Source organism: Dermacentor andersoni, chromosome 11 (genome assembly GCF_023375885.2).
Source record: "Dermacentor andersoni chromosome 11, qqDerAnde1_hic_scaffold, whole genome shotgun sequence".
Lineage (NCBI taxonomy): Eukaryota > Metazoa > Arthropoda > Arachnida > Ixodida > Ixodidae > Dermacentor > Dermacentor andersoni.
The window spans coordinates 109904196-109971487 of NC_092824.1; the positions used below are offsets into that span (position 1 = coordinate 109904196).

The 67292-nt window shown below is 44.9% G+C and overlaps 1 protein-coding gene across 1 annotated transcript; it reads right to left on the reverse strand.

Annotated features, from left to right (window-relative positions):
* Nucleotides 1-21364: 21364 nt before the first annotated feature.
* On the reverse strand, nucleotides 21365-60462 carry LOC126539458 (vitellogenin-6-like). Its single transcript, XM_050186305.3, has 25 exons — nucleotides 59455-60462; nucleotides 57102-57244; nucleotides 56269-56403; nucleotides 55632-55769; nucleotides 54666-54830; nucleotides 53515-53654; nucleotides 50075-50255; nucleotides 48468-48664; nucleotides 46834-47002; nucleotides 45401-45565; nucleotides 44316-44516; nucleotides 42948-43165; nucleotides 41729-41835; nucleotides 40080-40354; nucleotides 38834-38954; nucleotides 37143-37362; nucleotides 34495-34786; nucleotides 33629-33838; nucleotides 32159-32425; nucleotides 31436-31573; nucleotides 29008-29244; nucleotides 27836-28130; nucleotides 26190-26347; nucleotides 24358-24594; nucleotides 21365-22342 (listed from the first exon to the last, which is right to left on the reverse strand). The coding sequence occupies exons 1-25, from the start codon at nucleotides 59504-59506 to the stop codon at nucleotides 22184-22186; spliced, it is 4620 nt and encodes a 1539-aa protein (XP_050042262.1). The 5' UTR covers nucleotides 59507-60462; the 3' UTR covers nucleotides 21365-22183.
* Between the last annotated feature and the right edge of the window lie 6830 nt (nucleotides 60463-67292).

The following is a 67292-nucleotide window of genomic DNA, read 5'->3' on the forward strand; positions in this document are numbered from 1 at the left end:
ATACGAGAAGACGCCGGAGGGCTTCAACCTATTTAGGCGAAACTTCAGAGGCAATTACAGTCCGAATTTCGTGGCTGTCAAAGTAGCCGACGTCGGAGTACTGACCTGAGGGTGAGCAGTAACCATTGCAAAAGCTTGGGGTCCTTGAAGACCATGAGGTCCTTAAAAAAAAGCTTGAGGTCAATTGCAAGATCTTGAGGTCTTGCAACGCGTAAAGGTAGGCCGCGGTAATCGGCTATGCAAGCACTTGCTTTGTGATACAAAAGTTCCCAGGAGTATTGCAAGTTCCATTATGCATTAACCTCAGCACTATATGGGGACCAGCGACGCCGTGAATGAGCATAACGCCGGCAAGGGGTGTCACGAAGCAGTCAACATACCAAACAGCTGCCGAACACAATAAGTCGACATGCGTCATGGACTTATGTGGCAGGCGGACAAAGTCGGTGCGGTTTAGTCTGTGAGATTAGAAAGCCGAGGCAGTTCAAGGCAGAAGACACCGTTGGAGCAGTCCACGAGTGCTGATAAGACGCCATTCTTTATCTAAATGCGAAATAATGCTTGTGGGTTGATAATGAAGAAGCTGTCTTCCACTGAAAGTAAGTGGCCACGACAGCTACATGTTTCCGGCTGAGAATATGAAAACCCATGTATTTCCTATGACGCCACATTTCGGCTCTGTCTCACGAATCCTAACGAGGTGTATGCTTCAGAATATGTTTACGATATAATAGTAATCGAATGTATTATAATAAAGTAATGCTTATTATTATTATTTCTGAGAAGGAAGTAGAAATGTTGGATGTCACATAATTAGCCGGCATGTAAGGATGAGGCCGCACCGGTTGAAGATCATTTCAGATGAGCGATCACATTTCGTGATCAAATAATCATCTCTAACAAACGCCAAGCCATGCTCGTGTAAGCGCCCTATTGTATATATCCCGTCCTCTCCGTACCTTTGGGATGAGCAAGAAGGTAATTACGGCGGACGGGATTTCCATACTTCAAGTAAACAGCCTAATACGGTAAAATGAAGCGAGCAATTAAGCGAACATTCGACCTGTTTGCCTTGCTTGTATACTGACGTTCACTTTTATTTAAACCTGGTAAAACTTGTCCTGTAAAATTACTTCTTTCGAGTGATTTCGCGTGTCCACCCAGCTCTTCTTTGCTCAGCTGTATTGCACAGTCGAAGATGGGTCCTAAGCCAGTGATTCAGAGCGTAGTAGCTGCAAGAAATTTATGGTAATAGGTGGTATTTATTTTAGCAACACACAGTTGAAAAAATGCCTGTGACAAATAGCACAAGTCTAATCTTTAAGCTTGATTGCTTAGAGGCGGACATTAGTTGCACAATAAATCAGAATGTATATTTAATTCACGAACAGTAATTTGCTAGTTAGGCTTTTAATTACTTCGCAACCCATATCGCAATTTAATAATTGTACTCAGTGAGGTTACAGGGTACATGCACTTTGAACGAATCCTCAGGGCGGCACCAGTTTCACGATATGAGCCATCATACGTGAGGTAAAAATGCATTTTTGTTCCACTCTAACGAAACACTGTTTAATATAATGAAAGACAAAAATATCTGGAGTGACAATGCATTTCGTAGCACACTTTGGCAATCAAAAGTTAGAAGCTGGTGTCATCCAGATAATTCTTTATAATTGAATACACCTTGCAGATATGCCAGCTACATTTCGTCAACTGCAGCATATGCCGGGAAGTGGTACTTAGTTAACATTAGTAAACAATTGTTAACTGGTCGATTATGCATTTCGATTTATTGTGGTAGTATAAGATCTGCCTTCGTACAATCAACTTCTTTAACCTCTCTGCCTTCCACCTCTTGTTCTCCCTCTCTAGCACTGTTTAACTTTGTCTATATAATCCTGGTCAAGAACAAGAATTGGGCTGTGTGCCACAGATGATCAAATAAAAATTGATATAGTACTAATAACTCACTGGGTGTATACTTGTGCATTTGAATTTTAAAGAATAATACTGCAAGTTTCTGGACGTACCGGCTCGTAGTAATAAAAGTAGGGTATTCGAGACAAAATTATCATTTTTTACCCGCTAAGCTTCCAACTAACAACGTATATCAGAATTCGAGTGATAATGACCTGTACAATTATTAAAACTTCCTGCTAGCAATGTTTCAGTAATCACTACAATAAGTGCCAAAAACCTTTACCCGAATGCGTCGCTATTCGGGTGAATGTTTCCGCACTTTGAAAAAAGAATGTAGGAATAAAGAAGTGATAGAAGTGTAGAATGTTAACCCAAATTTATTTCTAATGGCTTATTTTTTTATTTTCTGAAATAGTTGTCATAGAAACACGTGGTATACAAAACTTGCAAAGATGATTATATAATCAAGCCTAAAAATTTTTAACTGCCAAACTAACTGAATAGAACGAAATACGCTGATGATTACGAGGCCCTGTCATAAGAGTAGGACAAAGTACGATTCGTAAAGCTCCTACATATGGCAGGTCAAGGCTAAGTGAACTATGCGTTGAATGAAAGCTGAAAACGCACGATAATTTTCTGCATACTGTTGCGCTAACAATTTTTCTTTCTCCAACTTGCACTCATACTCAGAGGTTTGCAGCCGCGTCAGTCACGAGGCATTCATATCGTAGACCGTGTTGCTATGTGGAATTTTAGATGGGAGAGAAACCCAAGGAGCCCAAGAGTTTCGGGCGCTGGCGTGAAACGTCGCACGCAACACCGCCCAGTCTAGATAATCAAATGCGCCTGTGTCCGTTTCGAGCTTATCGCAGAACGCCTATCTGAGCCGCTGGTTGCTCTGCACATTTTTTCCCGCCTTTCTCAGAAATGAAAATAAATACACTGGAGTTCCGTGCAATATAAGACCGCGGTATCTACGAAATGCGAAACGCATAAGTAATTCAGCGAAAAATTAAATAAAATTCCAGCTTCACGGTGCGTGGGCGATAAAATAAACCAACTGCAGTGAATTGAGAATTGAGGAGGTCCGACATCGTACAGAGGCAAAGATGCCACGAGGAATTCTCACTGCAAGACTCGCATGGTGGCGCGAGCGCCTTCAGTTCAGGTTGAAATATTGGCCTCCAGGCCTGGTCTCTGGTCTCCTGCTTCCACATCAGTGAATATACGCCAGAGTTGGTGATATAAGAATGGGGGTGGGCGCGGGGGGAGGGAACACCTCCTCTGCTGAGCTCGCGGACGGGGGTTCAATCGCGATCGTGGCAGCTGCATTTCGATTTGAATGAATGGGAAAAAAAGATATTGGCTAATCCGTCTTTCAGAGCAGTTGGCCATAACACGAAAGTGTAAGAGTAAGAATCCATGGCAGCTTTGTTGCATGTTTACAAATCATCATCATCATCATCATCATCATCAGCCTGATTACGCCCACTGCAGGGCAAAGGCCTCTCCCATACTTCTCCAACTACCCCGGTCATGTACTAATTGTGGCCATGTTGACCCTCCAAACTTCCTAATCTCATCTGCCCACCTAACTTTCTGTCGCCCCCTGCTACGCTTCCCTTCCCTCGGAATCCAGTCCGTAACCCTTAATGACCATCGGTTATCTTCCCTCCTCATTACATGTCCTGCCCATGCCCATTTCTTTTTCTTGATTTCAACTAAGATGTCATTAACGCGCGTTTGTTCCCTCACCCAATCTGCTCTTTTCTTATCCCTTAACGTTACACCTATCATTTTTCTTTCCATAGCTCGTTGCGTCGTCCTCAATTTAAGTAGAACCCTTTTCGTAAGCCTCCAGGTTTCTGCCCCGTACGTGAGTACTGGTAAGACACAGCTGTTATACACTTTTCTCTTGAGGGATAATGGCAACCTGCTGTTCATGATCTGCGAATGCCTGCCAAACGCACCCCAGCCCATTCTTATTCTTCTGATTATTTCACTCTCATGATCTGGATCAGCAGTCACTACCTGTCCTAAGTAGATGTATTCTCTTACCACTTCCAGTGCCTCGCTACCTATCGTAAACTGCTGTTCCCTTCCGAGACTGTTAAACATTACTTTAGTTTTCTGCAGATTCATTTTTAGTCCCACCCTTCTGCTCTGCCTCTCCAGATCAGTGAGCATGCATTGCAGTTGGTCCCCTGAGTTACTAAGCAAGGCAATATCATCAGCGAAGCGCAAGTTACTAAGGTATTCTCCATTTACTCTTATCCCCAATTCTTCCCAATCCAGGTCTCTGAATACCTCCTGTAAACACGCTGTGAATAGCATTGGAGAGATCGTATCTCCCTGCCTGACGCCTTTCTTTATTGGGATTTTGTTGCTTTCTTTATGGAGGAGTACAGTGGCTGTGGAGCCGCTATAGATATCTTTCAGTATTTTTACATACGGCTCGTCTACACCCTGATTCCGCAATGCCTCCATGACTGCTGAGGTTTCGACTGAATCAAACGCTTTCTCGTAATCAATGAAAGCTATATATAATGGTTGGTTATATTCCGCACATTTCTCTATCACCTGATTGATAGTGTGAACATGATCTATTGTTGAGTTTGTTTACAAATACAAGTTCATAAATACGCACGGTCTTTTATACCATTCGAGAAATTCACGATGGAAAGAGTTTGCCACCATGGAGCCAACCATAATGGAGTGAGTGAGTGAGTGAGTGAGTGAGTGAGTGAGTGAGTGAGTGAGTGAGTGAGTGAGTGAGTGAGTGAGTGAGTGAGTGAGTGAGTGTGTGAGTGAGTGAGTGAGTGAGTGAGTGAGTGAGTGAGTGAGTGAGTGAGTGAGTGAGTGAGTGAGTGAGTGAGTGAGTGAGTGAGTGAGTGAGTGAGTGAGTGAGTGAGTGAGTGAGTGAGTGAGTGAGTGAGTGAGTGAGTGACAACTTTATTAAGATGGAGATTTCCTTTTTGCGCAGCAGCAAACATAATCTTCAAAGTTAAGCCGACTAGTTTTCTTGTCTTACTTTAAGCAGTTATGTTACATTGAACATTTTCATTTACTGTGTGGCAACAATAATAACACACTTAGTCTACGGTGTGCCCCTTCCATTATATTGTTTCCATTGGCAGTGCAGAAGCACACAGAAGGCAATGCTCGCATTTATGTGCCGGGCATCGAACTTGCAGCTGGTATGCAAGAAAATTTGCATGTTGATAGCGTGACGTACGTCGAAAGTCCGGTTTTCGCTGGAACTTCGCAGACATTACTTTTTTGTTTAAGAAGTGGTCGTTTACCTATATTTGTGTGCACACTAAAGAGCCCCGACTGGCCAAAACTATTCCTGAATCCGCCGCCACGGCATGCCTCATAATCGCATCCAGGTTTTTGCACGTAAAACACCTGAAGTTCTTTTTTTAATTTTATGATGCCTCCTGTCTGGACGGTTACGCAAAGCACGTGCTGCCATTTCTGCAATTCTCTTTCATAACGATCAAGCCTGATCACAACAGTCCTGAGGACAATATAGCCGTACTATTGAGCTCTCGTTGCAAAGGCGAATAGCCTTACAATGTGGCTCTTCAGGCGGTGTTCTAACCCCCGTAATATCAAACCGCTCTCGACTGCAAGTTCTTCATCCATTCCACCGACTTGAGTACAGTGCCGCCCTGCGCGGGAAGAAGAGGCTGCGCTTCTGAAGAATTGACGCAGAAAGTCAATGAAGCGCATTGGTCATTGCTGTCAAGGGCCGTTGCTGCCATCAACTTTGCTGTGTCGCGAGTAAGTGTTGAAACGAGAAGCATTCTAGAACACCGGTGCGAGAATACGGCGAAATGGCGACATAGTGCGACTCCGCATGTGTGGAGACTTCAGCAGGGCACCAGAACCGACGCCCTGGGCAACCATTTCAGGCGTCTCGAAACGCTGGCGCTGTGAGGAGCAACGCCGTCACCGTTGCAGGCGTCGCACCTCAGTGAAACGGTAGGAAACGGAAGGAAAAATGTTAGCGCTTGTAGCTTGAATTGTCTGTTCAACTCAACCCTTTGTGGGCATCACGATGTAGTGTGCGCATAGCTGCGCAAGCGGAAGACTTGTGTTTGTGCCCGCGTTTCTTACTCGGCGACCTTTTGTGTAGTACATTACCAACTTGAAGCCCGATTGGGTGACTATGAGTACAAATATTTACCAATTGAACCACCTGCCTTAGGTGTATAAACGTTATGAATGTACGGCGTGGGCGTAGTACTTCGTCATCTGTGATTGTCAATGGATTACAAACTTCGGAGAAGTTGAGGTGCGAGAGGCAATGATAACCAGCGAGACATGGAAGTGTTTGGGCGTCCAAAGCACCGTGCCTGTAAAACATTCAATGCAATCAGCCTAAAAGTTGTGTCTCTTCGTCTATTGTTACGAATGACCACGAGTACAAATCTTTATCGGTTCAAGAAGCTGCCTTGTGTATATAAAGGTTATGAATGGACGGCGTGGGCGTAGCACTTCGTCATCTGTGATTGTCAACGGATTACAAACTTCGGAGAAGTTGAGGTGCGAGAGGCAATGATAACCAGCGAGACATGGAAGTGTTTGGGCGTCCAAAGCACCGTGCCTGTAAAACATTCAACGCAATCGGCCTAAAAGTTGTGTCTCTTCGTCTATTGTTACGAATGACCACGAGTACAAATCTTCATCGGTTCAAGAACCTGCCTTGTGTATATAAAGGTTATGAATGTACGGCGTGGGCGTAGCACTTCGTCATCTGTGATTGTCAACGGATTACAAACTTCGGAGAAGTTGAGGTGCGAGAGGCAATGATAACCAGCGAGACATGGAAGTGTTTGGGCGTCCAAAGCACCGTGCCTGTAAAACATTCAATGCAATCAGCCTAAAAGTTGTGTCTCTTCGTCTATTGTTACGAATGACCACGAGTACAAATCTTTATCGGTTCAAGAACCTGCCTTGTGTATATAAAGGTTATGAATGTACGGCGTGGGCGTAGCACTTCGTCATCTGTGATTGTCAACGGATTACAAACTTCGGAAATGTTGAGGTCCGAGAGGCATGGAAGTGTTTGGGTGTCTAAAGCACCGTGCCTGTAAAACATTCAATGCAATCAGCCTAAAAGTGAAGTCTCCTCGTTTTTTAATTGTGCCGTCATTGCGACTCAGTGTCGATCGTATCGTCTTTTGTTAAACTTTTTGTTTTCTAAGCGCATCTGTCTCCCTTTATTATAGTCATGTTGGCATGCATGGTAGAATTCATGAACACGTTTAGTCAGGCCGCAACGAACAGAAAAATTCAACAAGAGGGGCACTCAGCGAAACTTGCAACAGGAAATGCGTCGTGCTGGTATTATTGCTGTCCGTTAGCCGCCACGAGCATCGAGAAAAAAGAATGGGAAATGAAATTAACAACATTCTTCTATTTTTTAATCCTTCCCGCTAAAACTAAAGAAGTTTTTCGTATAACTTATGCTTTGCGACTTATTTTCCTTGCGTCCGCTAGCAACAAGCTAACGACAGGCCAGACTCGTCAGATGCATGCATCATCCGCCGAACACGCCACCGATGGGGCCGAGGCCGACTGCGCATGGGAAGCTGTGAAGTTCACCTGTTCGACGACCCGTCTCTTTGTTTTTATTTTTACAGCGAAGCCGTTAATGTCTAGTTCCCCCAGGATTGTGTCCGTGTGTAGACACGAAACACCCTATACGTGGGCCGATCTAGAGGATAGTGCAATGCCGGGCCGACCTGCGGCGGAGGTGAAGCAGGCGTGAAGTGCTCCCCACACGTCAGCCGATCCCAGGGATAGTGCAATGCCGGGCCGACCCAAGGCAGAGCTGAAACAGGCGTTAAGCACTCCCCATACGTGGGCCGCTTCCGAAGATAAGGTAATGCCGGGTCTACCCGCGGCGGAGGTGCAGTTCACCATTAGGGGCCCACATACCCAGCTTCGCTGGTCATCCTTCACGGAGTGGAAGGGCACTGAATTTTTTAATGTAGCCTGGTGAGTTCGGCTCTCGGCGTATTCTTGCGTTAATTCTGCATTTCGATCCAGCACCACTGCACTATTTGGCTACGGCAAGGCGCGCAATTTTATTTGATAGTCTGCAACGCATTTGAAGCAATTTAGACATTCGGCAGAAAACCGAGACTTATGACGCAGTAAACACAGCTCGGCCATGTGAAGCAATTTGCTTCACGTCTACTGAATTTTACTTTGACAAGTTCGTGATGCTTTCTTTTGTCCCCATCATTATAGTAATTATTTCGTTACTTTTTCCGGGTACTTTTGAGGCCCGCTCGCCACACCTGGTTTTGTGGCGCAGTCACAAAAAAGCTGCTCGGCCGTAGTGACAAAGTTTGGCGTGTGTTGAATCTTAGTGGGACGCACAAGTTCGTAAGGCTTTTTATGACCGCGCGACAACATGTACCTTCGTTCGCTACTCACGCTTGTCAAAAACGCGACGAGCGATTGCGGAGAGTGCTAACACGGCAGTGTTTTGCTTGCGCCGGCGGAACGCGCAAAATATAACATCGAGGAGCCCAAAAACCAGGACCTCCTAACTCGAAAATTCTGTCTTCTGAACGACTTAAAGCAGGCTTTGCACCCATGCATTTGTCTTGAGTGCGAGTAGAAGCCATTCTACGATCATGTATCATGTTCTGGCTGAGAGCCCGTGTCGTGGCCACCTCCCCGTAGCGGACCATCGTGTTGGCTGAGGCCAAGTTGTTTTGCAAACGCGCAGTCGCATGTGTATTTGGCTCCTAAAGGGCAGGAAATAATTCCCGGAAAGGGGGGAATGTTTGGAAATCAGATGTTTTCTTCCTATATTGTGGTATTTTTCGGGACGAGTCGGGTATTTTCTACACTATGTATGTAAAAGCGAATTGTCTTCGTTTGTATTTCCGCCCATTCATTACTTTCGCACGTTTCGCCTCCACACGCAGTATCCCTAAAGGTCTGAATACCCAAATGTCACATGCTTTCGGTTTACATTATTCAGCTGATGCCGTTCGGTCGAGCTTCGTGCAGGAACTACTGCTGCATACCTGACGCCACAACGTTGGATGAATGCACAAAAAGCTCGAAACTAGCATTCCTAAAGAGCAAAATATGCATTTGCTCATATAGAGCGGTATACGTTGGCAGTGCATTGGCAGTACCCGGGTCCCTGAAGAACACGACCATCCCTGAAGAAACCGACCAGACTGGCTTCGCGTAAACTACGTGTTTTCATCGGATTCTGCCAAGTGTTTTTCCTTTCCACTCGGCTTTTCAAGAGAAGAATTCATTTGCAGAGGACTATTTGTGTAGAGAGGTATGGCTGAACTATTTCTGGGATCGCGTAAGCAACGGCTAAGGGGTTTCTGATCTGGCATGGACCATGTCCTTTGCGTAAAGGAACTGATAAGGGGGTCAGGGCCTGGAAAGGGGGTGGAGGGGAATCAGTTGCCAAACTAGACGACTGTGACGCACGTAACGCCGCCATGTCTGACGCATGCTAACGAGATGTCTGCGACTCCCTCACAGAGATAGCGTTGTTGTCGAGCTTCTGTATTGCGTTTAATTGCCCTAGTGTTTATCACATAGCGAAAGGCTCATAATAAAGAAATAGGAGCTTCATTAGTTTGTCTTGTCAGGCATGGTTTATCATCTTTCCGTGTTCATCCTACGCCACGCTGCAATCGCTCCGTTTGTCACTCGACACTCTCCTCACCATTATATTAAATTCTTTAGTGCCGAGAAGATACATCAAAAGCTCTCTGCACTTTCCATTTTAGTCGCACTAACGATCAGTTTAATATAATTGAAGCACGGCTTTCTGATATAAAATGCTACAACTTATTACAATTAATACGGGTATTCATGTCCCTGTTCTCATGAAAGGCCTAGCTAGATCACTCTATATGCAAAAAATAACATATTTCCCATTACTCTCATATCCGATAATAACACGATTTTCGAAAACATTCGGGATATTTATATAGAAGCCTGCATGTTCACACGAGATTGTTGGATGCGATAGCTAGTGGCACATGGACTTTCCAGAGCGATGGTTGAGTCTGCTTGACGTCTCCACTTTCACAGTGACTGCGGAACGTAAAACGCTTTCTTGGCATCACCATGTCATCGCCATCGCCCCCCACAGTTCTGAAACTGCTGCATAGTACGCGATGGTCGTCCTCCTTAATCGAATCGCTCCACGTCCGTGCAGCGTTTGCTATGAGCATAAAAACTGGGCACGTCTTTACATAGGCAGTGGTCCGTAAATCCCGCTTTGCTGCCTCTGCCGCCTCCTTCACGTGACTCGTTGCGCGGGCCTGAGCGACCATTAGTCTTTTCCCGTCCACAAGTGCCTCCCAAATTTCCTTAAGAATGCCATCTTCGTATGTTGAAGAGAGACATGCGCTGAACCAAAATACGTCTGAAGAACCTTCCTGTGCCACACTTCTTCCAAGAAGGTGTGCGTCCCAAGTACCTTGCGTTTGTTTTTCTGGTGCACTGTCCCCGGCGCTCCGTCCACAGCTGTAGGCAAGGCTAGCCCGTGCCTGCTTGCAATGTGGGCCGCCGTAAACACCTTCACAAAGTTTCCACGCGACTTGCCGCTTGAAGCACTTTGTGTGCATTTGCGGGCTTCTTTCATGCTCGGAAAAATATTTTTTTGTAACATGCATTAAGCAACGAAAAACTGCATGGGGTGTTTTTCATGTCGCTCTGCAATTTTCTCATTGATACTTTTCATCTAATTCTAATACTTGAGAAGTTGAATAATTAATTTAGGCTATTTATCTAATTAGGCGGAACGAAAACGTAATTCGAGTATCTGCAAGCGACCGCAAACAACATTACCTTGGTTCTGTCCAGCTATGTGGCATTCGAATATTTTTAACCTCTGGTTGAAATTTGCTGGAGCGCCCTGTAAGTTTATTTTTATTTATTTATTTATTTATTTATTTATTTATTAATACTGTCGACCCACAATGGATCATTACAGGAGTGGAACAAGTACAGAAAGAACGTACAAAGTGTTACATTCCTTGGCAGGTAGTGGAACATCATACATCAATGTTGATTTTCTAGGTGCAAGAATATTCTGTCAGATGAAAACTTAGAGAAAACAGCAGTTACTAGGTATACAAGATCAAGAAAGTGTGTTGTACACAAAGGCACTCAAATTGGCGTACAAAGGTGATGCATAGAAAGACATACAAAGAGTGTCAAGACCCTAGCAAAAGTAGCATGCGGTATGGATCGGAACATTGCACTTCTATTACTGTCTTCATAGTTGAGCAACGAATACTTCCTGGAAAACGCACTATAGAGGTATACTCATGAACAAATTAAGGTCACAGGGGACAAATTATGTAAAATATGTAGACTTAACTTTTTCCTTAAATTCACCTATTTATGATAGTTTCACTATAGTGTCTGGTAGCCCGTTCCATTCATTGATAGCCCTAGAGAAAAAAACGAAATTTAAAAGAATCAATAAAAACAGAGGGAGGGGAAATGCACATACTGTGTGTGTGCCTAAAATAGGTGTCTGGTTGGTTGATAAAGTAATCGTTTTTATTTATGCTAGGGCGATCATGAATGACAAGAAACAGAAATTTTAGTCTTTCGAGGGAAGTTGTAGATTCTAGATAGGGTAGATTGGCAATTTTGTTAAGTTCTGAGGGGGTCATGCCGCCAATACTTACTATAAAGAAACCTTAAAGCGAGGCGTTGAATTTGATCAAGTTTAGTTTTTTTTTCGTTACCATGTAGGGGTCCCATATTATTTTGGCGTACACCAAGATTGGTCCAATTAACGTTTTGTATGCCAGAATGTTTATTTCAGGAGTTGCGCTGTGAATGCGTCTTCTTAAGGACCATAGTGCAATTGCGTGACTTGGTACACGCGTCATCGATATGAACATTCCATCTGAAGTCGGACGCAATAGTAACACCAAGATATTTATGAGCGGAAACCCTTGTTAACGAAGTGTTCTCAATGGAGTATGTATGAAACAGAAGTTTCGTATTTTCTCGTAACTGTCATGGCAACAGTTCTTTTTTGGGTTTAATACCATTTGCCATGTGTCACACCAGCTTTTAATTTTTTGCAAGTTTAATTCAAGAACCGTCTGGTCATCGGGATTTTCTACCTTGTTATACAAGATACAACCGTCTGCGAACAGCCGATTGAGCACTGTGATATTATTGGGCATATCATTAATAAGAATTAAAAAAGGAGCGGACCCAAAACATTACCCTGGGGTATACTGGATAGTACCCCTGAGGGATCAGGGCGACAGTTTTCAAGCACAACGTACTGTTCTCTGTTGGAGATATAGGATGAAAACCATTTAGTGATCATAGGATTTTTGAAAATTTTATCAATCTTTAGGAGCAATTTAGGGTGGGAAACTTTACCGAAGGCTTTGGCAAAGTCAAGGAATATTATGTCTACTTGTTTGCGTTCGTTCAAGGCACTTGCGAGATCATGTGTTAATTCAATCAAGTGAGTTATTGTCGAGTGCTGCTTACGGAAACCATGTTGGCAGCGATCTAGTATATTGAAATCAGCGAGGTATATCAATAATTGTTTGGATACAATATGCTTTAGTATTCTGGCACATGTACTGATTAATGAAATAGGTTTATAGTTATTAACATTCAACTTATTACCACTTTTGTGAATCGGAACAATTTTCTCACACTTCCAAGCAGATGGGAAGCAGCCAGTAGAAATTGAGGACTGCTAGATAACTGTGAGGTATTTAGCGGTCCACTCTGCATATCTATACAAAAACTCATTAGGAATGTTATCGGTTCCTGGATTCTTTTTGCTATCGACGTTCAGTATGAGATTTAATACACCCTCTTCATTTATTTCAATGTCATTCATAGGGGGTTGATTGGGAACTTCGTCAAAATTAGGTGTGGAGCAATCATCTTTAGTATAAACGGCAGAAAGAAACTGTTAAGGCTCTGAGCTCTATCTAAAGTATTATCATTACAGTCAGTGCGAGGCGAGAGGTTGACATATTTCCAGAATTTACTAGGAGAATTTTTGAGGAATGATACCAAGGCAGTGTTGAAGTTAGTTTCTGAATCTTTAATAAGTTGATAACTATAGTTATATATAGTTGATAAGTTTCTTGATAACATTAATGGATTGTGGGCTACCAGACTGTGCAAGCACCTGACGCCTTCGCTTTAATCTTCTTTTTGTATGAATAATGTCTCTGGTTATCCATGGATTTCTTTTTCTAGTGTTCTTAAGATGGTGCGGAACATAGCAATTTATGCAACGTTGAACGACGTTGGAAAAATGATACCAGAGTTTGTCAACGCTCTAACCAGAACGGTACATAGTACCGTTCTGGTGTGACAGAATATATATATATATTATATATATATATATATATCTATATATATATATATATATATATATATATATATATATATATATATATATATATATATATATATATATATATATATATATATATATGAGCGAGCGATTGCGACAGGGAGCTCAGACACATGATTATCACTGGACACGATCCCTGTACACTGTCACAGTGCAGCATCAGTTGCAGTGCAAGAAACACCAATTCATTTTTCTCGTGAGCATTTTCCACCAGTCACATGGGGGATAAAAGAAAAAAACTCATAACTCTGCATTCTCCAAGAACTGCACCAACGTCTCGGCTAAATTTCAGGCAACATTCCGCAGTGGGCTAGATTGTTCCACATAATTAACACTGTTGCGCAGAGCGCCGAAGGGACTGGACTTAAGCGAGACAACACACGACACCTGCTGTGTGAAATTTCTCGCTTAAGTCCAGTCCCTTCGTCGCTCTGCGCAACAGCGTTAACTTTCAGTCCTTCATCCAAACGGGTGTAGTTGCCGGGTATATCTTGCTGTAGTGCAGTCTTTCTTGAGATTATAAGGGTAATCGCCCCTGCTCCGGGGCGCGTCCGAAGCACGTGCCGAGAGTCTCACATTTCTGCAGGAGTCGAGCACTGGCTGCACGTTCCTTAGTCGTCTTTTGTCGAACCCTAAGCCCAGATAACGGACATTGTAATGCTGCAATCGTGGGCTCACCTCGATTGTCCTTAAAAAACCGTAGTAGTGTCCTCGTCGATAATCTCGTATGGTCCACCTCCCCGCCTTTTCGTTCATATCCCTCTCTCCCTATAGAGCCCGAAACTGGATTTGATGAGTCCTTCGGCCTGTCATTTGCGCATTACGCATGGAGAGAGGAAATAACTAGTAGAGAGCACTGCTCACCACTATTGCAACCAAACGAGTCGGCCAAACACGTGAGCGTCACTCAGGAATGCGTGGTAGGCTTCATTTACCCTCGCTCTGTGGGCACAGCAATGGCAGATCGGCCTTGATTAAATTCACCCTCACCATGTGACAAAAAAAAAGATAACTTCACCCGGCACCACCACTTAGTTCGAATTCATGCCGCTGCGGCAAAGTGCTGTTGGAGCCGGACTTGCTCATGACAGAGCTATCACGGAACATTCGCGATTTGTCTCTCCCAATGTCGGAAATCGCGCCAAAGGAAGAGAACTTCTCATGCCCGCCGCTAGAGGTCGCAGCGTGTCCAAAGGAAAGCGCGAGATAGGAGCCCGGCCAGAGTAAACCGCTCATACATGACGCCTTTCAGCAGGTGGCAATGCGCTGTTTCGCTATATCGCTTGAATGCTTACAGCACTGACGTCGAGAGTCATTATAAGAAGGCTTATTCCATAATTATCGTTTCCATATTTTTTTTTTCAAGATCTCGTGTTCCATGCTGAATCTGGGAGTGGAGACGTCTGTGCATGTATGTCGAAGGTCACGTGAAGAAATACTGCTGCGGTCGAAAGCACCGTTGTCTGCTCATCGTGCATGAGTCTTTTCTGACTGCTGACCACCATTTTGGCGTCAGCCGACCGCTCTGGATATTTACAGTGCGTCTAGCGGCAATTTCCTTTCCTTTCCTTCTATTTTTTCTTCGTAATTTATTTTACTTATTTCCATAACAACTAATTACTGCTACTGGGGCAGCGCCACTGTTTATGGAGCGAGTAAGCGCGGTGGCAATATCTGACGCGGCAGCCTGCTGAAGGTAGTACTAAGTGAGTCCAGCTATGAAGGCATTGTTGAAGTTGTACTGTTTTTTTTTCTCTTTCTTTTTTCCTTATTGGTTTAATACAGCGAGCGGAGCTTCTGGATTGAATCACAAGCACGGATTCCCGCGAGTAGATGTACGTGTTTAACTCCTGGTCTCTGAAGCTCGTGGCACGTGGATGAGCTATCTGCCTATCAAAATCCACTCACCAAGGGCAAGGACCAATAAACATGGAAACGCACCAGTTGAACAGCACAACCAGCCTGGCCATCGCCCCAGATTGTATTTTATTGCGCAATGCAATAATACATAGAGAACAGAGGTGAACACAGCGTCACTATTAGCATACACCCTGAATCATTTTCATTGGCGGGCTGAGAAAGATATGGAGATAAGATGCGCCATTGAGAGAGCTTATGAGTCTAGGATAATATGTTCAAGATATCGAAATTGTAGACAAATTACAAAGTCATAATTATTTGCGAAAAAGACACCTATAAAAATTTCATTTGAGTCAAGCACCGTCGTTCTCAGTACTCCTTGCACCGCAACGGTCATTATCTGGCAAGCTTTCATAAAAATATTCTGGGCTGTAGTCGACGTCAGTGAAATAGCAGTCGTCGTCGACCCGTCGTGTTCACCGTGGTGCCGTAGTTCTGGTGCATTAGACGCTGTCGAATATGATGACGATGACGTGCCTTTAAAACATGGCACGTTCCCCAATTGTTGGTTGCGGCCAAGAATCAGCTGGTTGTACACGCAATTATGCACTTTGGAAAAAGGAACTACACGACGTAAAATTGCAGATTTAGAAGTAGGTTTCATTTCTTCCCGCTAGATGAGTGTACGGTTACATTTTAAAAGAAATAAAAGATTCGCTGGGCAATAAAGAATGGAAAGAATTTTTTTTTATTTGCATGGTAGTAGTAAGGATAGTAATACTTAGCATCGTCTACCTATGGTTTGTCGCTTGAATGAAGAGAGAAAGAGATGAAGAGGAAAGGCAGGGAGTTTAACCAGGTATTAGTCTCCGGTTTGATACCCTACACTGGGCTTAGGAGATAATGGTTAGATAGAGGACGGACAGGTAAGGGTTAAAAAAAATCTCACACAGCGTGCCTGTCGCTAAAACGCAGTAGTCATGCCTCAAAAGAGAGTAATACTTCAGCACTTATGTTCGAGTTAGCGTCACTAGAAGCGGCGCTTCAAGGACACCTCATATATCTTTTATAAGTTGGCGGCAAATAAAATCATGCAGCCACATTCGCCATTGTCGTTTTTATGCCGTCGTCGTTGTCGTAACGTCATTGTTAATGCCACTCCGTTGAGATGAAAATTACTTAAGAATGGCGATGTTTCTGCTTTGGTAAGCAGCGCGACGACGTCCGTAGAAAATGAAACAAAGGACAGAAAACCTCTCGCTTCCTAGGTCGCTCGTCGCGCTGCTAAACGAAGGTGTCACATTGGCAAGAAGCCCGTTCTATCCTTGCGAGTGTTTATCCTGTTTTAAAACGAACCTTCCAATGACTGTACCGGTGGCCTATAGCAAGCTTCTAAATCCTCTACCTGGATGACTTGAATAGGCGGGCATTAGCTGCACAGTAAACTGGAATGCGTGATTGAGTTATTGAGAAAACCTCGCTAGCCTAGATTTTAACTAATTCACGGCACATAACGCAATTTATGAATAGTAGCCACTTACATTATTGCTAGGCACATTATAACGAATCCTGAGGATGACGCTGCTTTCGGGACATGCGCTCTGAACATTGCAGTAAAATTTCCTTGCTATTCCACTTCGCTTTTTGTTACTTTTTTTTTTGCCGGAACGTCTTTTCATCCACTGAAGCACACAAATAATCGGAACTCCAAGATATTTTGCCGAGCGCTGTGTGAATGGATATCTTGAAACTGGTGTCATCCTCAGAAACAGTTTTAAGTGGATATTCCTTGCGACCGGCCGCAATGAGGTATGTGCTCCATGTACAGTAATGTAGTTGCTTTGAAGCATAATTAGGGAAAATTCGTTTATCAGCCGATTAGTTCGATTTCTGATGCAAATAATGACCGCCTTTTTGAGTAATGCAGTTTGAGGAGTACATCTGTGCTTTCTGACACGGGTGATATTGAAAAATTCTGTACAATATAGCAATAATGAGCTAAAAAATTAAAGAAAATAAAAAAACGACCGATATATGTGAAGAAACTGAAGCATGATTCATTTCAAGTTAACGGTTTCGCAAAATGATGATCGCTCATAGTCAACTACCTGTCTAGCTCAAACGACGGAACGTCGAGTGGTCTGTATGTCTGTATTTTTTGTCTTGTCTTGTCGTGGGGCTCTAGCTTTCTGCGATGATCCCGTACTCCGCACCAGACTTGTGTACATTTATCTTGATGAAAGCACGGCTAGTATTATTCTCCTTCTCATAATTTCTGACCTTGTACCGGTACAAAAGAAGCAATACAAACACACGATTTCGGCTCGGTGGGTATGCTTTCTTGCTTCATTAATTTCGGAACAGGCAGAATTGGCGAGCCCACATTTACGATTCCCCTGTCAATACTTTTCCCCTGACATTGTGTCCACTCTTCGCTCCCTTTTCAGCAAAAGTTCTAGTGACACCCCAATCAAGAAACACGCTGTTTCAATTTTGACCTCAGTGAGTGATTTCATTGTTTGCTCTCTTTATTTATGCACATACAGCCTTAAAAACGAAACCAAGATACCTAAGTAGCAGCAGAACCAGAAGGGACTCCTTGCCCAAGCTTTTCATCTATAAATACATAAGTATATGTATTTATGTCTCGGGTATGCCACCAAGAATAGTGGATAAGACCAGTGCCTCTAAAACTGTGAGCTGCGAGTTTTTTATCGCAATATTTATTGAAACATTTCAGCTGCACTTGCAAGAATAGGTTCTACTTTCTGTGTAGATGTCGAATGCGAAAGATATCAGTCTGAAACTAGGGCCGCTTTCACAAATGGTTTTACCAGCAATTAAATTTTGCCGCGGTTACAAAAGCTTAGAGATAATGCCTGTAGGTCGTCATGAAGGAAGTTGTATAGGGATAAAGATAAAGAGATAGTGGTAACATAAAGTGATAAAGTGACAGTCCGCCAATGGAAAATGTCCCTTGCAACGTTTAACACCCGGACCCTATCGAGTGAGGCAAGCTTAGCAGGACTCTTCGAAGAACTATCAGACATTGTTCGGGATATTATCGGCCTTAGTGAGATTAGAAGAACTGGTGAGGCTTACACATTGCTGAATAACGGCCATGTCCTCTGCTATAGAGGTCTCCCGGATGAGAAGCAATACGGGGTAGGATTCCTAATCCATAAATACATAGCGGGCAACATTGACAAATTCTACAGCATCGACGAGAGGGTAGCAGTAGTCGTAATCAAACTTAATAAAAGGTATAGATTAAAGATAGTACAAACCTACGCTCCAACGTCCAGTCACGACGATGTGGAAGTAGATGAGTTTTATGAAGATGTTGAATTAGCGATGAGAAAAGTGCAAACGCGCTATACAGTAGTAATGGGGGAGTTCAATGCAAAAGTGGGGGAAAAGAAGGCGGGTGAACCGGAAATCGGCAACTACGGTGATGATTCTAGAAACGCCAGAGGTGAAATGCTGGTAGAATTCGCAGAAAGGAATAAGCTGAGAATGATGAACCCCTTTTTCGGGAAACGTAGCAACAGAAAACGGACCTGGAAAAGCCCTAATGGTGAAACAAGAAATGGAATTGATTTCATACTTTCTGCTGATTCCAGTATAGCGCAGGATGTATATGGAAGTAATAGGTAGGGTAAAATGTAGTGATCATAGGTTAGTGAGGGCCAGGATTCACCTCAATTTGAACAGAGAAAGAGTAAAATTGGTCAAGAACAAGACAGGTCAACTTAGAGGCAGTAAGGGTTAAAGCATACAAATTTAGGCTTTTACTTGCAAACAAATATGCAGCCTTAGAACAGAGAGATGATGATGACGACATAGAGGTAATGAATGAAACCGTAACCAGGCTCGCTTCAGAGGCAGCAATTGAAGTGGAAGGCAAGGCGCCAAGACAACCATTAGGCAAGCTCTCCCAAGTAACAAAGGACCTAATTAATAAACGACAAATAATGAAAGCGTCTAACTCAAGAGATACGATAGAATTCGCGAAACTGTCAAAACTGATCAAAAAGGCGAAAATAAGTGATATTCGAAATTATAACATGTGAAAGATTGAAGAAGCCGTAAAAAATGGACGCAGCCTGAAATCAGTGAGAAAGAAACTTGGCATAGGACAAACCAAAATGTATGCACTAAAAGATAAGCAGGGTAATATCATCAGCAATTTCGAAGATGTAGTAAAAGCAGCGGAAAAATTCTATACTCACCTTTACAGTACCCAGACGACTCAAGATCACTCTTTTCAAAACAATAATGAACAGTATACAGAAACTCCTCCCATAATTAGAGATGAGGTCAGAAAGGCCTTGTAAGGCATGAAACGGAGAAAAGCGGCAGGAGGGGATGGAATAACGGTCGATTTAATCAAAGATGGAGGAGACATAATGCTAGGAAAACTGGCGCCTCTCTATACGAAGTGTCTATCGACTGCAAAGGTCCAGAAAACTGGAAGAATGCAAACATTATACGAATCCACAAAAAGGGCATCGTTAAAGAACTAAAAAATTATAGGCCCATTAGCTTACTCCCGGTACTAAATAAAATAGTTACCAAAATAATCTCCAATAGAATAAGGACAACACAGGACTTTAGTCAACCAATGGAGCAGGCTGGCTTCAGGAAAGGTTACCCTACAATGGATCACATCCATGTCATTAACCAGGTTATCGCGAAATCCGCAGAGTACAATAAGCCTCTGTATATGACTTTCATAGATTACGAAAATGCATTTGATTCAGTAGAGATACCAGCAGTCATAGAGGCATTGAGTAATCGAGGAGTACAGACCGCTTATGTAAATACCCTGGAAAATATCTGCAGAGATTCCACAGCCGCCTTCATTCTACACAAGAAAAGTAGGAAGATACCTAAAAAGAAAGGGGTCAGACAAGGAGACACAATCTCTCCAATGCTTTTCACTGCGTGCTTGGAAGAAGTATTCAAGCTATTAAACTAGGAAGGCTTAGGAGTAAAGATCGACGGCGAATACCTCAACAACCTGCGGTTTGCGGATGACATTGTTCTATTCAGAAACAATGCAGACGAGTTACAACAAATGATTGAGGACCTTGACAGGGAAAGTGTAAGAGCGGGGCTGAAGATTAATATGCAGAAGACAAAGATAATGATAAATAACCTGGCAAGGGAACAAGAGTTCAAGATCGCAATTCAGCCTCTAGAGTCTGTGGAGGAGTACGTTAACCTAGGTCAACTAATCACAGGGAACCCGGACCATGAGAAGGAAATTCACAGAAGAATAAAAATGGGTTGGATCGCACACAGCAGACATCGTGAGCTCCTGAATGTGAGCTTACCGTTATCATTGAAAAGGAAAGTATACAATCAGTGCATTTTACCGGTGCTGACATACGGCGCAGAGACTTGGAGGCTGACAAAGAAGTTTAAGAACAAGTTAAGGACCGCGTAAAGAGCGATAGAACGAAGAATGCTAGGCATAACTTTAAGAGACAGAAAGAGAGCGGTTTTGATCAGAGACGAAACGGCTATTGACGATATTTTCATAGACATTAAGAAAACAAAATGGCGCTGGGCAGGTCGTGTAATGCGCAGACTAGATAACCGTTGGACCATTAGGGTGACAGAATGGGTACCAAGAGAAGGGAAGCGCAGTAGAGGACGGCAGAAGACTAGATGATGCGACGAAATTAGGAAATTTGCGGTGCTGGTTGGAATCGGTTGGCGCAGGACAGGGGTAATTGGAGATCGCAGGGAGAGGCCCTCGTCCTGCAGTGGACATGAATAGGATGATGATGATGATGATGATGATGATGATGAAAGGGATGGAGATAAAAAATTGACCTTTCTCATTCTTGTAACTCATGTTAGGCAACTAGCTAACTAATAGAAACTAGACACCTACTCACGGATGAAATCCTTCTGGCCCTGCCCTCCTCCGTATGAAGTTTTATTCAATAATCAAAAAACCATGATCATGTAGCCTGTTTATTCATGGTACCTGACCATCACTTACGCTTGTTCCATTGTCGCCGTGATGCTCTAGTGTTGCTGTTGTAGTGAACTTCTTAATGTCTGACGAAAGTCCCTATCATTTCTCACGCATGCAAAGGTTTCAAAGGTTCTGCGCAGAAAAGAAAGACGCAATAAAAATGCTTTTTAGGATCACTCTTTATTCATTCACTTCACACTCCTTGTTCTCTGACTGGCATCATGTAGAGAGCATTCTACTTCTCTGTATAGATATGGACCGTGCGAATATCTTTTGCTCAAGTCAAGGACAACCTTGCATGCTTTAACTAGCCTACAGTAGCAACCTCAAGGATCATTTCGCGTTCATTACAAGGCTAGGTATACGTGCGCTTTCCTCCAAGTCATCAGTCTGATATGAAAAGGTATATGAAGTCCGCATGATTTCCCCGCATGCTAACCGGATTTCTGTTTGTCGTAGAACACAGGGAACCAAAAAAATAAAGATGTTGTTTGCCCTGGTTGTTTTTGGAATTCTCAGGGTCATAATGCTCATCCCTCAGCCTATCTCTGATCTTTCCAATCCTGCGCTAATCCATATCACTCAACCAGACACACTACCAATATTTAACCAATACTTTGTCATGCTTCTTTACGAGTGCAATAGCGTTATCGCGACATGGCAAGGGTTGGTCTTGAGCCTTTCCTAAGGCGAGACATCTCTGGCAGTGATATCTGAGTTCGCACGGACTGCTTGTACCGAGACATCTAAGGCAGCTGTGACATCTTCCGCGACTAACTGACAAACGGTAACAGGGAATGATTGCATAGTCCTTCATTTCTTGACTTAGTGTGAAACACTGACAACACGACGAAGTTGCATAGCTAATGCTCTTGAATTTTTAAGTCTGTCGTGGAAGAGCTGTCACACGCGAATCAAGCTTCTTTAAAAGTTCCTCAGCTTGTGTCTGACCGGTGACCTTTAAGCTCAACGGGAAAAGTTCAGGGCGGAGTGCAGTCTCCTGAGGGGACCACGTAGCTCTTCGCGAAGCTAAGGGTGTCCTTGTAGCGATGAAGATTCGAGCCCACGAGTTCATGCTGCCGGTCGTAGTTGTAGTCACCGCACAATCCGCACAGCTTGCCTCGGTAGAAAGGAGCGACCTACGAATTGGAGCACGAAGCAAAGAAAAGGCAATATAGCACAAGTACGCACTGTTTGCATTTTATGGACTGAATCGAAGCACACAAGCCGGGCTTTTAAATAAAATACGGACTCTGCAATTTGTGTTTTTAGAAACATACAGTCCTGCTATAGCACTGACGTAGTAGCATCAATAGAATTTTGCGTTCAGGGCCGACGTAAACGGACTCGGAGCGTGCTTGTGCTAAGCGTAAATACATTCCAAGTTTCAGCTCGCTCGTCAGAATGAATCCGCAATTGAAGTCCGAGCTCGCACTCTGAGCAATGTCGCTATAAGGGATCAAAATTAAAATGTACTGATTCCACGCATGGCGGGAATGAATTTTATGCGAAGCATGCTGCGGGTAATTCGATATGGTACCTCGTGTCAGGCTGCGCAGTGTTACCAGACGACACAGTGTGCCCATTAAAGACCAGCGAGTGAGAGTGTGACGGGAGCGGCTCACATACACAATCACTCGTCTTGCGTTGTCACTCCTCAAAGGAATCAAACATGCTTGAAAACTTTTCGTGCAAACGAGAAAACGACACTGTTGTGGCCGCTCGTAGGAGCCTTCAAGCAAGGGTGTTTCGTTGATGATAATGAGATTTCAAACGCAGCCTGCTCCATTATGACCTCTTTGATATCGTTTTTCACTGTGCGTTTCGAAACTGTTTCTCCGGCTCATGTTTCTGCATGCATTCATGATATTAATGTTCTGCCCTGACTTTTTTTAAGTGACCGGAGGGAAATTATTTGAGCAGTTCTACGTGGGGCAAGCAGATTAAAACAATTGCCAGTTTGGAATGAAGGAGTAGAATCTGCGCGGTAGCAAAATCTCATCGTCGCTCTTGAGCTCCTCAGACGGGGTTCTCACAATATGCGGGTGCACATGATGGCACGATGCACCACGCCACACAACTGCTGCATTGCAGCATAAACGGCGCCTTCCGCTACTCTACGTTGAAACATGCCATAAGGTTGTTTAAGAAACAAAATCGGCAGACACACTTAAGCCTGCTTACGTGCCGGAATGCGAAAGCATTCTACCGTTTGTAGACCTCGGAAAGCAACGAACGCGCTCCTGTTTACACTCATGAAGTGGCGGCACCTCTTCCCATTGGCTGCGCCATCACGTGCCCAATGACGCACGCACTAGGCCACGCCTTTAGTCAGCCAGAACCATGGAGCCACCGCAGCGTCAGGGAAGCATACTCGTATCGCAGACAGTAGACCCCGTTTGGATTCGCACCGAGATCGAAATTTAACAAATTTTCTGTTCAACGCCTTTAATTTACTTTGTTTACAGGAATCTTCCTGAGAAATTCGCCGTCAATGCGAGCCTTCTTTGACGAGTTCTTACTCTTTGCGCCGTCAGCCATCTTTGATACCCTCTTTCGGCGCCACGCATGTGGATTTTCGCATAATGGGGCGTATAACGCTTTCGCACTAAAACACTTCAAACCCTCCTTGGCCTATACACCAGACGTCTCAATATGCTGACGCAACGAGGCACGCCGCAATCAGCGTCACAGGAGTCACACCTCGATGGCACACGAGGTTAGATCGACTGGAAAGCGTCGTCATTTGTCAGCACCCCATATAAAAGAATGAGATTGTTCTAGCTTAACATTTGTACCGTCCGTTTTGCTGAGACCAGCGTCTGTACCATGGGGGGTGGGTGTGCCCACAGCCAGTCACCAGGGACGCTAACGTGTGCCTGCACAACGCTCACGCAGGCAGCGGCAGGCAGAACGCCACCTGGGCGCTGCCGCAGAGCCTCCACTTGGCTTTGTCACTTTTGCAGCCAAACGCACTGCGCTTCTCTGAACAGCTGCCAACTCTCGAGGCGTGTATCGCGCATGCACCGTCGATACAGCGACGGCACAAGAACACCAAGGAGCTCCGACTGTGCGCGTAATTGCTGTGGCAGTAAAACTCGAACGTGGCTGTTGCCAAAAGCAGCACCAGCACGGTCGCGCGCATATCTCTCACCTGAACGAAGAGGACTTGGCTGCTGAGGAAGACGTCGAGGCCGTACGACTTGGAAAGTATCTCGTACATGCCGTGGGTCTTGGAGACGGTGAAGAGTTCGGCGCCTTCGAGTGTGTGTGCGTAGGCCTTGTCGTCGGTGACAGCCACCGCAGCCCCGTCGACTTTCACCACGACCTGGTGACCGTCTCCCGCGGGCAGAAGCTCGATTTCGGTGTTGTGTATGAACACCTTCAGAGCCTGGTGCGACGTGATAAAAGGGTTTACGTGAACCACAGGAAAACTTTCTGAAGCATTAAGGTTATTTATGAGACCACCTCAAAAATTTGCACCGACAAAGACGGAGAACTAACGGCAAGAAATGGGAAACTATTTCTATCGAAAACTAACGGTCTCACCCTAGTCTTGCTTCTTGCCTTATCCTCTGATCTTATGAGATTCTCTGAAGGCGCGAATTCCTTCTAATAATACATTTATGTGTTTTATGCTCGTTTTGTTTCACGCAATCTTTATTATTTATTTCGATAAAAGAGGGAATCCATGTTGTCATTTTTTTTTCTTAAATTGACGCCCTCCCATTTTTGTTATACGGTTACCCCGACGTCTGATGTTGCCAGCTTACATTTTTAATCTCCATTCGCAGAAAGAACGCAGCGCGTTGCGGAAAATGAGCAACGTCGTACCACGTGCTTACTATAGCTTTTGCTTATCTCACATTTTTTGTGCGAAGTATTGATTTTGAAGTATTTAATTCGGTAGTTGATTTTTGTTTCGCTCTAGAGAAATTCTAATACAAGTGAAATGCAAATACGTGAGCTTCCTGTCCTGGAAGTGGCTTAGCGTTTGTTCAACCAGCTGTGATTTTTTTTACAAGCGGTGCTCGTTTCAGTAACATTTCACTTCATTTTTGTTCCCCAGGTTCCCCATTTTCGTTCCCCAGCCCAGAGCCCTCATTTAGCGGGCTCTGAGCTCATAGCGCATGCATGGAGCGCTTTGCAAGCACGTTGAAGGTAAAATGCATTTGTGTTTTTCGAATTCTCCTTATTAGAGTGGTACCTTCGCCTTCGGGGACTCGAACATACGACCGAAGCTGCAAGTGACAAACCATTGCTGTTTGCGCAGCCGCCGCGGGTAATCTCTGGTACCACCAAGCAGACTTTGTGTCCTCGACGCGGGCAAGCAATCAGATTGCGAACGCTGGTAAACATTAGTAAATATGTTTAGATTATTTGTTTTGCGCACGCTTTCTACAAGAATAACCCCTTGTTGCCAGGTGCTCAAAACCGTGGCTTTGGCCTTCTGTACTACGTGCCACGCACGTGGAGATATTACGCAGCCGACTTATATCGTCGTCGATTTGTAGGAATGGATGTGTTTTTCGGCGGAAACGAGCGAGAAGTGCAGTCCTGTAATGGTCTGTGACGGTGATTCACATCTCCCGCGCAATATAAATTAGGCCTAGTGACGGTACTGAACCTAGTATTTTCGTCCACCATCACAAATATTGATTCGCAATTACATTCTAATGTCTTTAACTTGGCTGATTTGATAATAACGGACGCTTTTTGTTTCATCATCACATCAGTTTGTCTGTTTCAGTTATAATTTAGCGCTCAGAATGTGAAGAGTCTCTCCTCTTGCTAAACTATGTGCTTGCGTGATTTTTTGCTTCCTGTCTTTTATTTTTCTTTCTATCTCATAAACACGTGGGGTCCTTCTGTCCACATACATAGCAGGACAAGTATAGAGTCGGAAGTGGATTAGGCAATAAGTCATGGCACCCGGTACAAACATTTTTTTCTATTACTTCGCTGTAACGTAACAAATAGGCTTACCTTCGAGAATGCAGAATTTGACAGAGCCCTTGCCAAGACGACGAACCTCCTGTTCACGGAGCAGTCTCGGGCGACCACCTTGTAGCAGTCAGTCTTGGGCAAGTCAACAATGACGCCGTTGAAAGCCCTTGCGCTTTGGCCCTGAACGTCGCAGTACCCTGAGTAGGAGCCGATAACACTCGTGCTCACACAATAGAAGCTATATATGGTGGTACCTCAGAGCATAAAAAAATCTAGTTGCAAAGCTAATGCAATCGGCGTTGGCAGACGATTGGATGGAATTCTATGAAATTTTCAATCATGTGATCGGTTGGTACGACGCAGTCTAATGAGGTCCTCCCTCTCCCCGTACTCTCAGGATAATGGTGATATTTCAACATGTACCATTGTGTTCAAAGTGTTGATGTGAGCGATTCCTAATTGTAATTAGGCCAATACTCGGACTATTCTGTTGTGATGCACATTTAAACAGCTGCGCAAACAAACATGTGACACAGAGAAGAACCGCGAAACACGGCACAGAAACATCAGCGGCTTCTTTTGTGGTGCCTCCTTTTTGTGTTGAGCGTTCTGCGCTGCCGTTCAAATATGCGATTTACCATGGACCGATATTTTAGTTCCGGTTTCTTGCTTCGTACACGCGTGTATTCGCAAGGGGCTGACCCGAACAAAGCAAAGTGAAACGCCCATGATTTTCAGAACACGCCACTTGGAAGGAACTCGCGCACTCGCGCTCATCTTTCGCGCTTTCTAAAGCTTAAGCCCAACGTAAGCTAAATGTCTGCTGCCATAGTTTCCGATTTTGAAAATCTTTGAAGAAAAAAGTGTTCGTTTTTCCGCTCCTGCTCAGCTGAACAGCGCATACGCCAAACCATACTGTAAAACGCGAAGAACGACATGGGCAAATGACGGAGTATCTCTGCTCTGGAAAGTGCAAAACATTTTCTTCAGCTTGCAACATGAGCTCGTTTGTTCCCTTCCCTTATCCTGTGGCTAGTATTTGGCTGCCCAGACTCGAAGGCATTCCGACACCACTCTGGCCGAACATGCTTAGTCGACTGCCAGCTTTGTCTTTTGCAAAAGCCCCTGTCACTTTCAAGAGCATATTGGCGTGGCGTTTTGCCCCGTCTCGGAGACAGCTGTTTAGGAGGGGGGGGGGGGGGTGATTTAGTATTTACTGGGTATTGGCTTGTTGTTGCTTTGCGGACATACGTATTCGCAAGTGGCTAACCCGAGATTTCATTCACTTGGCCTTACGCGTCGTCTTCTGCCACCTTGGCCACGGTGTTTTCAACATGGACAACCACGATGACAGTGCTCGCGGAGAGTGGCAGGACAATGCGGCCACTAGGCCATGCGCGCTAACTCGTTCACCTTCACGTGCCGGTGCCGCACATATGGCGGTCTTCGTCCGCGCGCACATCATGCGAGAGTGAACTGCCGCACTAAAACTAGATCTCAGTGCCTGTAGCACGGCGCGTATATAACGCGAAGTTCGGCGGAAGGCGAAATTTAGAGGAAGGCGAACTCGTTTAGTTCCCTGGCCTCCGAGATGACGCGCGGCTTCCCGCCAGATCACGGAGGTCACCGTTAGCGCTCTAAACGCTGTGGTGTAGCCATCGACCGACGTGTTGAAAAGCACTCACGGTGCCTGTAGTAAGGAGAGTACTCGGCCAGGTTGCTGTACCGGAAGGCGATGAATACTCGCGGCTCCAGCAGGTGTGTCCTTATGGGAACGTGGTCGTAGTGGCGTGAGTGGCCGCTCTGGTCGGTGACCACTACGTCCGCGTGCGGTTTCTTAGCCGAAGCCGGCACCTGGGACTCGACGTGCAGCTCGCCAGACGGCCCGGTCATGTGCGAGAAGATGATGCTTAGGAAACCGGGTTTAGCCTTGTGAGGCCTGGAGTACGCTAGGTATTGTCGCAGCAAAGTCGGAAGCAGCTGCGTGGAGAAGCATGTTTACGTAGAGTAAGGCTTGGCTATAAGAACTAAAAGGAACATAAACTGCTTGCTCTATAGAGAAAGCTCATCCAAGTGTAACATGAATACCTGAGCATTATGCCGGTGAGAACTTCTATCGTACTTTTCTTTACGCTTTTCTTTTTGTCCCCGCTCTTCGTTCCGTTTTTACTTTGCCTTTCCATAGTGCAGGGTAGCAAAGCGGAGGCTTTAACTCTGGTTAACCTCCCTGCCTTTCTCTCCTACGCATCTCTCTCAATCGTGCTTTTTATCCAAAGTACGGCAGAACATTCGTGCCCATATATCGTACTTGTTTTGCAATATGAGAGCCCATCTGCATAGTAACGTTTGTACGAGTGGCGTTTCCCGGCAGATAGTTCAATATCCTTCTGTGCCCGCACTAGTCCTTTTTCGTTTACTTCGGTGATCGACCTTATTGAACCTGCTTGCTAGTCACGCTTATATTTCACCATTTATTCAGTGCGTCCTTATATAGAAATAGAAGGTTAAGGAACCAATGGCTGTTAAGCTTTCGTAATATGCGGCTACGCAACAACTTTGCGATTTCCCATTTCCGGTTTTCGATTTCCAACATTTCCGATTTTTTTTTTAGATAGGAGTCAGTGTCCTAGTTTTCTCGTAGCCATTTAATTATGCTAGCACACAGATTTCGCAAATGTTTCTATATAACTGACTCGTGTGGGTTCACGGAGTCACATGGTGTGTTTGTGACGCGGCTGTTGGTAAACTCGAGAAACTGATGCTCCACTCAGGCGATTTGTCAATATCGTGCATGCTGTGCAGACTTCTGCGGCAAGAACGATGCTTAACGACACATAACGCGATAAACTACACTCACTGGCTTCGGATTCTTGTACTGCACATCAAGGACGAGTTTTCCAAGACGGCTGCTGCGGTACAGATAGTAGACGCAGTGATGACTCAGCGGAATCCCGTGCTCTTTGTCTTTTAAACACTTCGCGTACAGTTCTCGCAAACTGCTGAGTCGCTTTGAAGCAAGTGGAGCGCCAGCTGCATTGGCTTGTATGTCCTTGGCGTCTTCGTCAGTGTGCGTGTACTTGCCGTTGAAATAAATCTGGAAGAGAGAGAGAGACAGTTCAAGAAGCGATACTTTTGAATTAGGTAACAAGTGTTGATTGGTCATCATGCTTTATTGAACATCCACATAAAACACTAAAGAACTAATGAATTTGCATTAGCATTCAATCTTGTGCCTTGGTTACGGCTCTGCTGCTGCCACCTGACGGTGTGCTGAAGGCTTACTAATCTGTGATTTACCGCAATGGAGCAGTTCGTTCTCTCATAAGTAGAGACTGGCTGTATAGCACCGAGAAAGCGCCGTTTTAGGCGCCTATAAGAGGCACTAAAGGTGTCATTCAGGGCACATATAGGTATCCAGTACTGTCATTTAGGCATTCATAGGCTCAATTATTAAACTTTCCAAGTGCATCTGTGGATAAATAATAATTTTTTTTAATATCGCAACCCACTAAACGCCTGTTTTGTTAACTTAATTTTCTTTCTCAAGAAATTCGAATGAGGCATCTTGTGTATGTAACAAAACATTTATCTGACATCTCGCATGAGTAGACACCAAGAAAAAAAAATTATGAAAGCAGTGACAAACCAAAACATCACAAGATTTGCGATTTTCGTGTGGTGCTTTTTTTAATGTTGAATATTGGCTTCGCGGAAAAGAAACGTTCAACGTCCACTGAAGTTAGCGGCACATACTTTGAAAGCTCGAAGCATTAGAGGATCCATTCCCTTGACAAAATTTTAGAATTTCCGCCGGTCAGAACCTTTGACAATTCTTTCAGAACCAAAAACACTGGATTTCTGTCCGAGACAAATTGAAGTTTTAACGTAACTCTATCAGCGACACGCCCTTTGGGATGGTGGCGAACCTTTCCTAAACGTTCGAAATGAGCTCCACATTCCGGGTTCGGGTCGCAAATGGGCATTCAAGTTTGTCGATGATACTGCCTAAAAAGGTCAAGTGAGCACACAAGTACGATGTCACCTTCAAGTGCATTGTCACGTAGTGCAGCGTGAAACTTTCTTACAGCACTACTCTCATCTGCAGCCAAGCTGCTTAAAACAGCCTTTATACCGGACGAGTGTTTGTGGTAATCTCTTTATTTATTTATCTACCTATGGTCGTCCAAAGGTCATTATAGTAGGGAGGTAATTAGCTGCCTTCGACCAAGTTGCACAGTGCGATGTAATATTGTAAATAAAACATGGCTACGACATAACACGGAAATAAACATGCCAATAAAATGTTTCTAGGCCTGTAGCTCGTGCTTAGATGTTAAATAAGCCCGATAAGCACGTGCTGTAGAATGAGGCATTTTGCCTAAAAGTTCTGGTCTCTAGTGATAACATCCCGTCCATTGTCCCGCCGCCGACTAGCCTTTATCATTTGCGTTCTATGATCAGTGCATTTCGCACTTAATGTGTAAAACAAACAATTCACGCTAGAATTTCTATTAAGGTGGCCGGAATCATCCGCGGGTGGTTGGATCACGTGATGCGTATCTGAAGGACAGGTTTCCCTTCACGCTCTGGAAGGAAACAACAGGGAGGTAATGGAGGGCGACTAAAGGAGATAATGTGTCCCTATTGGGCGCCCAAACATATTCATTCTGGTGTGCTCCAAACTGTGAGCAATTGGGAAAACTTAGAGTTTCGCATAATGTAACATTCAACGATGAAACGACATTTCTGAATCAAGAATTCAAAGTACATGAAATCAGCCAGTGTTCACAATAAATGGCATTTGACCGCACGGCGCTATTCTCGAGATCCTTCGGGCCTCACACAATGTGTACAATAACCTCCTGGGTTTCCCTATTAAGTTACGAACTTCATCAAAACTTTCAGCATTACGGATGTGCTAACACCACCCGTGGCTGAGTTGTAGTGGTCACAGCTAATTTGAATCACTTAGCTGGAAATGAGCGAAATAAATTGTAATTAGACACCACCTAAAAACTTTAGTCTGCATGCGGCCATTTCAGCTAGCAAAATTATGCCAACAACTCTCTTGAATTAATAAAGCTTTTCACGAGCATGAAAAAAATGTTCGCAACTTGGATACGGCACTGTGCTCCATAGACCTCGACATAGTGTGCTGCGCGCCACTTCGAGGGTTGCGTTGTTGCCGGAAGGAATCTTTTTCCGTAGGCTAGTCATTGCCTCAGCAGTTGATATTGTGCAGGAAAATCACCGTTCCTTCGAGTTTATTCTAGCTTATTTCTCACCGACGAGTCGTCGACGCAGTTGCTGCCGTAGTAGAGCTTCATGAATGCCTGTATCTCTTTTCCTTGGTGGAAAGCAGCAATTTCACCGAGCTTCGTGTGATCTGGCCTCGGGAACTTGGCGGAAGCTTCGAGGCATATCTGTAAGCGTAGCGAAGGAAACCAGTGTTAACTTGCTCAGTCATCTGTGTAAAGTGAGTCTCGAAAACTGAGAAATGTCGTAGCATGCTTTCAAGCTCTTGAGAGAGATTGTCAATCTGCTGAAGGAGGAACGCACGGGATGTGAAGCCGAACTTATACCACGAAAGTGCCCAGTTCCACCACACGAAAGAAACTCCTTTTGTATTCCTACAGGTAATATTGAAGGATTTCTTAAACACATCAGGGCCAGTTGTGCATAGACTACTTTCCTTTTTTTTTTGAAATCTTGGAGCCGGGTTCTCGATCACTTTAGGAAATATTTTCAGCTTTGCACAAAGTAACATCCAACAAGACGGCTTTCTGACGCGACATCCTTCTTTCGATGACTGTGCTCGTTAATCGGGCGACATAAAAATGACGCTGCTTGACGGTCTGCCATTTATTTACTCGTAATGCGCTTCCACCGCGTCTGCCAATCAATGCAATCAGCAAGGGATATCTGCAAAAGTTATTGATCGTGTATGCGAGCACAAACTTATTTCGTTGATTTGCTGATCAGAAAGGACGCTGAAAAAAATGATAAACCTTAGTGTGGCTATGCTCGGACGGTGAGAACGGCTGTCTGTCGTAGTGGAACAGCAGCTTGTGACGGAACAGGTCCTTGCTGAACGAGTATCTAAGCTCCCACGATAGTTTCCTCTCCCTCTGGCCGCCCCTAAAGGCCAGGCGTCCCAGCACCGCATGTGTATACGGACGCTCCGAGCCTGCGGCGGGCAGGTCTTCCAGGCCGAACTGCGTCTGCCTCTCTGTGTCTTCTGGCTTGTAGAAGTGATGAGACAGGTCCAGCTCTACCTGCAACAGGAAAGTTGAATAGTACCTCTTTCATTTTCAAGCGCGTTTCAAGTTCGGCGTGTCTATACCGCATTTACTCGCAGAATGCTCGCACTCGCGTTATGCTTGCCCCCCCCCCCCCCCTCATGTAGGCCATCAAACAAAATTTTTCCCTCGAAAAATTACCGCCCCCTCTGAAACCGCTGCAGCGACATTCGTCTGCTTCTTTCGGTGTACTGTTTTAGACATGGCTTAGTTCTGTAATGTTATCAAGTTCGCCATCCTGTCAGCTTTGATTGGTACAAAGGGCTGCTACGGCCGTTCTGATTGGCTCAAGGTGGTGCTATTACAGAATTTGGCAATATGAAGGAACTCGCTGATGTCGAGAATACTACCACTGGTCGGTGATGATAGATCATGGCAGCCGAGCGCTATCTGGTAAGCATCATGCACACTATTGGCGCGCGCCCGGCACAATCCAATCTACACCACGAGGGGCTGAGAGTTTCCACAATTTCTTTTTCTTGGGTAAGTGCTATTTTCAAGGATTTGCTTTGCACTTACAGTGGCTGGCGTGTGAACTATGTCGTTGGGAAATTTCCCAGTAGACTCTGGGATCGCTGAACCAACTAGCTGAGGGGCCATGGAGAGACAAATAGAAGTGCGCACACAGCGAAATATAACATGAGAAGGCGCGCACTGAAGACTGAGTGATTTCGAGCCACTTCATGTACGACCGAGAAACAAAAATCTATTGTATTTGCTTAAAGAGAGACAAGGCCAAACGCGCCTGTAATAAGCCGGACAGGTCATCAGTATACTGATTTTGTCACTGAATAACTATCAGTGAAGACATTGATGTAGAAAGCGATTTCCTACATGTCCAAACGCCATATACTACGAGAAATGAGATAGAAGTTATCCCTTTGCAATTCATTTATTTATTTTTTATACTGCAAGTGACTGGCCCGCCTTTGGCTGTCAACTGGTACACTACTGAAACGTTTGACTTCCCCAGGCACCACCCCATATTTATTGGACAGTTTATAGCTGTGGAGAAGCCGATGACATAATGTTCTTTTTGCTAACATTTGTGATGCGTAATTAATAAATGAGCCAGTCTGTCAGTGCTTATAAAATAAAATACTCAGGGCTACTCAGAAATGACACAAAGGGACATGTGTGTGGAAGAATTCATTGTTTTTGCGCATGTGCAGCACTCACCACGCTCAGGGGGTCGTGCTCGGCGGGAAGGACTTGCATGCGGAAAGCTCGCGGACTCCAGCGTGGGTTCACGACCAGGTACTCAATCTTCTCGCGGAGATCCATGCCGTGAAAGAACTCTCGTAGGTTTGCATTGAGGTCTTTCTTGAGCGCGTATCCCTGGAAGTTTACGGACACTCCCAGCGAGCCGTTCAGGTATGTCCTGTCGAACTGCGTCAAAGAGAGAACATTAAGCATTCGATGTCCAAGTGTTCCTGAGCAGAACCACACAGAGCGCATTTGCTTTTTAGAAGCTTACGTTACGCTACCGACATTTTATAGTAATTTGCTAGCTAACAGGAGCAGTGTAGGTTTTCGATCAGGATGGGACTGTAGCCACCGCGCGCGCTTCGGATACCAAACACGTTCTCGCTGGTAGCTCAAGCCCGCTAATGTGCTTTTGCAGATATCGCGATTGTTGTAGCCAGGGAGGCTTCTATCTTACGAACGCGAAGAGACGCGCAACATTAAATCGTTCTGGAAGCTCCAGTAACTTCAACGAAGCAACGGAAAATACCCGCAATCTATATTTCCGTGCTGTCATTCGCAGAAGTTTATTTTTCTGTTCTCCACGAGGAACGGTTGCCTGGCGGCTTTAAAATCAAAGCAGATTTCATTCTGATAAATTTATTTTTCTTGAATCTGATGCTACGCAACATTATATGAAAAATTTGCAGGCTTAAATATAAGCTATGAATTTGTGCTTCAAAGTGTTGAAAGCATTTTTAGGAGTTCGTGCTAGGTCTGTCCATGCGTTCAAAATGAGCACTTTCCTCCTCATCTAGTCGAACGTTCAAGGATACTCGAACTAGCAGTACGTAACGAACCAAGTAGAGATCTTCGTTGTTGTAAAGAGGATATCCGGGTAGCGCCTTGGGCTCCTCAATGGTGCTTCGATCGTACGGAAGCTGGAATGTGAACGGCACAAAGTGGTAGCTGAACAAGTCGACGGGCGGTGACACGGGTCGCTTCACATTCAGCTTGTGGTTCACCGGGTCCAAGGTCAACTGCAGCTCCAGGGGTAACGAGAACAGCTGGCGCGAGTCGTAGCCCGAACCCAGCGACGTCCGGTTGAAGGTGAGTGCGATGCCGAGCATCTTGTACGAGCGGGTCTCGTGCCTGTCAAAGTTGAGAAGAAAAGAAAGAAAGAAAGTCTGCGATGCGCCTTGAACGCAGCAAGTCTTGCGCAGGCACGACCAGGTCACTTACTAAAGTCAACGCAGCATTGAAAACTGATCAGACAGTACGAACGGGAAAAAAATTTTAGAAGGACGAGCATGGCTTCTCAAATCTGGCGGTGCGCGCTATACAGTCTGGACATATAGTATGGGCCGATTATATCGGCCCCGAGGTCTCAAAAGAGATCCGCCAGGAATAGCGCGGGAAGAAAGACACATTATTTTCCTAACAACTTTCAGATTTTCGAGTAGTAAAGCCAATAATGCCAAAGAACAATTTGGCTAGGCAGAGCTTAGGTAGGCTCGCTTTGCAACAAAAAGGGCAGTTTAATGTCATACGTTTACGGTTGTAAACCGCGGGAGGCGGGGCGAAGAGGAATGCAAAGAGAGGCTAGGTCGACACATACGCGTTTGAAATATTTCTTTCAGAATGGCTGCATTATGTACCAAACAATGCAGATATCTCACGTACATGCTGGTTTTGGCAACGCAAGCTTGTTCAATTACATTCTCTCTTCAGTTGCATACGCACAAGAAGACGAATATATTCTCGTTTCGTTTCGGCCCCTAAGGCATCCTGCATCTGTCAGCGCCCCGGAAGCTCCTAGTTAGCCATACTATCAGGAGGCGATAGATATTTTTGTCGAAGTCAATCTTACCACTCGTCCTAGCACGCTGCAAAGCAATTTATATTTTTAGGCGCTAAAGGCTAGCTTACGACTTGTACTAACGCTTAAAGAACCCCGTAACTTCTCCTTATTAAGGCGAAAGCCTTAGATGGCTCATGGAACGAAAATTTGACCGTCCGCCGTTACGCCATCCGGCGTCACGGCACCAAAATTCAATGGAACCAAAATTAGGGGTCGAACCCTTAACCTTTGGTGGGAGTCGAACCCACGACCTTGGGTGTAAATAATGGCAAAGCGAATTAAGACATAGTTCATTATGACAGAGTTAATTAAGGCACTCGAACCCAAGACCTGTGGTGTTAAGACAAAGTTAATGAAGGTACGGTTAATTAAGATATAGTTATTTAACGCACTCGTACCCCCGACCTTCGGTGGGAGTCGTACCCTCTAGGAGATATCGGCAAACCGGCCATATCTCCAAGTTGCTTTCCACTTGACATAGTGAAAGTCGAAAGTCGAACCCACGACCTGTGGTGTTAATTAACGCAGAGTTAATTGAAACAGTTAATGAAATGTAGTTAATGAAGGCACCCGAAACCACGACCTTTGATGGGAGTAAAAATCCCTCGACCTTTAAGGGTAGCCTAACCCACTTGGAGATATGGCGAACCGGCGATATCTCCATGTTGGACTCCAATTGACATCGGCAAGGTCGAGAGCCGAAGTCACGACCATTGGTGGGAGTCAAACCCTCGACCTCTGGCGTGAGTTGAACCCAGGTCCTTTGATGTTAATTAAGGCGAAGTTGATTAAGGCACTCGAACCCATGAGCCAACATGGAGATATGGGTGAACCGGCCGTATCTCCGCGTTGGATTCCAGTTGACATCGTGAAGGACGAGAGTCGAACCCACTGCCGTTGGGGTTAAGGCGAAGCTAATTAAGATAACGTTAATTAACATATAATTAATTAGGCCATTCAAACCCACGACCTCTGGTGCGAGTTGAACCCGTGACCTTCATGTCAATTACGGCGCAGTTAATTAATACACAGTTAATTTTTGTAAAGTCAGTTAAGGCACTCGAACCCCTCACCTTTGGTGGGAGAAAACAATAGGAAGTAATCTATTATAATGAGAATGTCAAGTAATGTAATGAATGTCTCGTGAGCTGACAGGCTTTTGACTTCGTCCTCCTTAGCATATGTTAAAGTGTCAACTTTTCCTCCTGTCTTGCAGAAAGTGAAAGGGAGAGGGTGGTCGTGGCACATCACGTGAAGATAAAATGTGCTGATTGCTGAACAACAGCTAAAAAAAAAGTCGCAGTTTCTCCCGAAAGGCGAACCATCGATAGCGATAGCAAATTAGGGCACACCTATACGAAGTAAGGATAGGAATTTTGTCGACCGTATAAACGCGTAAACATAGGCACATTAACTAAATTAACAAGCATAGTCTCACGCGCGCACATGCAAACATGAACCGATCTCCCTCGATCACAGCGAGTTTCTAGCGTTAGGAAGGGCGGCAGCAGCTGTGAGCGAAGTCACATTCGTGCTGGCTATCGCTTCAGCGCAACCCTACTACTTTATTTTCATTTGAATTCAGACGCGTCTGGAGTGAATGGGTTAAGGACATCATCCGAAAGCGTATGTAAGGACACTGCTTACACAAAGTGCTTTTTGAAGTCCACCACAAACTTGCCGTCCTCGGTGTGCTCAAAGTCAAACTTGGCTCGGTTCCCGTAGGTGAAGTCGGCCGTCTTGATGTCAAAGTATGTTGGGAAGCCAACTTCAGTGGGCACGAGTACTATGAGATCTTCGACGAGGTGGAAGTCCTTCGAGTGTACGTTCTCTCCCAGCACGTGAGCCAGTGCAGCCGCCGGAGGCTCTGTGATGGGAAATCTATTAGTTAGGTCACTACAGATACTTGTTAATTAACTTTACTCACAAGAAATTACATCAAGTGAACACTTCATACAGACCGAACATACGCCACACACTGGGTAAACGACATGAAAAGAGCGAGACGAGACGAAGCGCTGACCTCTAACAGTTTAGTGATAGGCGATGTAACTACATAGATACATAGGCCAATAGGCCAATAGACATGCGCACGTACAGAAACCTATGAAGAAACAGAAGGAACATGCGATTCATTGATAAGACAAAGTAACCGAAGCATGCAATCATGAAATTTCGCCGTCATGGTTTACCAAAATGCCCGCTCGCACATACTTCACATGGAGATATACACAAAAGTTCCTTATTCACAAGTTTCCCAAAAGTTCCAGCGACAACAGAAGTAGCTTGTGTGATATTTGTCCCATAAAAAAGCTAGACTAGGAGGGCCTTTGGTTGCCTATACTTGATTGCAGCCTTCAGTTTGTGAGCGAAAATTGCTGAAAGTCAGCCAACAAGCACGCGTAATTTGTTGAAAGAACCCAATTCTTCAGCAAACTGAGCACGTAGCTTAGATTGGTGAGATGCCTGGCGCAGGTCGCAAACATAACTTGGTGGCCGGCTGTATTTGTGACAGCGCGTTCGAAACAGGGAAGTATTCGTGGTGAGTCAGTCAAGTTATTGCAAAAGAACCATTTTACTACAATAAAAAGCACAAGCTGGCCTAAGAACTTAGAAGGCTGTTTGATGTTCGAAAGCACAATGTTCTTTAGGGAGATAAGTGAAATAGTCAAGGCATGGAGTTTAATTAAAATATATTTTCGGCTTGATACACTACACTGAGGGATGGGTAAAGGGGAACGGGAAAAAATGAAAGATTAGCGGAGAAATAAAGGCAAAAGCACGAGAAAAAGAATGGAAATGGTGGGTAACATAGGAATATCATATTCTCCATAAGTGAAGCTACTATTCGAGCAGAGGAGCTTCGCCGACTTCACTTGTGTCGACTGTACAGACCGGAAATCCTGGATTGTTTGCTCGTTCCAGTGAATTTTATGTGTATGCTGTCCGTCGTTCCTTGCTGCCTGGCGCCACATTTCCTTACTGTGTTCTGGTTTAGAAACTCTTCCTCATCCCGTCGCATGCTTATATGCTAATAGCAGCGAGCACCATCGTTGCACGCAAGGTGGTGATGTGATTCGCTAGGCTTCCGCTCCGACGACAAATCGCACCGGTGCGTCCCGGTGATAATTCCCGAATTCGTAATAAGTTCGCTCTATAGCAATCTGTCTCAACTTCATGACCTCCAGGAGAATGGCGTATGCCCATTGCGCACCACACCGTTACCGTGCCTTAGACAATCGTTTTCGAGGCGTCCGGAGACATTGGGGCCAATGGCGTTAGCGTAGTCCGTACGCGTAAGGCAGGAATGGTTCGTCTGGGCTGTGCACGTTCCTTACCGTTAGATTGGAACGCCGCGAGAGTTGATTCGTCGAATTGCATCAGCTTCACAGTGTGACCAAAGAGTTGAACGTTGAGCCGTGCGTTCATTGGCTCGTATTCGCGGTCGGCGATGGGAAGCTGCAACGGAAAAAAGAATATATGCAGCCGTTATGTCCGCGTTGTCTTGTCAAGCATTGTTGAGCTAGCTCGTTTCGCACATCTCTTTGGGAGAACATAAAAGCGCGAATAATAACATCATACACACAAGGTGCACTGTCCGTTAAACTGTAAGCAATGGTAATATCGTTCACTTCTTCGTCGGAAGTAACCGTTTCACCCGCGCTTGACACCACCTGAGAGAGTTATCGCTCTGTCTCGGGAAGTATCTTAACTCTGATTACGCAGAAACGCACTGACCGCATTTTAGAGACTGGGAAGCGAAAGGAAGAGAATGGGATAATAAGGAGAAGCTTTTTAAGGGGACGGTACCGCGTGCAAGAGCTTTCTCTAGTGTAATCTCACATCTGCATCGTTCCCACGCCCACAGTTGCGTCGCTCATTACATTTCCGTCGAGATGAAAAGACAGGCAGAGGTCAGCCACATCTAGATGACCAAGTGCGACTCCTAGTGTGTTAACCTCTCTTCATCAACAATTCAGCAGCCCTCCCTCGAGTCTATGCCATCTTGACACAGTCTTAAGACAAAAATTCGAGTCTCAAGATCATCTGCCACAATCTCAAGACCACCTGCGCGAGACGAAGTGACCGCTGGTCCCCGGAATTGGCGTAATGTGCGCCGCCGTTCTGTACTCTTAATTCTCTCCTGTTTCATATTGTGAAACGTTTTGCGAGGCTTGCTGCCATGTTGCTATGCCATCTTGACATACTAGTGCAGTGCAAACACAAGGAGGACCCGTCAGGAGCACATGGGCGCACGGTCTAGCTAGCGCAAGTGTCTGTATCTTCATTTGTGGTATACCTTAGCGTTCGAAGAAGGTGTTTCGCCCGATTCGGAGGCTGTTTCCAACCTCTGGCTGATGTATCGAAACGTTTTCCTTGATATCATCGTAAATAACAAATACCGCTAAACACAAGTCCGACTCTAATGTAGCCACCGCAAGGCGGTGAGCGCGAAAAGAGAACGTGAACGAGTGAACGATTTACATGACCACGCTCCGTAGCGTTATGGTTACTAAGTTCTGCCTTATCATTCCTTTCGCCTCGGCTGCCTTGCGTGCAATGGTTCAAATCTCACTGTCTCACCGCCTGCTCAATGTGCTTGCGGTTCGTCTCCGAGGTGCTCCGAGTGAAGCGGGGCCTGCTGAGCACGTTCCACAGGGTCTTGGTGGAGCCCGGACGCGGGCCCAACAGAGCGTTCACAAGCCTGTCCAGACCCCACTGCTCGAAGCTCAGTGCGAAGACCTCGTACACGTTGCCAGCTGCGTACGCCTGGGTGGCGGCGTAGATGCTCTGCGGCAGGAAGCTGTCCTCGGAGCGTAAGACGGACAGTACGCTCAGGCTGCCGATGTCGTACTCGCCTGCACGATAAAGACACAATTCTCTAAGGAGGGGAGACTAGCGTATACATTTGGTCGAGCATTGGCCGCACAAGAAGACAAATGTAACGCACATACCTCCTCCAGTCAAAAATAAAAATTATCATTCTTATTAGACGCGATATGAAAGCACAAGAAATGCGGACGCGGTACGAAAGAAAAATGGTAGACATGGCACAAGTGCTATATACTGTCACCTCTACATACCACAACGTCAAGCAAGCACCAAAGAGGCCCTCCGAAAACACTCTTGATTCTTATTAGTTATACACCTCACAATTGGACCCGTCTCGGCGTCTCAGTGGTTATGGTATTCGGCTGCTGTACACGAGGTGGTGGTGTGGACTCCCAGGGGCGTTGCCAATGAGAGTAGAAGGCAAAAGCGGCCGTGTACCGAGCCTCAGGTTGTAATAATTAATGCCAAGCCTTCTACTAAGGCGTCTTTTATAGCCTATGTATTCCTCTCGGACATAAGGCCTAGTCATCACTTAATGACTCAATCAATCAATCAATCAATCAATCAATCAATCAATCAATCAATCAATCAATCAATCAAGCAATCATTCAAGCAATCAATAAATCAATAATCTGACTCGGAAGACACCCAGGGACGCAAAATCTTCTCGAGACATTTATTACCAGCTGGTCTATCCTGGCCTCGTTATGTGATCAAATGTCATGGTTAGATGCATACACTCAAAAATAAAGTGTGCCATTTGTGTCAATAAATCAATAAATTTTAATCCTTCTCCTCCTCCTGTTCCCCAGAAATAATTGCTATCCTTTTTGCGCGCACATCATTTCGCTAAGGCATGTCATATCGTACGTCATTAATCGGTTGGCGCAGGACAGGGGTATTTGGAGATCGCAGGGAAAGGCCTTCGTTCTGCAGTGGACATAAGCTAGGATGATGATGATGATGATGATGATGATGATGATGATGATGACGACGACGGCGACGACGACGACAACGGCGATTATGATGACTTCGTTTATGGCAGATGACATTAGGTTCTACGGTGTCATATGACCTATATTGAGATTTGTGCTTATTGTATCGGGAGCTGACTTTCCGTTCTAATGTGTTGTGAGCTGTCTGTTCTCCGTTTATGTGAGATTACGCTCAAATCCGCTTTTGAAGTGATTTGTGTGGTCAACTGTTTCCGCGCATTTACGTCACCCGACCTCCGGACTTCTTTGTTGTTGTCTTTCTTTTGTTTAGTGCCGGCTTGTTATGTCATACTTACTACATACTTGTATACGAGAAAAAGGAGTACCGCCTAAAAAGCTCCAAGGTCTCCTAAATGTAAAGGAGCAAAAGAGACGAAAAAGCAAGAAAAAAAGCGAGCAACTTACGGCTGTATCCACTACTGGCGTACGTAACGGAATTCGTGATGTCCACTGGCTTGGAGAGCCTTCGCACGTTGGCCCACAGCGGAAGCACGTGGCGCAGTTTCTCCACGCTGCGAGAGATGGCAGCGTTGGTCAAATACACACCTAGCCGCGAAACACTGATAGTCTGAAGGCTCTCAGCAAATTTTTGCATAAGAGCGGACTGGACAAGAGACTTTGGGCAGCCTTGGAGCGTGCAAGATTTTCACCCCCATCTTCATCCTCATAAGCAACATCTTCTCTCGTCTTTCTTTCTACACCCTTCTCCCGAACGCCGAGTAGCAGGTCGGAACATTGATTCAGGCCGACCTCTCAGCTTTTCTCTCGCAATAAGTACCCCTCTCTCCAGGCGCGTAACAAGCGCCACTTGTGTTCCGTATTTTGTAGATACGACCACGTTTATAGACATTTGCCTGTTTAAAAGCACAGACCATGGCAAAGCTTCTGGTTTTCGACGCAGAAATACCATGTAACTGGCGGTTCTGCAAAATTTGAACTGCGCGGGGAAGACAGGACGTGAACAGGAAACGTAGACGCATGCACAAAGACGCAGTGAGAGAGCAAAATTCACAAAGCGCGGCGACACACTGTGCCTTGTGTGACCGTCTATTTTTGTGTGCGCGGTCTTGTCCTTCTCTCGCGCAGTTAAAATTTTTGCTGACTCTATGAACCTACTAGCCCAATGACTTGCCTTACTACACTAACTGGTGAGCAGCAGTACTCACTAACTGGTGAGCAGCATACTTTTTCAACAGTTTTTCCGGTCAACTAATCGATATGTCCCGATGTATTAAATGGCAAATTATAAATATCTGTTGTTCATGGCATTCGGAGCACTAATTAAGAATTAGCTAATTTCACATAATTATTAGATTGAATAGCACCAAGAAGAAACATTTCTGGCGGCTACTCTTCTCGAATGGGAACAATATGCACTTGGTTATATTTTTCCGAAGAATGGCGATGCGTGATTGCTGGGACACCCTGTATGATAGTTCAAATGACCGTGGATTGCTCCCAACCACCGTCGGTTGCACTTCGCTCCACAAAAAGGCAAGAGGTGCGTCGAGTGACCTCCTGAACAACACTTTGCAATGTGGAACGCGGTTTAAAACACATTGTTCTTTTTTTTTTTCTGATCACGACACATTCAGTCTTCTTAAGTCTACAGCGTGGCACTCACAGGTCCTGAACGCAGGGGAACTTCGAGTTGGCGATGGCCCGGAAGCTGCTGCTCACGAAGGAGACGAGGTTGTCGCTGGGGTCGTCGATCAGACTTCGCGCGATGTGGCGAAGTATGTACAGGTCCGGGTTGCTGAAGATGATGTTGATGAACGCTGCGGCTCGAACTACGTGAGGCTCGCTCGTGTTCTCGTAGATGGGTAGCACGATTGAACGCACCTGCGGCAGCCACAGATCCTTTCTACACGATATTTTTTTGTTTTTGCTTTTCTTTCAAACACAATTTACAAAAGTCGTTGGTGGAGGATAGCGCGATTCCTACCTTCAGCTGGATTATGTTTAAAAGTGTTCATATATGAGTAACGTCGAACAAGACGCAGCCTGCTCATTAGTTTTATCATTTCTTTCGCTTACCGTTCTTGGTTCCATCAACATTAGCTGAATCAACACTCACCCCCCTCCCCTTTCTGACCTGCCTCATACTCTGGGAAGCTTCAAGATCAGTTTATTAGTAAGGCTTTGGCCGTGTCTAAATAAAGAGAGAGAGAGAGAGATTCACTAATAAAACATCTGAGAGATTGCCCGGAACTGCTGTGTTCTCACCTGCTACTCAGATTTGAGGTGTGGGGGAAGAGGGACAAAAGGGAAGGGGAGAAGCAAAAATGATTATGATTAAGAGAACAGGCATGCAGAAAAAAGGAAATACAAATGTCAACTCAGGCAGGTTTGGGGGGTTCCTGTTCACAAAATTGACCTAAATTTAGGAAGTACCGTGAGATCAGTGAGCTAACGATCTCGTCACTGGCGCCGTTCTTCTTTTGTGTGCGTGCGTTCTTCAATGTTTATCGTGTTTAGTCGTGTCCGTTCCCGATGTGTCTTTAGCTCATCCCCCATCCCCTCTCCCTTCTCACCTCACACACTTTGCATGAACGGCTGTCTGGACAGTACATCGAGCCTAGCTATCCCGGACATAGTGCAATGAAAAGTGGTTGCTTGGTGAGCAGATTACGATGCCAGCACACAAGATATGATGCGTTCGCAAACGTTCTAATGTGGTTTCTAACATGCGCCGATCCAGGAGACCCTGCAAACGTCACAGCACCCACAGGTCACATAGCATGAACAATTTGCAACTAACGAGAAAGAGTCTACAGCAACATATCCGAAGCAGCATGCCAGGAGATCGGCCAGGCTAACATTTTCACCTTATCATTAAGTTCACCCTCTCTCTTTTTGTTCTCTGATGGTATGTGCCTTATATTTGTTGCGAGGCCCACGGAAGCCCCTCAATTATCTACCAATATCTGCGTACTTGTGGCAGAGAAAATTCTGAGAGCCACGGGAGAGCGGGCCGCAAGGGCGCACTCACCAGACTCGGGTTCAGAGCCGCTGTTCGCGTCAGGGCCCACAGGGCAGCCGACCGGCGCGTGACCGACTGGTTGTGGCGTGGATCGGCGAACCTCTGCAGGTAGCGAACAGCGCTCGATGTGGCCAGGTTTCCCGCCGCGTTAATGTAGTAGATGATTCGCTGCTCGGACTTGGCCTTGACATCCTCCGGCATCAGTGAATACTGCGGGTGAAGCGAGGGGGCACGTGCAGAAAGCATTTGGTACACGCATATCAGACTGGCAGTCCCATGTACATCTCGCTCACTCACATCGCTCATTGTGGGTCCACAGGAACCCATGCAGGTTCGCCCACACACATGTAATAATGGACACGCATCTTTTATATAGGAGCCAGCATATTATAGTTCAATGGCAAGACCTTGCGGAGTTAAGGCAGGCAACATTAGTGAAGATGCCTGCAAATGCTTTTCCTTCCCAGAGCGCTGGCTCGTTCATTCAGGTCTTTAACTCTAAGATAAGATTTGGTACTTCGTAATGTACAATGCCGTTGTCAGTAACTGTAATTACCCCGTTGTCATTTCAAAAGAGGTGCCGGTAATGCACACAGTATTGTGCCAATTACACGTACGTCGTTAAGAATCATCCCCAGTGCGAAACGAAAAGCCAGAGCAGCTAGTGGTTGGTGTAGGAAAACCACTCCTACTTTTCCTATATGTGACAACGTCTTTAGGATGTTATTAGAGCGATCTCTATTTCTTTCACAGATAGTGACCACTAGTAGGCCTCTGCGATTGCATTAAAAGGCAATGTTCACTAAGTTGCTTTTCTTATGTTTCATGAGCTTGTAAAATATTCAGCTGGTCGAGTAGGCAAATGTACAGAAAGTCATGTCTCACAAACATTGCAACAATCACTGACGAGATCCGGGGCAATACAGCTTCGATTCTATCTTCCCAATTAACGTAATATTCTGTCGGTTAGGTCGAAACGGAAGGAGTCCTTACACCTTTTGAAAGGTTCCTATTGAAGACAGAAAAATTAACTTAGCCATAGCCTTAGCTTAGGTAAAGCAATAGCACCCCCGTGTTGGCCTTTATTTACTCACGTTGAAGAAAAGCTCGACAATGTGCGGCGAGCAGAGCCCAGAGTCAGCCTCGAGCAGATTCGTGGCCCGGTTGCACCTAGCACCACCTGCCAGCGCACTTACAGCCAGGACACAAGTGGATCGCAGCGACTCGCTGGCACTCACAAACTCGGAGTGGCACAGGTTCTGGTGGGACAGGGAAGCGAAAATGATGCATATACCTGAATTTATTACAGTTCTTATTAGTCATGAGCACTTTTTGTACTGTGTACTGATAAAAATACAAACTAGGCAGTCTTTAGAATGCACGCGTATTCCGAGTAAACTGTTCGTCTTTTTCTCCCTTGTCCACTCATCAATCTGTCTGTAAAAAATAAATGAACATATACAAAGCCAAGAACCAAATGTATTTTCACTTTGGCCTCTAGTCCACAACGCATCCAAACGGCTCGTTTGCGGACGCATAATGCTATATTTTATAGAATGTGCAACACCAAAGTTATAAAAAGTGTCTGCTGCCATCCTGTAGCGTGTATAGAAAAGCGTCTTTGGATATGATCTTCCTTTGCACTAACGAAACAGACCTCCCTCAAGAGACTAGACATCAGCTAGAAATAGACAAAGTATAGCGTATTTGCCCCTTGTCTCCCTGGAATTTTGCGACGTCCTTACATTTGATTTCGGGGCAGAAGCAAACGTATACACCTTAAAATGACGCTTCAGTTTAATTTCACGGCTAACTATTGTAAAAGTGAATGAGTACCGCCGGAAACAAGGTAAGGAGTGCGCTGGTAAGGTTAAGTCAGCACGCGTTGCACAAGTTAAGAAAATGGAGGGCATAAGAAAAATGCTCTATTCTAATCCATATGCTGTCTTACAAAGTAAGGAGACGGCACCTACGTACATATAATGAAATTGAGCTAGTGTTTAGGTTATTTTCAACAAGAACACAATTTGCTTAACTTTGTGCTTTCCAAAGTACACCGAAAGAAACACGACTTATCGATTATAAGTCATGAAAGAGCGCTACGAAGGGCTCTTGTTAGCTCGCACTTAAACTCACCAAACTAAAATATTTGCTTGATCTCTCATTCAGTACGTGGCCGAATAGCATTGTGCCCCGCGTGACTTTGTTATCACAACAGTGAAAACCAGAATGAGTTCGTAGAGATGATTTTGTAGCAGCTCCTCAAAACTATACAAGACAAAGGCAAAGGGAAGTCGTGTGCACACACGCGGTCGCGGACTCTCCGATTGAGTGCAGAGCAAAAGTACAGACTTTCAGTTGTGTGCCCTCAATAGCGTGCGTGCGTGCGCGCGTGTGTGCGTATGTGTGTGCGTGCGTGCGTGTGAGTGTGTGTGTGTGTGTGTTTGTGTGCGTGTGTGTGTGTGTGTTTGTGTACGTGTGTGTGTGTGTTTTCTTTCGTTACGTAATTTATAGTTAGCATGCTTACGGCCAGCTCACTGACGACAGCCACACTGAACTCCTTGAGATTGTTGGGAAACTTGAGCAACAAGCGGTCGGCTTCATCCGTGCTAAGTTGACCAGCATTGATGAGCTTGAGAGCGAAGGAAATGTGCGGGTTGTTGCCAGCGGCCACCAGAAGGTCAAGGAAGGCGCCCCTGCAAAGAGAACACTGGTAGTTTATTTGCACAAAACAAGCAAAGTGAGACATTACGGTTCCGTTCACAGATATATGTATATATATATATATATATATATATACACACACTCCGTGTCTAAGAAAAAGAAAGAAAAGTTGCCATGTCATGTTTATTTCAATTCTGCGCAATTTTCAGCGCATCATGGCAACACTAGCGGCGTCCTCGAAACGGGATCTGTATTGCGAGTGCATTCTACAGGAACACGCCGGTAATGCTTTCGCTTGTTTGGCTCCATGTGACTCCTCTTGGCTATTTCAAGTTAAAGTTCATCAAATTCATGTATTTACCGCATACATGAAGCCAGCCTCTTCCAAAAAAACAAGCCAATGATTTGCGGCATTTTCACCTTAAAGGAGAACTGCCACGATAACGCGAGACATAATATGCACCGAAATAAGTTTCACAGGCAATGGTATTACAAAGATGATGCTTCCGAAATTGTTCATCTGCCTAAAATTTTCGGGGGTTCATGAAACATTGTAACAAACTTTCTTTTCAATTTAATGCGTGCCTTCCATGGAAGTAAGTGCTCATTAAACCTCGCACTTTTTTGGACCACCTTAGCGCCAAAATAGCGCCTCATTGATTGACATAACAAAACGACTATTTTTCACATATTGTTCATAAAACGTGTGAATCTGCGTACTTGGATGAGCGGTTCCATGCGAAGGGCTTCCGGTTAAAAAGCACACTAAGAGGATTATTAGCTTCTACGGCATTTGTAACTAACATTTCTTCAATTGTACAAAGGTCGTTGTTATGAGGTAGAAGCTTTGGTGAATGAGAAAAGGGTACGCAGTAAAGAAAAAGATATGGTGACGCTACCCTGAAATTTCCGAACCACGTCGTCATGACGTCACTGATTTCAGCAGCAGCGACTTGGGTCTAATACTTAAGTGGCTGTTTGTGAGATCGAACCAAATATGCATTTTAGAGAAACCGGAGGTTCAACCTGGCAAGTTTCGATAGCCTTGCTTGTGTCGAAATGGTCCAAACAGAAATGTGTATATATATATATATATATATATATAGATATATATATATATATATATATATATATAGATATATATATATATATATATATATATATATATATATATATATATATATATATATATATATATATATATATATATATAAATTCGCAACGTCACACTAACGTACCGGCGCGGAGCTTTCCATACGCAATTATAAAAACATATGTTTGGCTTCACTTTCGCTGGTATTATTCAATGCGTATACGCCAATGAGCAAACGCAATCATGTAACTTTTGAAGCATCTTTGGCAGTCCAGGCTAAATCAATTTTTTCTTTAGTACCTTTAAGCAGCGAATATTTTTTTTGTTTTTGCTAATGATTGGAGAGCGGTGTGGGGCTTCTCTCCTTTGAAAGCACAACATGTTGACTGAGTGAAGAGACAAACCTGATGTACTTCTTCGCTCCATTGGGCGCGTTGAGAATGTGCTGGTTGTAGATTTCCGATATCTCGTCGTATGTCAAGGTCAGCATGTTTGAGAATAGCTGCAGGAAGAGCATGCCGCCACTCGGCTTGTCACGCATGTTCTTGTAGTCCTCTTCGCTGTACTCGATGGCTGCCAGCCTCTTCAGACCCTCGATGAACTGTTACAAACAGGGCAAGAGGATCGTGGGAGGAAGTATTTCTTAGGTCAGGTTTATAAGGTATTTACGTTGCTTATAGTTACGTAGGTTGTTGTTCTTGTTGAGACATACGTTACAAAGCAAAAACAGACAGACAGACAGACAGACAGACAGACAGACAGACAGACAGACAGACAGACAGACAGACAGACAGACAGACAGACAGACAGACAGACAGACAGACAGACAGACGGACGGACGGACGGACGGACGGACGGACGGACGGACGGACGGACGGACGGACGGACGGACGGACGGACGGACGGACGGACGGACGGACGGACGGACGGACAGACAACGAACTTTATTTAATCCTGAGGAGCTACTGTCAGGACCTCCTAACAAGAGGCCATTGTGCATAACAAAATAAATTTTTTTATGCACAGTTTGACAAGGTCCCTGCTTCCTTTGCAAAGTAATTACGAAACAGTGTTGGTTCTTATCGAGATGCTACGTTTTCTAGGGGCATAGAATGAGCGAAGGCGCTACATTATTTTTTAATGGACGTTCGACAACTTACGCGCAATTCCTTAAAATGGTAGTATGTTATGAGGATGTCCAATTTTGTTAGGAATAAGCCTTTCTACAGTTTCGGTGTCTAGTGCAAATTGATTTTGCTTGATGAACGTTGCTGCCTACTCTTCTTAAAATATGGCACTGGAGCCAGACGAGGCCCACCCTTTTGTGAATTAAATGTCATAGCGCTTATCCACGCTGCGTTCTGTCCTTCACGCGCCTCTTAACTCGTATCAATCCACTTCAAGAAAGCAAATATTCCTAAACCTAATCAGGCCGATGTACCACCCACATATTTGCACGGCACAACGTGCTTTCTCGTGCATGTATGTGGCTACATAATGTCCCCTTTCTTTAACTCTTTGCTAGGGATAGTTTTGTTTGCCTCTTTCGTCTGTTTTCGTCCTTGCCAGTGATCGATTGTCGGTGGTCGGGGCCTGATGGTCTTTGGTCGGACTTGCGATACAAAGGCGCCGAGAGGAAGGGTCCGTGTTATACCGCAACCAAGTTGCGGTGAAGTGTGGGCGGAAGGGGGACTGTCGTGCGTGAGCTTTCGCGTTTCCAAGTGACGGAAATCGGCGGAAAGGAGGGGTATGAGGATACAGGCGTGCGTGATCTTTTAGGAGCGCTCGGCAAGGAAAACGAACATTAGTTCGCTCGCTCGCTAGTTGTTTCGTTCGTTCGTAGGGGCTATTCCCGGATTACACTGACAGTCATCATCGATTGTTTCTCCGAAAAAAATGCAAACCACTTTTCCGCTGATCAAGACAGGGCGCACAACGCTAATCAGGCTAATTTTCCTCATTTCCCCTCATTATTTCTAACTTTTCCTGATTATCGTAATCCTGGTCTTACTGTTTCTTTGCTTCCGCTCAGTCCGAACTCGCGCACGTAGTGGTTCGGTGCTTGCAGTTCGAGACCCGTGACGGCGTCTTCCGCCTTGGGAAAAGAGTGCGACAGTCGCTGGTGGCTTTCGACCTCGGGTAGCGAAATCTCCGCGGCACTGTCTCGTTCCTCCACAAGTGTTGCCGTGTTGCTGTGAAAATAAAACGGCGGTTATTGCTCACTCGATCATTGTGGTACGACTTTAGGCGAATGCACTCGTTTGTGACATCTATGCGGCCTTTATACAAAGGCTTGAGTCTCTTGTAACATCGCCGTTTGTAGTGCTGGCATGACAACCGCGCCTTAATGTTTGCACTGAACATCATCATCATCATCATCATCTGCCTATTTATGTCCACTGCAGAACGAAGGTCTCTCCCTGCGATCTCCAATTACCCCTGTCCTGGGCGAACCGATCCCAACCAGCACCCGCAAATTTGCTAATTTCGTTGCACCGCCTAATCTTCTGCCATCCTCCACTGCGCTTCCCTTCTCTTGGGACCCATTCTATCACCTTAATGGTCCAACGGTTATGTAATCTGCGCATTACATGACCTGCCCAGCGCCATTTTTTTTCTCTTAATATCTATTAGAATATCGTCTATACTCGTTTGCTTTCTGATCCAAACCGCTCTCTTTTTGTCTTTTAAACTTATGCCTAGCATTCTTCGTTCCATCGCTCTTTCCGCGGTCCTTAACTTGTTCTCAAGCTTCTTTGTCAGTCTTCAAGTCTCTTACACTCTTACCTTAACAGGGAGAGTGTAAGAGTGGGGCTGAAGATTAATATGCAGAAGACAAAGATAATGATAAATAACCGGTCAAGGGAACAAGAGTTCAAGATCGCAAGTCAGCCTTTAAGTCTATGAAGGAGTACGTTTACCTAGGTCAACTAATTACAGGGAACAGTGACCATGAGAAGGAAATTCACAGAAAAATAAAAATGGGTTGGATCGCATACGGCAGACATCGTGAACTCCTGAGTGGGAGCTTACCATGATCATTGAAAAGGAAAGTATGCAATCAGTGCATTTTACCGGTGCTGACATATGGCGTGCTGAACATATGCAACGCCTTCTGCCGCCAGGCTTGCTTTCATGATAAACCAGTGTAGCCTTTGCGTGCTGCGCTTCACGAAGACACCTTAACTTTTCGGCGAGCCCCTGGCCTCGATGAGAAACTTGAATTAGTTATTGGCTCCCGCCTACGCCAAGTTATCGTTTCTGCATGCACTGTCATTTCCGCTGACCCTAATGTTTTTACATTTCAATTAAGCATTACAAATAACTTCCCTACTGTTCATTCTGGCTTCAAAGTCTGTTTATTTCGTATGCTTGTGACTAGCAAAAGATTAAGCCCCTCGACTGCCCTCGCTAATTTATTTAGTTTTACATGTGCGCGTATGTTTTGGGTCGATGTGCCGGGTGCGTATCGTTTCGTTTGTCATCTTATTCATCTGAAGTAACGTGCCATGGATTCCGCCAGCAAACCTATCCGATTTTCGTCAAAGAGCCTTTCTCTCTCTATGCTTTCGGTCTTTGTCTCTTACTTGGTAAGGAAGACTGTAAAACAAGAATAGAAAAGGGTGATGACAGTAATCACTGATATGTGCGCTATGTTCAAGAAGATTTCAGACAATGACACTAACTTTTCTACAACATGTTACCGAAAGAATCTGGATGACGTTATTCCTGTTCGGGCCTCCGGCGTTATTTAAAAGACTCCCTAAGTGTGGCCTAAAGGTTTTTTTTTATTATTGGGGCAGGGTACACTTACTACTTTCAAGGTCCCGAAGCGTGATATCATGGGCGGTTTCCCACGGAAGCATTATATTCTATGAGTATTTAAAGGTAATTCCAGAATTTTCATGGCTCACACATGCCACCTCTACTGCAGCATGTACTCGTAAATTCAGCTGTCTCTCTCTTGCATTGGCTGCCTGGATTTCTGACTATCGGTGACTGACCAACTGAAAAAAAGATTTATGCAGGCGCTGTTCTGATCCAGGCGAACATCACCACGGGTTCATTACTTGCCACACTCACATGCCGCTTTTAGTCAGGGCAGATTACACTAGGACATGTGCATAAGTATAACTCCTGAAATACAGGTCAAAAAGTATCAATCTTGGGCGCTATAACGTAAAGCTGTTCCAAATTTTTCTATTCCAATTCTTCAATCAGCCCTCCACGATTGGTCAAAACATTTTCGGGCCACCTCCACTTCGCCTGTCTGCCACGCGACGTCACGGTAACCAGTATAGTCCCCCTCTGATATTACGTGTATACACTGATTATGCAGGAATAGCCCGAGTAAAAGAAAAGTATTTTTTTTTCTGATTTGGCGCCTTCTCGTCATTAGGTCTGTGCTATTGGTTCTCGGGCTGCGCCCACTTCGCCTGTCTGTCACGCGACATGAGCAAACCGCGAAAATTCACCGCGTCAAACTTGCGTTTACGCGATAAAGATGCATTAATATGCTGCACAAAACTCAAATCTTTTTTCTGAATAACCGGAGACTGCCCCGTTCCGAAAGGAATATAACATGGCTGCCCTCCGATCGCATGGCGCTGGCTACTCGCACCTGCCGGAGAGCTTGGGTTTATTTGCGTATATTAAACTTTTTTCGTGGCAGTAAAACGTTATCGAGCCCTCTCGGCATGCATACGTCACTCTGCCAACTCTTCTTTGCTGAGGATCCGCTTTAGCGGCATTGTTAACCTTCCGTTGCACGCCGCCGCGATTTTCGACCAGCCACTGCAAGCTAAATAAAGGGAAGCTGACCAATCGCAGACACCGGCGCCATCCTCCTCATCTGGTCATCTATTTTCACTGCGCTGGCTTGGCCCCACTGAAACCCTCTCCACTTGAGCGTGCTCCTTGCCTCTTGTGAGCCAATTAGATAACGAAAACTGCTAAATGTAGTCCGTATTATTCGTTTTGAAAGCAAACTAAAGTGACCTCCTATAAACGAGGGGAGCGTTTGATTGGGCTGTTCAGACAACGCTGTGAGTCGGCGTGTATGTAAATTTGACGTCAGGAGATTGGAGTAAAAACACATTGGAATAGATTTACGGTATAGCTAGGGCTCCTTGTAAGCACCACTTCTCTCGTCTGCCATGCTTGTTTTCTTGTGTTACATGCCGCTTGGGGAGCTATGCTCAGGAGTGAAATCAGAAGCATATCTACAACACAGCAACTTACCCTTCTCACAATCATTGGCTTTCTTGCGTTTCCACCACAATTGTTAACGCTAATGCTAACAATGCTACGGCGTCAACGTCTACTTGAGCTTGAACTGTTACACAAGGCAATACTTCGATCAGTATTCACGTTCGTATCTCGAATATCTTTGAGACGTTGCAAAACATTTAAAAACATTTAATATTTTCGGCCACGACTGGTCATTCTTACTTGACTTGCACGTGGAACTTTTTGCCGTCTCCGTAGGGTGCGAGCACTTGGTCAGAACTTCCGCACGCGCAGCCGATGACGTAACGTTCTCTCGTGCCCTTCAAGCGGTACTTCACCTCTGACGTCATCGTGAGAGGCAACTGCGAAGACACATGGCGAATTAGCTCAGATTGTTGTGTCAAAATGTTCCACCCTACTTGAACGAGAAATGGCCCATAAAACGACTTTGGAACAAACTTTGTGTTAGAAACGCCTGTAGCTCAACTAAATTATTTTGATGTGCCTTTTGCCGGATTCAGACCAACTGGAGCAAGATGCTCCAGATGGTTTGAATATTAGACGACAACTCAGGCCCTACGAGGAGGCGACGGAAAGCTATTTAAATGTGCGGAGCGTTAAAGGGGCGCACTGTCGGGGGCGCTGCCAAGCTATTTTTGAAGTAGATGACTAAATCTGCAATACGATGAGGAAAAGGGAAGGAGGCAAAAGAAAGAAACGTTCTTTTGAATTCGTTTTTAGTGGGCTGTATACGAGAGTGGTTTATTACTGCATGGCTCAGAAACGGAAAAAGGCAGACAAACAGTTTTCTAGAGCAACGTTTCGCGAGTTTTCTTTTGCAACAGCAAGAATGAAATGAATATGTAGCACAAATACATGGTAGGAATGGCGATTCGCGGATACATGGAAGGAAAGAAGGGAGCGTGCGTGAAATGACGGAAAGAAATTTATAAATATCTTGATTAGAGAATGTTGGTCAACAACAGGGATTAGTGTAGTCAGCGCTGCCGCTTTAGTCAACAGTGCATTCTCCATTCAGGCCACTCGTACCAAAATAAAATATCCTGTTTTCGGACTTGATGAGCCGGAAGCCCTATTTACCACCTAGAAAATACAAAATAAAAACTAAGTTTTCCATTCAATACGTCATATCGCCTCAACAGCTAGTTAGTGTGTTCACATTTGTGGTTCAAATTTACGCACCGCCTATAATCGTTCATTGGAAACAATGGTTTTCCTTAAAATTACTCAATTGCTGCTTCACAACCCTCATTCATCATATTCATCCGAGAAATTCATCTCGGAATTTGCGATTTTTTACCAGTGTTAATCTGGTTTCTCATATTACAAAAATCGTGGATTGGCGTCCTTACCCATCTCTGTGACTTGCAGCTGGTGCACGGTCGTCCTTTGAGCGTTCCCGTAAAGTGGTAGGCCTGGTGGTTGCACTTTTCTAGGTCCTTTATCTTTGTCACCTCCAGGCCTTCGTCTTCTTCCGACACGACGTAGGTCGTCTGACATTGACCGTGAAGACCATCCTGTCACGGTAAAATCAGGCGCAAGTATTCATCGAGTTCGTCAATTTGGTAGACTCCGAGGCTAATTCCTGACGCTCGTGGGAAACTCATAGCTACCTGCAGCCGCTCAGGCTTATTCGTCGCATATCTTTAACGGGGCGACGAGGCGCTATCGTTGAGATAGATGGTGAGTAAGATGACAACAGCGTCCGCTGCTTTTTTTTTCCTTAGTTCCTGACAGTCCTTTCTGTCTTGAATGAGGACTTTTAGGTAACATTTACTAGACAACAGAGCAGCACTGTTTTTTTTAAACAAGCATCCTAAAATATACTGTCCATCCATGAGCATGAAATGGTGCCGCGTTAAAGAAAGATGCGGCGCCTACTATGAAGGACAATATCAACGTCCCTTCAAATACCATTGAGCTCAATCCCTTCCTGCGTAGCTCAAATGCTTGTCATTGTGACCCATATTTACGTTTGCCCTGTAGAAACCTCACTCACCTTGTGAGGTTATTGAGATTATGTCCGGCATATAGTGTCACGGTGCTTCACTGCACGCACTCATCTATTACTTTTACTTTCCTTCTTTCTATTCCCCCTTTCCCTCAACCCCAGTGTAGGGTAGCAAACCGGACGGTCGTCTGGTTGACCTCCCTGCAATGTCTCTCTTTGCTATCTCTCTCTATCGAGCTAACGTGAGCAAAGTCGCTCGGTGTGGAGTTCCTTGATGCTGTACTTTAATACAGTAGAAGGAGGAGGATTCTGCGGGGATAGACCTCTTATAGTGAGCGCGTATTTTGAAATATTTTCGCACACGTACCTCGGTCACGACGAACTCGTTGCCTAGTGGGTTGATCTGGCTTCGTTTGGACAGATCCAGCTGGAACAGGCTAATGATGGCTTTCTTGATGTTGTGAGACCAGAGAGGCTCATCCTTACCCAGTTCAGCGTGCTGGACCTGCGCATAGTAAATGAGCAACACAATGAACAACGTTTATAGCACGTCGGTTTCTCGTTATCACGCGCGCCCTGTTTCTGGTTTTGAGATGTTTGTATGCGAACAGCATACTTCACAAGTACGCTGGTTTTTGCACATTAAAGGTATCGTAAGCATAGCCTCTTGATATATTTTTATTGAAGGACAGGCTAGCTAAACCACACTAAAGACAATGCTTGGTAACCGACGTTGGAATACTGCTATGAAGCGGTGGACATAGAGTGATGTGATTGAAAGAGCTTTTTATTTATTGTTAACGATTCTTCGTTATTTTGTAGGCGCAGGATATATTATGGCCACATAGCGTCGGTCTTCAGTTCATGCTTCACAATCTGTAAGGCCTGAAGAAAATGTGTTAGCATACCACAAGAGTGACGAAACATAAGGTCATACTACTAAAGCTGTTTAATCAACCACAACGATTGTATATCTCTTAACGGATGGGCATGACGTGCCTTACCCGGCCTTCCTTGAATGCAGCAGCGAAGGGCCTTTCTAGGTAGTTGGTCAGCTGTTCGTGGGGTTGAAAGTTGAAGGTGTGCGTCTTGAGGTTGATCGTTTCACCGTGGAACAAGTCGACCACGAAGTCCGAGACCTGGAAGAGCCATGTTCAGAGACAAAAAAAAAGGATTAAAAAAACCCCGAGGGCTTCATCAGCAGAGCGCGTGATTCGGATATGTACAGTAATTTGTTAGGATGCATTTTCGACACAGAATGATGCTGGACGGCAGCTTAAGCTTTCTCTTTCAGCTGTGTCTACTGGAAAACTCCGTAGTAGTAGTCGTATCACGTAGTAGTCGTACGGAAGTGATAAAGAAATGATGTGGAGATCGTATAATTTGCTCTTGAGTGTTGGGGAAGATAAACAGAATTGTGAAAGATGACCCTCGAAGGTAATTCGGAGCTCTGTGTCAATTTTTTTTTTTTTTTTGCTTCTGTGATGTTTGCAGATTGCCTAGAAAGAACGTTAGAGTACTTTGTCTTCAAATATTCTATGAATATTTCACAATCTCCGAAATAATTCTTATCAGGCTTGAAACTTCTTGTAAAGATGGTTGGAGTATAACGAAAAATTATACGTTGCTTGCATTCCCGAGAAACTCGTTTGGCTTTTCACCGCCTAGCTCGTACGTACGGCACTACTGCCATTATTGGACCAAGCTACCAGGGATCTTAAAATTTGGAATTTTGGTGAAAAGTATTTGCCCATGTACATTATGCCGAAGTAGTCGTCTCAGACCTCGAAATTGCAACAGCCCACTTTCTGGAAAAGAAAGAAAGAAACGCTCTTACCTTGAATAATGTAAGATCACCTTTAGGCTGCAAGGCTATCTTACTACGGAAGGCGAGTCCGTTGGATTGTAGTGGCTGATCCAAGTTTATCGTTTGAATCTTTCCTTCATAGTTGTACACGTATTCCTTTCCGTTCTCGAACCCTGTGAGGCAATATTTTGACGACGTCATCTCTTGTGACTCAAACAACGGTCGAAAACTCGATTGTCTAAGTGACTTTGTGGGGCCATTTCAGCTAAAGCAACGAAGCTGAAAAATATCTTGTGACAGATGTTCAACTCGTGTCTTGTAAGTTAACTCGAAAAATGTGCAGCTGCTCTATGCATTTATTTCGCAATAAAATCCGGAAAACAGCAAAATTTCCAAAGTAGCTGAAATTGGCCAACTTTCTTTTTAAATTTACGGCTGGATACGTGGTGGGGCAAATCTCACTTCACTACACCGAGCTCTGCAACATACGCTCGCACTTCTTTTTGTTTATATTCTTGCAAATTAATGCAATAAATTCATATTGTTTATTTTTCTTATCATTTACAACAATGCTCGATATTCCTGCGTCCCAAGAACCCCAAAAGGTTCGGGACTAACCGTGCTCATGGCACTTGACTAGGGTCCTGATCCCTATACAAAATATTGTGTGCTCCGCGGCTGCGACAAAATGCCAGCAGATCAGGTAACACAAGATAGTCACAATGACCGTACAGTAGGTACAATGACTCTTAACACAGAAGGCAACCGAAATAACTCTCTTCAAAAAAAAGGAATAACACATTCAAAAATAAACAATGCGAAAATTCACTGTAGTAAAATGCAAAGCGCAAACTATACATACTTATTTAATTGTATTAATTTATTACGAAAGAAAACAATCAACAATACACATACACACAAGAAGCACAAGTTTGTCAGTACAGGTGTCAGAAAGCCAAGCGTTTCCAGTCATAAATGTTGCGTACAAAAAGAAGAGTATTTAAATACATTAGTTCAGGTAAAATAGAAGGTTGAATCATACTGATGAATGAGGTGAGATGGTATCGTCATTAGTAGATTCAATTTAAAATATGTAGTTCTATTTCATAACACATTATAAATGAAGTCAGAGGGGACCTTGTCAATTTGTTTGCTTATTTTCGATTGCTGCCAAAGAGCTGTGGAATTGGGTACATTCAGTGTAGTGGCCTGAAGTTAAATGTTTTGTTTGTTGAAAGGTGTGGCTCCAAACTCACGATTTTTGTCTAATTCTTTGACACGTGTGCGTTGTGAGCGTTGACTTATAAATCCTTTTTCAGCGCTAGTGGTTTTAATTTTAGGCTTGATAATTTTTTTCTTTAATCTTATCGGAGATTTTAGAGTTCTGATGGATACCTTTAAAAAATGGATTGGTTAAACCGTTAATATTAGCAGTTGTCATTGTGCACCATAGGAGTAAGCAGTATACTGTGGGGGAGATTTTATTAAGGGTCATATAAGTATTATGTTTAAGTTTGTCAGGTATGAGGTTCCTGACATTCCAGAGAGCTCCAGTTTCCTGAGTTGACTTGAACTTTGGGTAACACGTGCTCGTTCCATAATAGATATTGTTAAAAAAATAACCAAGAAGCTTGATAGAAGTGCGCAATGTTCCATCATTACGAAAGTCAAAATGTGATTCTCCACTAATTTGAAGATTTGCTATAAATGTTATTTATCGCCTCTTGTCAATATTCGGTGCGTTTACTTATGCATAACTTATAACTATTTTTATGGCTCGGAGAGCCAACTGTTCGCCACTTTTGCATATCTGATTAGGTTAATCTCTTTGAAAGAAGCCCAATATAATGTAACATCGGCGTAAAGCATTATTTTTCAGAGCCCAGAATATTACGCTTTAAAAGAGTATTGGTATTGGAACTGTGGGCGAAAGTCTAGCCTACAGGTCATCTGTAAACGCGAAGTTGACAGTTCCCTATCATTTCCAAATATTTGCCCTTATGAAGTTTTATCAAGAGTTTCCTAATTTTAGGTAAGCACAACATTATGGCTTCCACAAAAATATCAGTGTTCAGAAGAAATTAGCCGACGATAAATGGGAAATATAAGAAGAATGGATGGCAGTCTTCGTTCCGCATGCCTGTGCTTTCACCTTTCCGTTTCTTAAAGCTAAAGGTCCGCATGCCAAACGCGTTGTTTGCTCCATCTTGATTCAAGGTGCTAGAGCATAGGATAGAAACCCCCGCCTCTTGTAAAAAAAAATGAAAGCTGGAAATTGATCTTGCTACTTATAACTCCGCAGCATAAACGCAATAACTACTTATCCACCACTGCGTGTCTAGATTAAAAAGAAAGAAAGTGGTAAAAATTACGAGACGCTCACCTGCCACAGCTTCCGCGGCCAGCAGAAGCGCCACCGCGACGAGGACCCTCATGACGGGCTCGGCCGTCTCGTACTCCAGAAAGCGAAAAGTCGATCCCGGCCACCCAAGCCCCCTTAAGTAGCCTTGGCCGTGAGACAGTCCGCAACGCGGCGAAGGAAGCAGCGGCGGAACCCTGAAGATGATAGGCGGCTCGCCACGGCAGCTGGGGACGACGAGATGGTGAACGTGCGGCCGTCGCGAGCAGAAGTTGGCAGACTATATGACGCCCAGTTCTGGCCGAAGCACGGCAGCGCCTGAGCGTCGCTTCTTGTCCAGCACGACTTTAGAGATCCTCCTAGAGACCGAAGCCGGTTCTGTGATTCGATGGTAGTCTTGTAAAGTGTGCTAGTCTTTCTTTTTTTTTTTTGTGCGTGTGTGTGTGTGGCATGGCGGTCCATTACGAAATCCTGCTTTTCCGAGTGACGCATGTGTGGCTGCAAACGTCGTCACCATCGTATCGTCTGTCCCGATAACGAAGAGAGCGACATGGGGCTGAAAAACGCTTCTTCGTTTCACAGGAAAGAACTGATGACGACGGAAGCATAACGCATATGAGCACGGGTATATGCTGTTGAAACGACCAGCACGTCCTCGTTGGGTGCGCTGGCGCAATCGACCGTCAGCAGAACGAAGGCCTTGTGACGTCTAAGCTTCGAGCTCAAGGATTTCATCTTGCTTGCTGCGAGAACCGCGGTCTTCTTTTTCTTTGGCTGGCCTTGAATCACACGCATCACCACGCAGAGTCACGTGAAACGACTTCGTAACCATGAGCTATCTTCTGTCCCCACGAGCAATTCATTTTGCACGCATCGACAATACGTACTTTGGTCTGAGAAAGCAAGCATGTCGTTGAGTTGACGCTCTGGTATGTTCAGGTTGTCTGAGTAATTTCTGAGGTATTTCTAAGGAATATAGAAATTTAGTGATGAGGGACATCCGGGACCTCTCTATTTTTCGTTTTTGAGCGTGCGATACGATGTTACAGCAATGAACTACATTTGTCTCTCACACCAAACAACTTTTCGGTGCTGGACAGCCTCTCCGAATTCAAACGAAAGCCATGAGTCCACGTTATACTTCTCTATTCTCTCACGGTTAAAAGAGATTACAACCTGCAGCTGTCGTGTGAAATCTGTAGGCCGTACACCGAAATCCAGAGCCTCGGCTGAAACATACGGCCAGTGTGTTGGATGCGGTGCGTTGTACGCATGATGCCTGAAAGGCCTTCACATTACTACCCGTATCTGTGCAATCATTAGACGATCCTTGCACTGCTTTAAGGAATAGGCTTCACAGTGGCCCACGGAGTACCATGTGCACTGCATGCCGTCCATTCCCTTACAGGACTTTGAGAATTTTGCTGTAGCGCGTCGCAGGGGCTGTAGCGTATCTCCGAAAGGTCACACGTGCGATTTGTATCCAGTATGCTAACTTTATATGACGACGATAAGGTTTAAAAAGTTGGGTTCACACTCGTCTGAACCGCACTGGGTGTTTCGCACTACAGAAGATAGGTGGCGGCGCGGATGGGTTGGGTTATTAGTGACAGCTACGCACACATTTATCCTGGCTATCAATATGTGTCTTGCAGTTACTTTGCGTGTTATCAGTTCCCATGTAGGGTCTCAGACTCGGTCAAGCTCTTACATGGCTGTTTGTGACTTCAGCGACGTTTTATTTCAACAATGATGAGAAAACTAATTGCGTGTAAAGCCACCACATAGTCGGCCTAAACCTCAATCTCACTCAGACACATCGCCAAGTGTTCAACAAGCTAGCATCACTTAAAAAGGTAAGATCAATCGGGACGCTTCTCGGTAGAATCTGATAATCAGTGCTTCTGGAAACGCCACGTTTGCGAGCATGCGTGCTGAAGGCCTTTTGTAGGGCCTCTGAGGAAGCATTTCTTTTTCAGCAAAGTAGCACGGGCCCTGGAAACCCGAGCGTTCCGTGTCTTCTACTTCACTGTACGACTCCTAAAGCGGAGAGAGGACACGTCTCACCATGAATCGCCGCTTTAGCCTATAGGAAAACTGAGTTTCATGCTGCAGAGTTGAGAGACTTCCTCCGAAGCAACCAAAATTGCGCATGGATGGACTAACTATGTAGTTTGAGCCTCTAAAGTTATGTGTGTTACATGCTGATTTCTCTTTGAGAAAGCAATCGTCGTTTATCGCACGACCATAGATAATGACTAATGTAACAGGTCATGTGCAATACAAGGCCGTTCGTGGCGCATGGGAAACGTGATTTTGTGAAGTGCTCTCTTCGCCAACCGCGCCTCGATCTGACATTCCGTGCCAGCAGCTAAGTATCTCACAGCATATTTTCTTTCTTTCGTTCTTTCTCTCTTTCTTTTCTTTCTTTCTTTCTTTCTTTCTTTCTTTGCTTTGTTGATTTGTTTTCTCTTGCCGTTTTCGTCTCGGAATTTTGGACCGTATCGCTGATAATGTCCGCGCTGTTCTCGCTGAATCCTGGATATTGCACCGGAGCTTCTCCATGGCGTGAACATCGTCGACAGCAACCGCGACGTCGTCCGTGTTGCCTTACCACTGCCCACTTGGGTTACACGCCCCGGTTCACGCGGTCGACACGATACAGAGGGCAGCCGCAAACTAGCTGATAAGCGGGACTCTCTTTTTTTCTTAGTTTTTGCTGCGATTAACGAGAATGAAGCCTGCCAAGTTGCTTTGCTTCTTGCTGCACAGGCATGAAGTTCTCTTCTGCTTCGGTTAGTGGCATTTTCCAGAACGTACTATTCGTTTCGCTTTCACCCACACTATATTAGCTTTTTCGCCTTACTTCAAAAGTTTTAAGAAATGTCTGACTAACTAAACGCTCAAATTCATTCACTGTTCGGAGGCAAGCAGCTCATTGTATTCGAGCATTGACGGCAGCGCAACGCTTTTCCCGGCGAAATTTTCATTTTCTGTTGTAATGTCTATTCCCAAGATGTTCGCATGACAAAGAAAAGAAAACTCTCTTATGACACCTTTTCTCTATGCATTGCAGCCTTGCATAGTGAGTTTAATGTATTGTGAAAAGGATGAGTTCAGTGTATCGTACGCAAGATTGTATGTTTGCAAATTCCTAGTTCGTGAGTATACTTATGTAGAAGATGGCAACAAATAGTTTCAAGACTGTTACGCAAACCTCTCAACCAGCAGGCTGGAAAGGAAAACATCAGGAGACATAATCCCAGCTTGCTACAACCTTCGCGCCTTGCAAAAAGCACGTAACGACGTAATATTGATGTCAGATTGGTTTCCTAAATTAGAGCTTCTGTGTTTCTCCGTGTCAAGTACTCCTTCCGACGCAATATGATAGCTACGTGAATGACTGGGATGAAAGCGGTTCCATTTGGTGTAAGGGCCTAGTCTGTAAACATTTACGAAAAGAACGTTACGCTATGGGTCAGCATATCCGCAACTTTTCTTGGTAATGTATTGCACATACGATCAGCATGTTTCATAATTTACAACAAAGTTGTATCGAGTTGAATGCGCATAAGGTTTTGTTCTCAAAACACACGGCCCCGCCCAGTCTGCCGCAATACTGTAAAGGTCACTGCTTGTGTCATTGCAACGCACAAACTTCTTAGCAGTGTAGCGGCTTAGGGTGGCGTTAAGGCAGAGAATCCACCACGCCAGTCGACTTCTACATCAGATTGTAAGAGTCAAGGAAAAAGGGTTTATTTGCTTAGTAACACGGCACCAGTTACGGAAGCCCGCTCCATGCAGGAGCAAGTTAAACATACGAGTTCACATCAGGACCCTCTCTCCCATTGCTCGAAAAGTCTCCGCTTTTAATACGGTCGTCCTTCGCAGGCGAGTCGACTAGAGAATCTCAAGACTGTCCAGCAGCAAATCACCATCGTCGAATCCATTGCGATACCACGCCCATGCTCGCTACACTCCGTAGTAGTCCCGCCTCCGAAGCCCGATGATATGGAATATGCGGCAGGTTAGCAACATGCGAATCCAAGGTCGCCGTCGTTGTTTGGTAGCATTGTTTGGGACCCCCCTTTTCATCCTTATTTTAGGGCGTCATGTAATGGTGAGATGGTGGCCTTTTGTGGACCCGTCAAGAGTCGGTGTCCACGCTGCGTTGACGTCTGGATAGGCGCTGATGGATGGGTGGGCGTTTGCCTTGTGGCAAATGCCTAATTAAGGTCTTTGTGGTGTTCAGCCGTAACAACAGTCACGGTTACAGGCTATGATTGGCTGCGAGTTTGTTGCAACTACTGCAGGCAGAGAATGTGTGCCAACGTTCGCCGACTATACACAGCACCTCACCCGCTAGTTACTAGAAAGGTGGCCTTTGAACTTTTGCAATGGACTCTACGAGGTGCTTGATCCGTTAGCTTAGTCTTCAATCAGAACACATGCCTTTCCATTCTGGCTTGACTTACCCCAGTAACTATCTCTTACAATTAGCTGGTAATAACGCAGTCCACTTCCCCGTAAAAAGGGCACATGTTCTCCTCTGCAGCTCTGTGAAGCTCCGTAACTGTGTTTATACGCTGTCTCTCTGGCAGCAAGGATAGGATAGGATAGGATAGGATAGAATAGCATAGGATAGGATAGGATAGGATATCCTTGGCAGCTTGGGCCTTGCCTCGGCTTCCTCAATTGCGCTTAACTTCACTTTCACATGGCATCACCTTGTCGTATAGATATAGACACAGTAGAAAGCATGATAAACAGAAACTAATTGCGTACGCATAAAAGTTAACTGCTTAGAAGAAAGAGCACCATCACATGCCCGTGACATTTTGACCACATCTGCCAAAAATGGGCTAAGCTATGCCACTGTAACTTTCTGTTCGAAAACGTTTTGCCAGTAAGCATCTTTACTGTCCTCCTTGCACACACATCTATTTGTACGTGAATGGATAGCGTTGGTAGATCTCCTCAGGTCAAGTACTAGATTGGGCGATGATTATTTACGTATTTATTTTATTTATTTCAAAATACTGCATGTCATTTGGCCCTAACAGGAGGGGGCATATTTCCAGCAAATAGCACATGCACAAAATACAGAAATTTATACAGGCGGGCGGATCGCTTGCCATGCTCGAACACTCCTTACAAAGCGCCTTGAAGGCTACTGAAGACTGCCTTTCAAACATCCGCTATAAGGTGTTTTGATAAAGGCTACGTAGCTGGAGTTGCCGCTAAACTTTTTGAAAACATTGGGATTATGAGAACTGAAATCCGATGGTTTCCTGCGCATATGGGGAAAGTGGACGAGACTCGGGTAAACCTCAATGAGGTTGCTCATGACTTGGCATGAGGACTTGCTAACCATGACAGTCACAACCGAGCCGTTCAGCATCAAGCCAGGGAATCTAGAGATCATTTAATAACATACAATGACATTACCAAACACTACTATTTAGGACGCAGGCAATTCCCGTTCCCACATTCAAAACTGAACAGGGCTCAGGCAGTCTCACTGCGCTTATTGCAAACAGGTACATATCCCACACCATACACCATTAATAAAATATATCCAGAGAGGGAGATTAAGATTCACTGCAACGATTGTAATGGCATCATTGGAATCAGACATATGCTGGCGGGGTGTCCCGCGACTCTCGACAACCTCGTTGAAGACTGGACACAGTGGGAGAAAAAGATTCAAAGTCCATTGTTTCAGGACCAACTAAGGGCCGTCCAGAGGGTCCATGATGTCGCTGAAAGGCTTGGCCTGACAGTGCCAACGTGGGAGCGGCCCGCCTTGGCTTAAGAAGCCGAGCCTCCGGACCTCATTGCAATAGAAGTTTTCACACACATACATACCAGCGGTGTAAGTACGTATTATTCTTTCAAAGTGGCTTACCATGCGATTCAAGGTCTGCTTCACACACTTGTACCATTCATTCTAAGGGATCTGCATATAGGATGTCCCAGCTAATGTTAGCCAAGCTGTTCAACGAAAAGCATTTAAAAGCCACGGTGACAGATACTATTTTAAGACCAACGATGTTCATTTGTGAAAGCGCTGACGATCGAACACCATAGGTGTTATTGAATGCTGCACCATGCTTTTTATTTTATTTTTCGTTGAACGGCTTGGTTAAGGTTAGCTGGGACAGACGGTATAATAAATAAAAATATTGCGTTGCAGCAAAAATGCACATAATGCCGTGTACTGTCACTATTCTTTATCATCGTCATCATCATCAGTTCCATTTAGGTCCTCTTCTTGAGAAAGGCATTGTTAAGCTATCTTTTATCTCTGCCCGGCATAAGCCATACCCAAACTGTACCTGCGAACTGCCGAATCTCATGTGAACGCACAGCAGGTCCTTTAACTGCTGCCTTTTCCTCCCATCTTGAAGGTTATTTGGTTTTAATTTAATAACCCATAGCAGATCTATGCGTTATTTTTTTATTCGTGAGTCTGCCTTCGGCGCTGCGATAACTATGGACGCCGCACCCATCGGCGTGGCCTTGAAGTGACCACCCGAGTTCAATAACGTCCACGTCCAATATATCGGCAACACGTGTGGCACGACTGACGATGAGATAAGATACTGGACGCCGTTGAAGAGCTGACCTTCCCTTGTTGAGGCTACGTCTCGAGGGGAGGCCTGGGGTCTTTGTAGACAAACAAGGCTGCCCTTGCGTGGTCTATCTTTGTTACGTAAACAGCCGTGAAGTCTGCGTCTGTTACCACTGAGTTCTCGAAGCATGGGCACATACGTGAAGGCAGAAGAAAAGAGATTAGATACACTTGCAACGGTTTCCTTTTTCTTTATAGCCTGTAAGAGGAGCCTTATCGCTCCTGGTTTATCGTTCTTCCCGTTTGCCTTTGAACTGCTGTTCAGTACGTGTAAACCGAACGTTAATAATAATATATGGGGTTTTACGTGCCAAAACCACTTTCTGATTATGAGGCACGCCGTAGTGGAGGACTCCGGAAATTTCGACCACCTGGGGTTCTTTAACGTGCACCTAAATCTAAGTACACGGGTGTTTTCGCATTTCGCCCCCATCGAAATGCGGCCGCCGTGGCCGGGATTCGATCCCGCGACCTCGTGCTCAGCAGCCTAACACCATAGCCACTGAGCAACCACGGCGGGTAAACCGAACGTTTCACGCTCTATTCATGTCACCGGGATTTAAGTGTAATGGTAGTAAAAGTCATACGCCCAACTACGCTGTTCATATGCACTTGGAAGTATAGTGTAAACTAAGAGTTACCTAGACCAACAGGGCATGAAAGCAAAGAACTTGACGCGGAAGAACGTTGTCCTTCGTTTACATAAGATTGTAACATGGCCGCCGAAAGCTGGGGTGCACGCCGCCCGATCTCGGAAGCAATTAATGTAATCATGTGTTTCACTCTGCTCTCGTTAAAGGCGACGCGCTGGTATGCGCCAACTCTCTACTTCTCTACGATTAAACTCTCTACAGAATTCACTATTCAGTCAGGAGATGTCTGATTTTTGCCTTTGTCTCTGTTGAGTGAATAAACCTGGCTGTTATCAGTGGGTTTCTGTGTTCCGTTCTATGGTTTGTCCCCCCTGTGTGCTACACACATAGTTCGTAGTCGGGAGACGACGGCGCAGTCTGTATACCGTGTCTGTAACTGCCTCACAATAGACGAATCGACAAATTTTGTATAGCCTGCAAGCTTGTATACGAAATGCACTTTTAACTCGTCACAATATAGTCATTCAGATGCTGCAAACATAAAGTCGCACACTTACAAACCCCGATTTGAAGACGGCCTAGATGGCGCAAAGAGCACGATCATCTGGCTACCACTACAGTCAGATACAACCTAA

Bases quoted from the DNA above. Each gene is read 5' to 3' on its own strand.
- LOC126539458 (XM_050186305.3), bottom strand. From the start codon at position 59,506: ATGAGGGTCCTCGTCGCGGTGGCGCTTCTGCTGGCCGCGGAAGCTGTG. The intron at 57,245-59,454 runs GTGAGCGTCTCG...ATTGCCTCACAG, and splicing joins GGCCGCGGAAGCTGTGGCAG to GGTTCGAGAACGGAAAGGAA. The intron at 24,595-26,189 runs GTAAGCCTATTT...ACGTCGCACCAG, and splicing joins CAAATTCTGCATTCTCGAAG to GCTCTGAAGGTGTTCATACA.